At 46.6% G+C, this 72,089-nt stretch overlaps 2 pseudogenes; both read left to right on the forward strand.

The window, feature by feature from the left end:
• Positions 1–4,907: 4,907 nt before the first annotated feature.
• Positions 4,908–34,765, forward strand: LOC109778422 (uncharacterized; annotated as a pseudogene).
• Positions 34,766–42,011: 7,246 nt separating this feature from the next.
• Positions 42,012–50,222, forward strand: LOC141020666 (uncharacterized; annotated as a pseudogene).
• The last annotated feature ends 21,867 nt before the right edge of the window (positions 50,223–72,089 follow it).

Genomic DNA, 72,089 nt, shown 5'->3' on the forward strand with positions numbered 1-72,089 from the left:
TTGATGATGCTCTCCCCAGCTACGCCGCATCTGGAGGCACCTTTAAGAGGCCAGTTCGTATGTACGGCAGGCACGTGTTCACCCACAATACAACGTTCCCCTGCGTCAAGCAGCCGCCTGGCGGTCAGAAGGATGCCTACTACGCCCTCCATCACATGCGGGCGATCGTGCGGGACCATAATGACCTTCTGCTACCAAATAATCTCAAAGATTGGGCCGCAAGCTTGGGGGCAATCCAGGACACGGACATCCGACAAGAATTCTTTCGCATCCAGTCGGAGTTTGCAGAAATCATCCATCAAGATGTCCTTCGTACCTCGGGGCAGTTCTACCTCAAATTTCAACCGTCCAACAGCGAGATAGACACAACGCTACAAATGCAGGCTGACAACGCCCGCGACTTCATGACCATCACGACAGACGGCGGCTTCATCCACGCTCCGGTCCCATGAGTCGAGTCGAAAGTTGTGATGCTATGTGTAGTTCTGAAACATTCATTAGCTCATGTTGTAATTAAACTGTAGTGAACTTGTATGTCTCTTTGGTTTGGACAGTCGTTCAACTTAGATGTAATCGATGCTATTTGTTAGTAGGACCATGAATCGTGCTATGGATGTCTTGCTATTCTCTTCCGATCCTTTTGTTGCATACTTATATATTGCTTATGTATTGTCTGTTGTTTGGCTAGTGCATAGAGATGCCGTCGTATGTCGTGTACAAGGGTAAGGTTCCCGGAGTCTACGACGACTGGGAGGAGTGTCGGAGACATGTTCACCGTTTCAGCGGTAACAGTTACAAAGGGTACACCACTAGGGCGGAGGCGGAATCTAGATACGCGCGCTATCTAGCGGGAGAGAGGAGGGAGCGTTGGAGGAACCGGATGAAGACCAGTTTCATCGCGATGATGCTCATCGTGATGACCGCATCTCTCTTCTATGTGATGGTAGTTTAGATGATCGATATCGACTTGTAATGTGAAGACAAACTCGCTACTCGCGGTCTCGAGACTTGTAATGTTCTATCTTCGTTCGGTCTTTTGAATTCGGAGACTAATATGATGAATTGTATTCGGAGACTAATCTTCTATTGTATTCGATGAATCTGCTGTTGCTGTGTCCTGCTGCTTATTTTCTGTCCAATAATATATTTTGTAATCTGTGCAAAAATCAGAAAAGAAAATAATAATAATCCCTAATATACATACTAATGGCGCATCACGCCAACGTGCGCCATTAGTATGCCAAAGGATACTAATGGCGCATCCCAGAGCAGTGCGCCATTAGTATGCCAGAGGGTACTAATGGCGCATCACCCAGTGCGCCATTAGTATGCCGAAGGATACTAATGGCGCATCACACTGCAGTGCGCCATTAGTATGGCAAAGCACATGGGTATATATGGCCCCCTGGGAGGCATACTAATGGCGCACCGTGGCCTATACTAATGGCGCACTGCCCGGTGCGCCATTAGAGTACCAGATACTAATGGCGCACCAGCGGTGTGCCATTAGTAAAAATTACTAGTGGCGTGATGCTAGTGGCGCACCAGTAGTGCGCCATTATTAGGCAAAACTGGTGCGCCACTAGTAAGCCTTTTTCTAGTAGTGGTGACGATGTGTGTTGGAAATGATTCCAAGGTTGATAAGATCACCATCACACACTCCCTTTACCTTCGGGATTAGTATTGAACCTAAAATAAATGTTATTTGGTGTTTGCGTTGAGCATAATATGATTGGATCATGTTTATTGCAATGCGGTTATTCATTTAAGTCAAAGAATAATTGTTATTTTGTTTACATGAATAAAACCTTCTGTGGTCATACACCCAAGGTGAATGGTTTATTGAATCTCGATCATAGTAATACACATATTCATAATATTGATGCCAAAAGATGCAAAGTTGATAATGATAGTGCAACATATTTATGGCACTGCCGTTTAAGTTATATTGGTGTAAAGCGCATGAAGAAACTCCATGCTGATGGGCTTTTGGAATCACTTGATTATGAATCACTTGATGCTTGCGAACCATGCCTCATGGGCAAGATGACTAAAACTCCGTTCTTCGGAACAATGGAGCGAGCAACTGACTGATATGTCCATTCTGCATCATGCTTTTATATCGATATTTATTGCATTATGGGCTGTTATTACACATTATGTCACAATACTTATGCCTATTCTCTCTTATTTTACAAGGTTTACACGAAGAGGGAGAATGCCGGCAGCTGAAATTCTGGGCTGGAAAAGGAGCAAATATTAGAGACCTATTCTGCACAACTCCAAATTCTTTACGAAAGTCAGTTCTGGAATATATTAAAAATATTGGGTGAAGAAAGCACCAGAGGGGGGCCACACCCTGTCCACGAGGGTGGGGGGCGCGCCCTACCGGCAGAATAAAGTTGTTATTTATATATTTCCTTACATCATAATGAATGTTTATTATTCATATATTTCCTTACATCATGATAAATGTTTATTATTCATATATTTCCTTACATCATGATAAATGTTTATTATTCATGCTAGAATTGTATTAACCGGAAACTTAGTACATGTGTGAATACATAGACAAACAGAGTGTCACTAGTATGCCTCTACTTGACTAGCTCGTTAATCAAAGATGGTTAAGTTTCCTAGCCATGGACAAGAGTTGTCATTTGATGAACGGGATCACATCATTAGAGAATGATGTGATTGACTTGACCCATCCGTTAGCTTAGCACGATGATCATTTAGTTTGTTGCTATTGCTTTCTTCATAACTTATACATGTTCTATGACTATGAGATTATGCAACTCCCGAATACGGGAGGAACACTTAGTGTGCTATCAAACGTCACAACGTAACTGGGTGATTATAAAGATGCTCTACAGGTGTCTCCGATGGTGTTTGTTGAGTTGGCATAGATCGAGATTAGGATTTGTCACTCCGATTGTCGGAGAGGTATCTCTGGGCCCTCTCGGTAATGCACATCACTATAAGCCTTGCAAGCAATGTGACTAATGAGTTAGTTATGGGATGATGCATTACGGAATGAGTAAAGAGACTTGCCGGTAACGAGATTGAACTAGGTATTGAGATACCGACGATCGAATCTCGGGCAAGTAACATACCGATGACAAAGGGAACAACGTATGTTGTTATGCGGTTTGACCGATAAAGATCTTCATAGAATATGTAGGAACCAATATGAGCATTCAGGTTCCGCTATTGGTTATTGACCGGAGATGAGTCTCGGTCATGTCTACATAGTTCTCGAACCCGTAGGGTCCGCACGCTTAACGTTCGATGACGATCTGTATTATGAGTTTATGTGTTTTGATGTACCGAAGGTTGTTCGGAGTACCAGATGTGATCATGGACATGTCGAGGAGTCTCGAAGTGGTCGAGACATAAAGATTGATATATTAGAAGGCTATGTTTGGACATCGGAATGGTTCCGGGTGAGTTCGGGCATTTACCGGAGTATCGGGGGGGTTACCGGAACCCCCCCGGGAGTGTATGGGCCTTATTGGGCCTTAGTGGGAGAGAGGAGGAGGCGGCCAAGGTGGGGGCGCCTCCCCCCAAGCCCAAACCGAATTGGGGTGGGGGGCCGGCCCCCCTTTCCTTCTCCCTCTCTCCTCCTCCTTCCTCTCCTACTCCAACTAGGGAAGGGGGAATCCTACTCCCACCGGGAGTAGGACCCCCCTGGGCGCGCCATGAGAGGGCCGGCCCTCCCCCACCTCCACTCCTTTATATACGGGGGAGGGGGGCACCCCATAGACACACAAGTTGATTGTTTAGCCGTGTGCGGTGCCCCCCTCCACAGATTTCCACCTCGGTCATATCGTTGCAGTGCTTAGGCGAAGCCCTGCGCCGGTAGGTTCATCATCACCATCACCACGCCATCGTGCTGATGAAACTCTCCCTCGACCTCAGCTGGATCTAGAGTTCGTGGGACGTCACCGAGCTGAACGTGTGCAGATTGCGGAGGTGCCGTACCTTCGGTGCTAGGATCGGTCGGATCGTGAAGACGTATGACTACATCAACCGCGTTGTCATAACGCTTCCGCTTTCGGTCTACGAGGGTACGTAGACAACACTCTCCCCTCTCGTTGCTATGCATCACCTAGATGGATCTTGCGTGTGCGTAGGATTTTTTTTTGAAATTACTACGTTCCCCAACACGTGGGGTTGGCCAAACCAGATGTGGTGTCCCGGACCCCTCGAAAGAGCGAACTTGGCTAGACTATGTGCTTCCACATTGGCCACACGACTCTCAAAAGTAAAATTGCATGAAATTGAGCTACCTCAAGATTAATTTCATTAACTATAGCAGCATAACTACCTCTACTTCCCTTGTCAATCTCTGAAACCACTTGCTTTGAGTCACATGCAATAACACAGTTCTGGATGTTTAGATCTTCAGCCAGTGCAAGTCCTTCTCTACATGCTATAGCTTGAAGGGCCGTTGGATCCTCTAACCCATCAATGACAAGAGCCGAACTGCCCAGGTACTGTCCATTACTGTTATGGCACACTGCTGCAGCCGATCCCCCTCTTCCCTGGTGAATGCCTGCGTCTACGTGAATTTTTGCGAAACCCGCCGGTGGAGCCTTCAGTCATTGTTGCTGGATATTCGGTGCTGCTCTCTGTATGCCATGTATGCTAGGTGCGGGGGTTACCTTAAGGACGTCATGCTCCCCTATGAATCTCATGATGAAGGATGATGTCGCCTGGGAAGATTGAAAAATCCCCTCATGGATGGCCCTGCATCGAGCAAATCAAATTGCCCAAAGAGTTACTGCAAGAAGTACAAATTTCTCATGTGATAATGATTCCAGCACGTAAAAAGCCGCAGTTTGGCACTTGGTTAAGCTGTTGAAACCAAGTCCCGAGCCATTTCCTCGTCAACTATAGCCCAGATGCATCTCGCCGTTGTGCAATTGATCAAGGAGTGTCTCCAGGAGTCCAGTGAGCCACACAATCCACAAGAAGAAGAATCAGACATGTGCCTATGAGCTCTCACATCTTCTGTAGGTAACGAATGTTTAGAGAGCCTCCATAAGAACATTCATACTTATCTGATTTCACTAAGAAAACTCTATGCTTATCGAAGTGCCAGCTCTAGAAATCTCCGATTGATCTCGTAAATAATGGTTCTCATAGCTATGCTTGGCAATCTCATGTGTGACTTGATTGGCCTCCCGAGTATAATTTTTGAAAATGTTGCACATCACGCTTATTAGTTTATTTTTTTGAGACGTTACGCTTACTAGCAATCTCTAAAAATTTCGACTTTTTTTAATGCTCTGCTTTTTTAGGGGTTATTAATGCTCTGCTTTTTTAGGTGTTTTTAATGCGCTGCTGGGAGCGAACCACCACCACCTCCCGCTTCTGGGCCGCGGCCCATGTAGGTTCGAGACGGTATCCAAGTCGGGGCGCACAGCCCGGCCCAATCCCTCCATAAGCAGGGCCTCTCGTGCGAGACAAGGCCTGCCGCAAGAAAGGAAGGGGGAGACCGACGCGAGGAGGAAAAGAGAAGAAATCTCAATTGATCGCCTCCGCCGCTACACATCCACGCCGTCGAGAACCACTTCGGCACCGCCGCGGCCGGCAGCGAAGACTTCGGCGGCCTCTTCTCCGCCGACACCGACGACCAGCTCGCTCTCGAATTCCCAACCTGTCCGCCCTAAAGAACCACTTCGACGCCGCCGCGGTCGGCAGCGACGACTTCGGCGGCCTCTTCTCCGCCGACCAGCTCGCCCTCGAGTTCCCCACCTGCAACCACGTGCGTGAGCCTTCCCCTCCCTCAATCCCCTCTTCACTCCGCCGGCCTCTGATCCGTTTGCGCCCCCTTTTCGTTTCTCGGTGGCAGTTCGATGGGTTCCAGAAAGCGACCAAGGAGATGGCGAACAACAAGGGGACGACCACGCTCTCCTTCATCTCCGACAAGGCGTCATCGTCGCCGCCGACTCCCGCGCCAGCATGGGCGGGTACACATGTGAGTCCTCTGTCCCTTGGCCTCGCATTCCAGTGCTAGGGTTTGGTGCTGCGGGGATTCGATTTGCTGGCGTGGATGCGTGATTTAGGGTCGGGATGTTTATAGATCTCCTAGCGAAATCTGGTTCCTTTGTCCGTTGATTATCTCTGGGAGGACAATTTGGTGGTCAGGGGTGTGTTTCTTTACTCTTGCGCACCAGGGCTGTACATTTTCATATCTAGTAATTCAGGGCAGTGATTCATACTTCTATGAAATCTCAAACCAACTTGATTTGGGTGTGAAGAACTTCTGCTTAGGTTCTACCGTTCTAGTGTACAACAGAGAAAAACATATCACAACCTCACAATAGCTGAGCCACCAATTGTAGTGCCATAACCTCACACCAGTGGTGGTGACCGTGCTTGGATGTGGCGGTTCATTTGGATTACGTGGTGAATACAAAGATACTGATTGAGTTTGGATGCTAATTATCTGTAGGAACTGAGAAGGGAGGTAATCTGTAGTGGGATTGGTAATGATAGAGAGTTGTGAATTGATGTGATACTGATATCACACACACAAAAAAGATACTTTTGCTAATACTTACTATTGAATTCAAGTCTGCTTATCCGAAGGTCCAACATTTATGCATATTGATTTGTGTCTGTGTGGTTCGGAGAAATCCAATAGAAAGCTGCTGTTATTGTATAATGTCTATCTTTCCACAAGTGCTGTTCCTTCTGTAAAATTGCCCTTGCATGTTTGTTAGTCGTTGTAGAAGGCTCTTGCTTGATGCAAGGATCATCACTTAAACATTCATCAGAATGTATTTCTGTCCTTACATGATTCTGTGTTTTCTGTTCTGCAGCTTTAATCCCTACATGCGGAACCATGGCTTGTGGGGCTGCTGATTGCCAATTTTGGCATAGAAACTTGGGTTAAGGTAAAATGTCACCTGCTTGTCTACTTGCATCTCATATTTTGCATAGTACTAGTTGAGTGCCGTGTGTTGCAACGGGATATTATATTTATCTTCTTCAGCGTCTACTATGTTATCCGTCTGTCTATCCACGTCCCATAGGAATACAAGCTTTATTCTCCCTCCTTTTTTTATTCTTGCATGTCCATGAATTTTATCACAGCTCCATCTTTTATGTGTTATCACTTTGCTCTCCATTGCTCATGGGTGTTGTCACTTGATATGGAACAAGAAATTTATATATATAGAAAATAAGTTCTCAGGATTGTAACTATACGAAGCACCATTTTCCTTCTCCATTATCCGCCTCTGCCATCATTTCTTGTAGTGGAAGTTTATTGAATATCATAATAACCAAGTTGCAACTACTACAAAATGATTTTAACTACTAATATAAGACCTTTTGTCAATTATATTTCAACCTACACTATTTAAGTATTATTTCTCTGTGCTCTTACTAAGTCTACAAAAACAAAATACACAAATAGCAAATCTAAGTATGCTCTAGATATTCATCATGTGAGACAATAGGTGAAAAAGACCAGCAAAGTATCATTCCGGAAAGAAAAGATATCAACATCGGATTTGAATCTTTCACATTTTACCACAAAAGACAGCTAAAAACTCACTTCCAATGGGATGTGGCACAAACAAAAGGGACCAAGCAGGACTGAGTGCAAATCTTGTCTTCTTCATCTGCATAGATTGATAATGTAGGGTCTATGTACAGTTGATTACACTTGAACTATCTTGTATGGGCATAAAAAACATTTTTCAGATCTTTTTATTTTATAATTAGCGTGTGAATTTTCTTGGGGTGGGCAGTTAGTATAGGTATATATTCGGTAAGGATTGGGGTGCAAATGATGCAAATTCACATGAAGTTCAATATAATGCAAGTAAAAGTTGTATAGACTCACAAAATAATGGAACTTTTTGTTCTTCAGGCAAGCTGGAATGTTCTTGCATCAGCAGTGAATGTGCTGCTACCCATAATATTGATTTTAATTTTAAAAGAAATAATTAGACATCAAAATATACTCATGAAATAATAGCACGACCAATACCACAATTGAGAAGTACGCTAGATGGTCTCTCCTAAAATAATTTTGTGATATTAAGTGAGCTAAATCATGAGTTTCACATATCTCTCTCTAGGTCAGAGATAGGTTCGTACTCCCTCCGTCCCATAAATATAAAAGACAATCTTGACCCTATGGCTCATGTACAACTGGAGTAGCTGCTGCACTCGGAGTCCTGCTGCGGTGCCACTGTTTGATGCGCTAGGAAGCAGGTATAAATGAAGGTCCTACATGACATAGAAGACGGCGAGCTACATCTTGCATGTACAAACGAGGGCGACCTAGGCTTGTGTTCGACAATGCAGTTCTTGGTTGATGTGTCCGATAGCGACCAGGGCAGTGATGTGAGGCGGCGACGACTGAACGCGATAGTAACCCTAGCTGGTCGCGCTCGCTCTTCACAAGAGGAAGAATAAATCAGATTGGGTTGAGCGAGTCGATGAGGCTGGGAAGAGAGCGGGCGGGTCCACTTGTCGGCGAGAATTTGGTTGAGAGAGGAGGAAGCGACACACGAACATGCGAATAGACGTACCATGACCTACCATCACAACCGTACTCCCCTTTGATAGTAAAAGATAGTAAGCATAACAATAGTTTCTTCCTTCAGAGGTTCATGAGCTCCATGAGCTCGTGAACAAGCGAAGAATCTCTATTGCTGGTTCTTTGAAGACATTGGCTAATATCCTTTATTTTCATATGGCAGGATGGTACTTCCAATTGGTACAATGCTTGTTGGATTTGATGCAACCGTGAGTGGCCCTTCGACATATTTTAGTGTCGTTAAGATGTACTTAGGTCTATGCTTAACAATTCTGCTCTTTTTCTAGGGTCCGGAGTTGATACTATGTTGATAAGCGAGGGTGCAAGGCTCAAGGGAAGCCGGTTCTCTAACTCTCTGTATGCTTATGGTATCTTGGATGAGGGGTATGTTCTTTTATACCTCTATACGTTGCTTTCTCACTGTTCATATTATCTTGAAGTTGCATCGCTTATGTTTGTGTTTTACATTTCAGTTACAAATTCAACGTGTTAGTTGAGGAAGCTACTGAGTTATCATGGCGGACCTTTATCACGCAACATTCCGTGATGGAGCCAGTGGTGGTTGTATTCGTATTGGTATGCATTCTATTTCGTGGTATCTATCCTAATATTTGTTTTGTTCAGTCGATAAGCATGATACAACATGCATGCATATTTGTTAAACACCTTATCATTATATCTTCCTTTTGAAATCTCAAACACAATTGTTTATTGAGTTACATCTACTTCCGTAAGTTTTTGACGAAGTTCAGAGATTATTGTATTTTCCATCATGTAATGCACACCCCTAGGTTGGGAATAGAGATTACCGTCTAGACGATGGTGATAAATTAAACCACACCCTTCTGTTTACAAATGTACAATGTTGTAGAGTATAGACATGGGTCTAGACATCTAGTGAGACCTACCTAGGATTTCTAAAACAATATAATATAATGGTCACATGTAAATTGCATGCCTAGATTTATTACTTTTTTTATACGACTTACATGTTAGTAGATTCTAAAAATATGGTGTGATGTATAAAAAATTATGGTCAATGCTATGTCTAGTGTTTGGGTCAAATTATTATCTGAAAGTCGGGGTTAAAGTTTATTGAGAAAAGAAGATTATCATTTGGGTTTGATAGAGTATATGACTATATCCCACTTGGTCGTGTTATGCAAACGTGGCCCACTTTGGAGAAGAATACACCAACCATTTTGGTAGTGAGCCTAACTCATCTCAACATGGCCCACTTTGGAGAAGAATACACCAACCATTTTGGTAGTGAGCCTAACTCATCTCAACCATTTTGGCCTCATTCCCCCAATATGCTAGACTATTTCTCTTATTCACTTCATGATTTGAGAGAGGGAATGCCAGCGGCCATGGCACCATTGTCCCCCCGGCCATTCATGCCACCTAGGAGGATGAAGGCTCTTGCGACATCGTCCGAGAGGCATTAGTGCTAGTGAGTTTGCCACCATCTGAGCCACGGCAGCAATGCCGTAGAGCATATAGTGGAGGGTAGAGCTGGATGGTGGCTTGCCGACGTTGTAGGAGGAGGTGCACTCACTGCAGTCTGGTTCTTCTTCCAAGCAATCAGAGAACCACTAGAAATGCACAGTAAGCAGAAAGTGAATAACGACCAACGGATCACTAGCCCACATAACATCTCAATATGCCTGGGAGCTGTAATGAACGGGAACGGGGAAAGACTATACAATGAGGGATCGTGCCACGAATATATCACAAAACACGAAGAAGATAACTATAGTGAACCGAGGTGGGGGCAGAGACGAACTGACTCAAAATATGGACATGATAGGAGATATCCGGGCGAGTGATAGCTAGAAGACCCCCAACAAGATGACGATAACGTGTGGGAGTTGACGAAGGGTCACCATCAGTAGCACGGAGGTGAACATTGAGCTACATGGGAGTCAACGGTGCACTCATTATTAAGAGCGACACGAGCAAGATCCTGGATTACTTTTCTTGACCAAGAAGAGACCTTACTCCTAATAAAGTAGCAAAGTGGGCCAAGATCAGAAAGTGCTCACTAAGACGTGCCTTCACAAAGGCAATATACTCTGTGTCATCAACTTATAGAAGAAGAGTCCGACCAAGAGCAGAAAGGTGGACAAACAACGCAGGATCATGAGCACTCGCTGAAACCAGCGGCAGCCACTGTAGAGGCAAAACGCTCAAACCAGTCTCGAGGGCTTGCTTCAGGCCATGGAGAGCGACGAAGACGACAACGCATGTCATAAGGAACAAAATAGCGGTGGTGGCTGAATGTAAACCTCCTCGCGTAGCTCACCATTAAGAAAGACATTCTTAACATCAAGTTGAGATACAGATAAGTGCCGAATGTGCGAACAGTGGTCATATGGTTCACATGAGCAAAAAGTCTTTTTGTAATCAAGACCATGCTCCTCCTGAAAGCCACGAGCCACAAGATGAGTCTTGTAACGCTCAACGGAACCATTGAGCCATCAGAGCGAGTCTTAACCTTGTAGACCCCTTACAAGTGACAGGACGAACACAAAGAGGAAGAGAAACAAGATCCCATGTGTCGCTGCGCTCAAGAGCAACAATCTCCTCTGCCATCGCAAATTGCCATTTCGGATAAGCAACAACATCACGATAGGAAATCGACTCAAGAACAGCAGTGCGAGTGCTTGAAAAATCAGGGCGGTCAATTGGCAGAAACGATGAGAAGGCAAGTCGTAAGTAGGCTGAGACGGGGAAGATGGCACATTAGTTGACACATGCACAACACGCGGTCAACGAGTATAAAAGTGAGGAAAAGATGGATGACCATGAGGAGGAATCATCGGGGTAAACTCAGGTGATGGAGACGAGGAAGCCATCGGTGATGGTGTAGAATCCTGTGATAAGCGAGGTCAGGAAATCATAGGAGATGATGACGTTGGATCTATTATAATCGGAGAAGCGAATGCATAAGGGATCAACAGGAATGATAGGAGGGTCGAGAAAATTGTAGAAAGAGATATCCTTCACTGAAAAGGTTGAGGAAGATGAACGCGTGTAGAAGGGACGAGACTAATCGAAAGTTGTATACCAAGAAATAGGCATTCGTCGATCGGCGTGATCTCAACAACAATATCCCTTACACTCATTGCAATATCCTAAGAAGACCCTTAAAAAACCGAGCAGTTAGTTTGGTGCGTTCATGAGGGGAAAGAAGAACATAGCAAACACAACCAAACAATTGAAGCGCTAAATAATTAGAAAACAATCAAAGTGACGCTCCAAAGGAGCACCACCCTGTAGGGAAATGGATTGTTGAAGGTTGATGAGATAGATGGAAGTGGAGACAGACTTGACTGAGAAGCGCGGCGAAAGATAAAGTAGTGACCATCAACTAACGAGCCGTCTCAAGAAGGCGACGATGCTTGCGCTCAACCACGCCATTCTGAGCATGAGCACCAGGATAAGAGAACTGAGCAAGAGTACCTTGCTCAGGACTCAAAGCAACAACTTGGAGATGTATTGTCCACCAGAGTCATCACAGAATACAAGACTAGGCGTAGAGAACTTAGTGTGAACCATGGCATCAAAACACTTATATAGATAAGACATCACTACGAGAAGAAATAAAGTATATCCAGGTGTGTTGAGAGAAGTCATCTATAAAGATCGTATACTAGCGAAGACCTCCTTTCGAGGCAAAGGGAGATGGACCTAGACATAAAAGAGAACAATGCCGAAAGGATGCTGAGACAGTGTCTCGCTATGAGCATAAGGTAACTGTACCTCTTTACAAGCTGACAGCCCTGGTGGTTTAGAGACACCGTTGGAGACGGATCGAAGAAGACCACGTCAAACTAAGGATGAGAGATGAGAGCCACACAAGTGACTCCTGGCGATGATGCCACCGCTGAAAACAGATGGTAGACAAGGTAACAGAGGTGGAGAGACTGGCGGCAGTGGCAGCAGAGTTACTTGGTCCAGCATCCCACGTGCGTGTGCACTCTCCGTTACCTGCTGATCCGGCTTGGTGTGCTTCTCCTGTTTGCAGGTTGTGTGGCATGCACTTGATTAAGCACCCCACGTTCTCCTACTGTGTGCCCTTGGCCCTGGCTTTAGGTAGCGCCTGTCCTCGGCCTGCCGTGCATAATCCAGGTACGCGTCGACTGTCCAAGCTCCTGCTCACCATTGGTGTTGCTCGAGCATGTGGTTATGGTGTCGCCCAGCAAGGGAGCACGGGATGTGGGATTGAGACAGTTCACATAGCAACCCGCAGCAAGGCAAAGGATGCCCAACCAGACTGGCAGGGAGTGGAGGTGGACACAAAGGTGGACGTTGAGTCTCAACAATGCGCTCGCCAGTAAGAGTAGCACGAGCAAGAAGATCCTGGATATACTTCTGTTAGAAAACAAAGAAGCCATCAGAGGTAGAAGAAACCTCATTCTCAAGGAAGTAGCGAAGAGGACCAAGATCATACATGAGAAATTCACTACGACGAGCCTTCACGAAGGCAATGTAAGAGTTGTCCCTAGTGATGATTGACATATGGAGCAAGTGTCAGACACAAGTTGGTTGGTGGACAAAAAGTGCAGGATCATGAGCACTCACTAAAAACCAGCCACATTCATTGCTGAGATGAAGCGCTCAAACCAGGCACGCGAGAGGTTTGCTTAAGACCATATAGGGAGCGACGAAGACGAGAAACCATGCCATCCGGAAGAGAATACCCAGGTGGTGGCTACATGTAGGCATTGTTGACATCAAGCTCAGAGATGGGTTAGTGGCGAACGGAACCCACAATGAAAGTGTGCGAAGAGTGGTCATCTAGGCCATACAGGAGCAAATTTCTAATTGTAGTCATGACTTTGTTCTCACCACTAGAAGAGCTTCGTAAAGCTCAAGAGAAGCATGAGTCTTACCCTTGTAGGCCCACTTACAAGTGATGTGATGAGCTAGAGGAAGGGAAATGAGATTTCACTAGCCGATGTGGGAAAGAGCATTCAATGCCATTATATGCTGCCATTCTGGATGAACAAAAATGTCACGATAAGAAGTCTTCTCGGGAAGAGTAGCGCAATAACCATTAGTAGGCTGTAGGCTGATCTGGAGGCGACGTATTGCCAATAGAAGAAGACATAGTAGTCGAGGAAGATGACTCATTAGAAGAATCCACAACACGCGGACAATTATTGTAGTGAAGTCAAGGAAGATGAGCAAAAGAAGGAAGATGAAAAGACGAAGTGCTAAGAGTGACTTGACTATCAACTGGTAGGAAGTTCCATTTGACAGTAAAAACATGAATAGGGGAATCTAGATGTGGAATACCCAAGTGGCGGCTGCACGTTAACCTCCTCACACAGCTCACCATTAAGAAAGACATTCTTAACATCAAACCGAGATGCAGACCCGTGATGAATAGAGGCCAAAGAAGTGCGCGAACAGTGGTCATATGGCCCGCAGGAGCAAAATGTCTCATCGTAATCAAGGCCATGCTACCGCTGAAAGCCACGAGCCACAAGATGAGCTTTGTAATGCTCAAGAGAACCATTAGAGCAAGTCTTAACCTTGTAGACCCACCAAGTAATGGAAAGAAGACGAGAAAGTGAAACAATATCCCACGTGTTGATGTGCTCAACAATAGCAATATCCTCTATCTATCATGGCAAGGTGCCATTTGGTATGAACAACATCAAGATAAGAAGTCTTCTCAAGAGCAACAACGCCAATGTTTGAAAGACTAAGGTGATCAGCAGGCGAAACAGGACGAGGACGCAAGCCATAAGTAGGCCGAGACGAGGAAGATAGCGCATTGGTAGCCGCATCCACAACACACGAGTGACGTGTATAAAAGTGAGGCAAATATGAAAGAATACGAGCAAGAATCATCGAGATAAACTTAGGTGATGAAGACAAGGAAGCCACCGGTGATAAATGTGTCGAATCCTGTGATAAGTAGGTGAGGAAATCATAGGAGATGATGGTGTTGAATCTTGAATAATCGGAGAAGCAAGAGCAGTACGAGGAATGGATTAGGGCTTAACAAGAGTGATAGGAGTGTCGGGAAAAGTGTGGAAACAGATGTCCTCCACTGAAAAGGTCAGGGAAGATGGACGCGGGTAGAAGGGCTGAGACTCATCAAAAGTGATATCCCGAGAAATAGTCATCCGACGACCAACATGATCCTAGCAACAATATCCCTTATGCTCATTGTTGTATCCTAATAAGACACACTCAACGGACCGAGCAATAAGTGTCGTGGAATTGTCACGGCAGATGTCCTTAGTGTCAGGACTTAGTCGCGAGGCCAACGCATCTATGTGGTAGCTTGAGAGGGGTTGGGCGGAATCGAGAGACGCAACACAAGACAAGGATTTAGACAGCTTCGGGCCCCGGGAAACATCATCGGGTAATAGCCCTACATGCTGTTTGTGGCTAGGTCTCATTATGCTCATGAGAGAGTCGCCGATAAGCCGGCTCTTTGTGTCTAGCCCTAGAGATTGTTTCTTGTTGCTTGTCCCTCTTTGGGGTGCCCTGCCCCTCCTTATATAAGTTAGAGGGGCGGGTTACATGCGGAGTCCTAGTAGGATTAGGACTAGTCTATCTTTTCTTACAAGTTGAATACAAGTCCGGGTCTTGCTTCCTCGTAAAGAAAATATTCGTCATCCCTTTCCTTTTAATTCGGCCATCATAACGTGAGCCGGCCTTCTGGGCTTTAGGCCTTGTTGTCCATCTGACCCGCCCGCCGGGTTACTAATGAGTCGCCAAGATCGGGCAGGTTATTTGTGAATCGCCAAGCTCCGGGCGGGTCACTAGTGAGTCGCCAATTCCGGTCGGGTCATACCGCGGGGTATATCCCCGACATTAGCCCCCAGTTTAATTTGGATTTATCCATGTTAAACTGTTCCTGCAAAATAACTGAAGAACAAATTTGACAGGTTGTGCTCCGGGTTAAATATTCTTGTAAGCCGGCACCTGATCATCCTTAAGTCCTTGACATTTTCTCCTGGAATATCCGGGTCAATAGGCCAGCTTCATAATCCATTTGCTGACATTGGCTCTTATAAAGAAATATTATACGAAATAATCCACTTGAGTCGGTCTCCAAAACTCCGGCTTAATAAACATCTTAGACTCAAGATTCATCTGGTGATCCGCCAGTTTAAAGATGTAGAGGCTGGCTAGTTATAATTGCCAAAATTGCCGGGTTATAAATAAATGATGTCGGGTCATGATTGTTGCAGACACCGGGTTAATCTGGCCTACTCCAAACTGAGAATTTGAAGATTTTTTCTCCCTTATATGCATATCACCTGTAGCCCCCAAGTGCCAGGTTGTCATGCTTACAGCAACTTAGGACTTGTAATTGCCTTATGCTCATAAAAACTTCAACCAGTGTAGCCCCCAAGGGCCGGGTCATTATGCAATAATGAGCAGGGACTTTGTAGATATAACCATGTAAACTTGAGCAGCAACGTGTAGCCCCCAAGGGCCGGGTCAGTAAGATATTACTGAGCCCGGACTTTGTATATGATTCATTGATAATAACATCATATGATGTAATCTCCACCATGGGGCTTGAACCCACGTCCACAAGGTTAAGAGCTTTGTACTCTACCAACTGAGCAGTGGATCTTTCAATATAATGGATTAAGGCTTGTGTACCATGAATTTTCGACAGGAGCGATTGGTAGCCCCCAAGGGCCGGCTCATTACAATGTGATGAGTCGGGTCTTCAATAAGTTGAGCAAAAAATGACTTTGCATTAGCCCCCAAGTGTCATGGTGTATGCTGGCAGTGACATGGGACTTTGCATATTCGATGTAATCTCAATTTGAATAATGTAGCCCCCAAGTGCCGGGTTGTAAGCCTGCAGCGACTCGGGACTATTCCTTTCATTGTAGAATAAATCATATCCATTGATAAAATAATAGCTATTGCGCCAAAGCGACTTTGAAAACCTCAATCATAATATTAGTTACTGATAACCATAATAAAAATCCAGCCATGTTGGTTATTAAAAATTTGAATAACCCGGTTTGTGAAAATCTTCAAATTCAATATCATAGTGAAAATCCAGCCAAGTTTGGCTATTTGAAGATTCAAATACATTATCTGTTGATAAGCAAATCCGGAGTTTTAAATACTGGGGCCCCTTGGCCGATGGCGATTTAATACGCCTCCATTGTAAGCCGGAATTTTTATAACGCGGCGGCTTATAGCCTTTGAGAAAATCCAGAACGGATAATCATTTTGAAGCATCGATTTTAATGATGAGCTTGGACTTAAACATTTATATAAGTCATAGTTCTGCAAATCCTGCACAAAGTTTAAACAACATACGCCCTGACTACTTAATGTCAAAAGCCAGGGCGGGTAACGACCCAAATGTAGTCTTATCCTGCACACAAGTAGATCACAAGAACCCTTGGCGGTTTACCGCAGGGCGGGTCATAATATCTTACATATGACCACTGATGTGTAAAAAAGGAGTCACAGATAAGCCTGTTATGAATCATAACTTTGAAACATAACTATAATATCATACTTGTGATATTGAATTTGCATTGTCGGTTTATATGACCTGCACAATAAGGGTGATAACTCAATCTTTGATACGCGCATGATTCCAATGGCGCAATTCAAAACATACCGGCGGCTTAAAGTCCATAGCCAGGGCCGGTTTAAACATAATCATGTATAAACAATATCATACCTGTGATATTGAATTGTACTGCCGGCTTATGATACCTGTGCAGTAAGTGTGATAACCCAATCCTTAGAAGCCAATGCTTCCACATAGATGATGATTGTCATAAGCCGGCGACTTATCATCGAAAATCAAGCCGGGTTTGAATAGAAACCACTCGTATACACTTTAGATGTATTCAAAAGAGCTTCAAATAAAATCCCAAAAATTATTTGCAAAAAGAGACTTCAAAAATTTTGAGGCTTCTGATTCGAATACGATCAGAAAACCGTCCCAAAGGGGTTAAGCTAAGATTCGAATACGATCATATAGCCCTCAGTGGCTTTGGCGTTGCCGATCAAGAGGGTACCGACAGCTATGTTCTCTTTGGTTCGAATACGACCTATGTTTGAACAGGAAGCCCCCAAATGACCTTGAGAGTTGTTTAACGACGCTGGTTCGAATACGATCCACGTCGGTTCCCAAGAGGGGTTGAGCTATGATTCGAATACGATCAAGAAGCCCCCTAGTGAGCTCGGCAGTGTGCCGATCAAGAGGGTACCGACAGCTATGTTCTCTTTGGTTCGAATACGACCTATGTTTGAACAGGAAGCCCCTTAGTGATCATGAGAATATTTAACGACTCTGATTCGAATACGATTAGGGTCACACCCAAAGGGTTAAGCTAAATTCGAATACGATCAGCTCCCAATGGTCATTAAAGCAGGGTATCTATATTTGAGTTGTGCTTTGTAACAGACTCTCTTTGGTCCCTTTAATTTTTTCTGAGAACTCGAACTTTTGCGAGAGACAACTTCTTTTTGAACCGGAAATTTGTAAACCGGATATTGAGAGCTTTAAAGCTTTGTAAGATATAAATTTACCTTGAGCCGGATGTTTGAACCGGATTTGAGAGCTTCAAAACTTTTGCGGGAGAGAGATATCTCTTGAACCGGATTTTAAACCGGAATCTTTATTTTGAGCCGGCAATTTTCCGACGGCCTTTAAATTTTCATCAATATGGTAGTAGCCTCCGGAACCGGGTTATCATTCCCTCCAATGACTCGGAATTCCCGAGTCATGCCATCGTAGCCCCCGAGTCTCAAGACGACTCGAGGTGTTGGCTTGAGATTCTCCGTATTTGACCATAGCAGAAGGTGTATATCATTGGCATTGATAGCACGATGTGAATCCACAGAAGGTTGAGGTGACTGCGGCGGGTTTATAAATGATCCCGTATGAGCCGTGTCAGCAACTCGGCCAATGGTTCCTTCCAACTGGCTGTTTGAAGTTTAACCAAACTATAGTGGCGGCGACTTGTGCGCCTGCCCATTGAGCCATCCAGTGCAGACGGCGGCTGATAATACATGATAATTTGCCTCCAATTTGTTGGAAGAAAACCGGGCTTCCCAAGCAGTGACTTGCTCATACTCAATAAATAGCTCATGCAAGCATGTGCGGCCCGGTGTGTTGAAGTAGACCAAGCCGCGAGAAACGGATGGTAAAGACGACCGCAACGTCAGAGGCGATATAGACAGATGAGTCGTCCATGGTGTTGTAAGCCGGTGCAGACAGGCGAGCCAATCGCAGGCACGGTAAACCGAGCGGACGGGCGAGTCAATCACATGCTCGGTAAGCCGGGCGGACGGGCGAGTCAATCTCGGGCGCTGTAAGCCACGCGGACGGACGAGTCAACCGCGTCGTGTTAATGTAATGAACAATTGTCCTGCCTCAAAAATATCACAAGCCAGAGTAATTGTTCCTTGACAAAAACAATACGTGCTAATAAAATAGACCTTAGATGGATATCACCTGATATGTTAGGCCGGAAATTATCCGCCGCAGAGTTGATGATCACCACGGTGACACTGAAATCAATCACGGGCGAGTCAGCCGCGGGAACAGACAGATGAGTCGGCCGCGGTGTTGTAAGCCGGCGTAGACGGACGGGTTAATTGCCGGCGCGGTAAGCCGCGCGGACGGGCGAGTTGATGTAGACCGGGCCACAGGAGCGGCGACTTGCGCACGTCCGTTCATCGGGTCGTGTGGCACGGACGAAGCGCCGGGTCAGAATGTTTGCCGGTGTGTGCTCCGTACCCGCAGTATAACGCCTTATTTGTAATGAACAATCATCTGCGAAACAATATTGCACGCCAAGTAATTGTTCTCAGATGAATTAACATATTGATAAAATACAGAAAAAAGATATCACCTGATGTACTTTGACGATAGATGATTTGCATGCAGACTACTAAAACCAATTAATTCATCTGCTACGTGATCTCCCATACTTTTGTCTGGATATGAATTAATAGTAGCTTTTCAACTCCACGTAGTGTGTATGTAACACCGAAGCATGCCAGCACCTTTTCCTTTTTGTTGACTCTGGTCATCACGTGGTTAGTAACCACTTTTTCCATCGCGGCCTCGAAGACGTAAGGTAATATGCAGGCGCTTGTTAGGATGTATCCTTTTATCCTCGCCCTTTTCTCACCCATAGTAGCACAGAAACTGCAGAGAACCCGTTCAGAGGTGGAAGGCAGCTGAAGCAAACATGGCCGAGGCGGAGGAGGGTTGAGGGCAAGCGCGGCGGCCGGCTTCGACACAAACGGTGGCTCCAGGCGGCTTGGCTTGGTTCGGATCAGATGCCACAGCGGTGACTCGAGGGCGCAGTGGGAACGACCAAGGCCAACCCGCGTATAACAGATGCCAGCGATGAGGCAGGGGTGCGAGGCCAGCCGCAATCCGAGGCGACTTACGAGGCCGGGCGGCTCAGGTGCGGCGAGGTCCGACCGTGACTTGGACGGGAGGCAATCCTGTGGAGCCGCTACAGGAGCGGTGAGGCTCGACGGCGACTCGGAGCGGCCGGTGGATCCGAGCCGGAGGCGGAGCGAGGTCAGCCACGGGTCCGTGTTGGCCTTGTTTGGAACAATCCTTTGACCAGCCAGCGTACTACTTTTGGTAATTGATGGCTGGGTTTGCTCTAGTAATTTTCACGCGGCGGGTGATCAGTGCCTCGGTAGATCGCAGATCAGCGGCTGCACACCTAGACACGACCCTTGTTTTTCTCGATTTTTTCTTTTACTTTTGCTGATACTGCGAACGTGATAGGCATCCCCATCTCGAAAACCGGCGGATTTAAACAGAACGATTGAAGTGGAGATTCCCAGTCCGTCTCAACGCAACCTGTGATTGTAGAATCGCCGAAAAACTCTTGTTTGCGGACTTGGCGGATTACCAAGGTGCATGCGGCGGCTGCACCAAAATCTCTATCTCAGTCTTGCACGCGCCGTTCCGACTGCTCATTGACGACGCAAATCCTTCCGTCCAGACTCTTCTTCATCCAGTATATCACGAGCTTCTCGATCCCTTGTAAAAATCCCTCCAAAAACTCAACACCACTATGCGTAGGCCCCACGGTGGGCGCCAACTGTCGTGGAATTGTCACGGCAGATGTCCTTAGTGTCAGGACTTAGTCGCGAGGCCAGCGCATCTATGTGGTAGCTTGAGAGGGGTTGGGCGGAATCGAGAGACGCAACACAAGACAAGGATTTAGACAGCTTCGGGCCTCGGGAAACATCATCCGGTAATAGCCCTACATGCTGTTTGTGGCTAGGTCTCATTATGCTCATGAGAGAGTCGCCGGTAAGCCGGCTCTTTGTGTCTAGCCCTAGAGATTGTTTCTTGTTGCTTGTCCCTCTTTGGGGTGCCCTGCCCCTCCTTATATAAGTTAGAGGGGCGGGTTACATGCGGAGTCCTAGTCGTCCTAGTAGGACTAGGACTAGTCTATCTTTTCTTACAAGTTGAATACAAGTCCGGGTCTTGCTTCCTCGTAAAGGAAATATTCGTCATCCCTTTCCTTTTAATCCGGCCCATCATAACGTGAGCCGGCCTTCTGGGCTTTAGGCCTTGTTGTCCATCTGACCCGCCCGCCGGGTTACTAATGAGTCGCCAAGATCGGGCAGGTTATCTGTGAATCGCCAAGCTCCGGGCGGGTCACCAGTGAGTCGCCAATTCCGGTCGGGTCATACCGCGGGGTATATCCCCGACAATAAGTTTGGTGCATTCACGAGGGGCAAGAAGGACACAACAAACACAACGAAACAATTGAAGCGTCGAACAATCAGGAAATGATCAAATAGGCGCTCGAAAGGAGACCACCCTACAGAGCAATGGGTTGGATTGCCTAAGATTGATGAGTTAGATGGAAGTGGAGATAGACTCGGCCCAAAAGTGTGGCAAAAGAGAGGTAGTGTCCATCAATAGATGAGCCTTAAGAAAGTGATGATGCTTGCGCTCAGCCACGCCATTCTGAGCATGAGCTCCAGGATAAGAGAACTGAGTAAGAGCACCCTGCTCAGCAAGGACTCCACGCAACAGCTTGGAGATATACACTCCATCGGAGTCATCACAGAACACAGGAATAGGCGTAGAGAACTGAGTGGAACCGAGGTGGCAAACCACTTATATAGATAAGACCTCACTATCACTACTAGAAGAAATAAAAGATATCCAGGTGTCTAGAGAAGTCATCTATAAAGATAGTATACTAGCAATGGCCTCCTTTTGAAGCAAAGGCAGATGGACCCCAAATATCAAAGAGAACAAGGTCTAAATGACCTCCTTTTGAGGCAAAGGCAGATGGACCCTAGACATCAATGACAACAAGGTCTAAAGGACGCTGAGACACCGTCTTGCTATGAGTATGAGGTAACTCTACCTGCTTACCAAGCCGGCAACCCTCGTGGTTTAGAGACATCGTCGGAGATGGACTCAAGAAGACCACGTTGAACTAATGATGAGAGATGAGACCCACACAAGTGTCCCAAGGCAATGATGCCACTGCTGAAAATAACTGGTAGACAAGGCAACAGAGGCGGAGAGACTGGCAGCAGTGGCATCAGAGGGACTTGATAGCATCCCATCTGCATGTGCACTCTCCGTTCCCGCCGATCTAGCTTGGTGTGCTTCTCCTGTTTGCAGGTTGTGTGGCACACACTTGATTAAGCACCCCCACGTTTTCCTACTGTATGCCCTCGGCCCCGGCTTTAGGTAGCGCCGTGTCCTCGGCTTGCCGTGCATAATCCAGGTATGCGCTGACTATCCGTGCTCGTGCTCGCCATTGTTGTTGCTCGAGTGTCCGGTCTTGGTGTCGCCCAACAAGGGAACACAGGATGTGGGATTGAGACAGTTCACATAGCAACCATCAAGGGAGCGAAGGTGGACACAAAGGTGGATGTTGACACCATAGGAGTCTCGGCAGTGCGCTCGTCAGTAAGAGCAGCACGCGCAAGAAGATCCTGGATATACTTCTCTTAGGAAATAAAGAAGCCATTAGAGGTAGACGAAACCTCAGTCTCAAGGAAGTAGCGACGAGGACCAAGATCAGACATAAGAAACTCACTATGACGAGCCTTTACAAAGGCAATGTACTTAGAGTTGTTGCCACTGATGATCGACATATAGAACAAATGTTCGACCATGAGTTGAATGGTGGACAATATGTGAAGGGTCATGAGCATCCAAAAAACTAGCCATAGTCACCACCGAGACGAAGCGCTCAAACCAGACATGAGGGGTTTGCTTAAGACCATATAGAGCGACGAAGACGACAGTCCATGCCATCAAAAAGAGAATACCTAGGCGGTGGCTACATTTAGGCATTCTTGACATCAAGCTGAGAGAGACTAGTGGCAAACAGAAGCCACATCGAAAAGAGTGCGAAGAGTGGTCATCTGGGTCGTATAGGAGCAAATGTCTCATCCTAGTCATGACCATGTTCTCACAACTAGACGAGCTTTGTAATGCTCAAGAGAACCATTAGTCTTACCCTTGTAAACCCATTTACAAGTGATGAGACGAGCACGGTGAGGAAGGAAAATGAGATTCCACGTGCCGATGCGGGCAAGAGCATCATTCTTCGATGCCATCACGTATTGCCATACGAGATAAGTCATCTCGGAAAGAGCGGTGCAATAACCATAGGGTCAATAGGTAGAAGCGGGCGAGCTCGGAAGCCATAAGTAGGCTGAGCTAGAGGTGGTGCGTTGCCAACAGAAGAAGACGTAGCAGTCAAGGGAGACGGCCCATCAGAAGAATCACAACATTTTTGAAATTTGTGAACATTGTTCTAGATCCGCGAACATATTTTGAATTCAACGTGAACATTTTATGAATTCACGTATTCTTGTTTATGTGAATATTTTTTGTATTCATGTGCATTTTTTTAATTCACGAACTTGTTTTGAATGCGTGAAATTTTTGAATATGTGATCATCTTTTGAATACGTGAACAATTTTGGAATTCACAAGTTTTTTGGAATCCGTGAATATTTTTTGAATTAGTGAACATTTTTGCATCCACAATCTTCTTTGGAATTGGTGAACATTTTACGTGTTCGCAAACATATATTTTGAATTTGTGAACATTTATTGAATTTCTAACTCTTTTGTCAAATTTGCCTTATATGTTATTAGATTCTAAGTGTTGAAGTGTATATGTGGATTGCCTAGTCCTTTTCATTAGTTCAGACTTTTGGTTGCGTGAATTGTCTAGCCCTTTTCCATTATTTTGGACTTTTGGTTTGCATTGGCTGGTTCATGAAGCTTAACACTAAGGATATGGTGTGATGTATAAAGAATTATGGTCAATGATATATTTAGTATCTGGGTCAAATTATTTTTTGGAAGTAAGGGTTAAAGTTTGCCACATAAAACAAGATTATCATTCGGACTGGATAGAGTATGACTAAATCCCACGCGATCCTATTTGCATCAAAAGCGTGGCCTACTTTGGAGAAGAAACCAATCATTTTGGTAGCTATGACTCATCTCAACAATTATGTTTAGGCCTCATTCCCTTAATACGCTAGTCATTATCTCATTTCCCATATTTCTCTTAGTCTCACTCCAAAACACTTCACGATCACCACGTGCCACATGTGGTAAGCAATTCAAAAATTAAAAAAAAAAACACTTCACGATCCGAGAGCGGGAACACCAGCAGCCATGGCAGCATTATCCCCTCCGTCCGTTCATGGCACTTGAGAGGATGAAGGCTCTTGCGACATCGTGCGAGAGGCATCGCTGCTAGCAAGTTTGCCACCATCCTGGACACGACGGCAATGCCGCAGAGCATATAGTAGGATGGTGGAGCAACGATGCTCCGGGAGGAGTTGCACTCGAACAAGGGGCAATGAAGTCTATTTCTTCTTCTTGGCGAGTGGCAGCCAGATTGACAAGACTCCCAACAAGATGACAATAAAGTGTTAGATCCGACAAAGAGTCATCCTCAGTAGCACAGAGGCGAACATTGAGCTCCATGGGAGTCTCAAAAGTGCGCTCATCAGTAAGAGCGACACAACCAAGAAGATCATGGATTATATTTCTTGAAAGAGGGCAAAGATCAGACATAAGAAATTGCTTACTAAGACATGCCTTCACAAAGGCAATATACTTAGGGTCTTTGCCAGTGATGATCATGTCATCGACATATGGCAGAAGAGTCCTACCAAGAGCTTAAACGTGGACAAACAACGTAGGATCATGAGCACTCGCTCAGCGGCAGCCACAACAGAGGTAGAACACTCAAATCAGGCATGAGGGGCTTGCTTAAAGCCATAGAAAGAGCGATGAAGATGACAAAGCAAGTCACCAGGAGCAGAATAACCAGGTCGTAGGTGCATGTAAACCTCCTCACGCAACTCACCATTAAGGAAGGCATTCATAACATCAAGTCGGGACACAAACTAGCGGCGAACATAGATCATATGGTTTGCAGGAGCAAAAAGTCTGATTGTAATCAGCACCATGCTTCTGCTGAAAGCCACGAGCCACTTACGAGCTTTGTAACCCTCAAGAGAACCATCAAAGCGAGTCTTAATCTTGTAGACCCACCAGGTGATGGGATGAACACGAGGAGGAACATAAATAAATCCAACGTGCCAATGCGCTCAAGAGCAGAAATCTCCTCTACCATCGCAAGGTTCCATTTGGTATGAGCAACATCACAATGAGAAGTCGACTCAAGAAAAGCAGTGCCAACGACCAAGGCAGTCAACACGCGGAAGCGGAGGAGTATGCAGGCCATAAGTAGGCTGAGATGGGGAAGATGGCACAACTCATAGATGGCGTGTATCAAAGTGAGGAAAAGATGGAAGAATACGAGTAGGGATCGTTGGAATAAACTCAGGTGATGGAACGAGGAAGTCACCGGCGATGAATGTGTAGAATCCTATGATAAACGAGGTGAGGAAATCATCGGGGATGATGCCGTTGGATATGCAATAATCGGAGAAGCAGGAGCAGTACGACGAGTGGATAAGGGCTCAACTGGAGTGATAGGTGTGTTGGGAAAATTGTGGAAACAGATATCCTCCACTAAAAAAAGGTCGAAGTGGACGCGGCTAGAAGGGACGAGACTCATCAAAAGTCATATCCTAAGAAATAGGCATCTGACAACCAACATGATCCCAACAATGATATCCCTTATGCTCATTGTTGTATCATGAGAAGACACACTTAAGGGACTTAGCAGTTAGTTTGGTGTGTTCACGAGTGGCAAGAAGGACATAGTAACACAATCAAACAATTGAAGCGTCAAATAATCAGGAAACGATCAAAGAGACGCTCGAAAGCAGCGCCACCCGACAAAGTAGTGGATGGAGGTTGATGAGATAGATGGAAGTGGAGACAGACTCGACCCAAAAGTGCGGTGGATGAGCGGTAGTGACCATCAAAGCACGAGCCGTCTTCAAGAAGATTATGATGCTTGCGCTTAGCCACGCCATCTGAGCATGAGCACCAGGACAAGATAACTGAGCATGAGTACCTCTCAACAAGGACTCCATGCAACAACTTGGAGATATACTCTCCACTAGTGTCGTCACATAACACACGAATAGGCGTAGAGAAGTGAGTGTGAACTATGGCAGCAAAACGCACATATATAGATAAGACCTCACTACGAGAAGAAATAAAGTATATCCAGGTGTGTCGAGAGAAGTCATCTATAAAGATAATATTCAGGCAATGACCTCTTTTCGAAGCAAAGGGAGATGGACCCCACACATCAGAGTGAACAAGGTCAAAAGGACGCTGAGACACTGTCTCAATATGAGTAAGGAAACTAGATCTGTTTATCAAGGCGATAACTCGATGGTTTAAATAAGTTGTTGGAGACGTATCCAAGAAGACCAGTTGAACTAATGATGAGAGATGAGAGCCACACAAGTGACACAAGGTGATGATGTCACTACTGAAAATAACTCGTAGATAATGCAACAAAGGCGGAGAGATTGGTGGCGGTGGCAGAGGAACTTGATCCAGCATCCCATGTGCCTGTGCACTCTCTGTTCACCGTTGATCCGGTTTGGTGTTCTTCTCTTGTTTGCGAGTTTTGTGCCACACACTTAATTAAGCACCCCACGTCTACTACTATGCGCCCTTGGTCCCGACTTTAGGTTGCGTTGTGTCCTCTGCTCCGACTGTCCAAGCTCCTTCTCGCCATTGGTGCTGCTCCACAACAAAGCAAAGGATGCCCATCCATACTGACAGGGAGCGGAGGTGGACACAATGGTGGATGTTGACTCCATTGGAGTCTCAACAGTGCGCCATCAGTAAGAGCAGCACGAGCAAGATCCTGGATATACTTCTCTTATAGGAAATAAAGAAGCCATTAGAGGTAGAAGAAACCTCAATCTTAAGTAGCGAAGAGGACTAAGATCGTACGTAAGAAACTCACTATGACGAGCCTTCACATAGGCAATGTACTTAGTCGTCGCCAGTGATGATCGACATAAGTTTTTGGCCATGAGTTGAATGGTGGACAGAATGTGCAGGATCATGAGCTCTCATCGAAAAACTAGCCACATTCACCACTAAGACGAAGCGCTCAAATTAGGCACGAGGGGTTTGCTTAGGGCCATATATATAGAGAGAGGGACGAAGATGACAAAACAATGCCCTCAGGAAGAGACCTAGGTGGTGGCTACATGTAGCCATTCTTGACATTAAGCTGAGAGACAAACTAGGAGGAAGAGAAACAATATCCCACGTGCCGATGCGCTCAATAGTAGCAATAACCTCTACCATGATAAGGTGCCATTTGGTATGAACAACATCAAGATAAGAAGTCGGCTCAAGAACAACAACGCCAACGCTTGAAAGACTAAGGCGGTCAACAGGCAAAAGCGGACGAGGATGCAGGCCACAAGTAGGATGCGACGGGGAAGATGGCACATCAGTAGACGCATTCACAACACGCGAATGACGTGTATAAAAGTGAGGCAAATATGGAAGAATACGAGCAAGAATCATCGAGATAAACTCAAGTGATGAAGACAAGGAAGCCACCGGTGATGAAGGTGTAGAATCTTGTGACAAGCGATGTGGGGAAATCATAGGTGATGATGGTGCTGAATCTGGAAAAATCATAGAAGCAGGAGTAGTACGAGGAATTGATTAGGGCTCAACAAGAGTGATAGGAGTGTCGGGATAAGTGAGGAAACAGACATCGTCCACTGAAAAGGACGGGGAAGATGGACGCGGGTAGAAGGGACGAGACTCATCAAAAGCCATATCCCGAGAAATAGTCATCCGACTGCCAACATGATCCTAACAAGGATATCCCTTATGCTCATTGTTGTAAGTTTGGTGCGTTCACGAGGGGCAAGGACACAACAAGCACAACCAAACAATTGAAGCGTCGAACAATCAGGAAACGATCAAATCGACGCTCAGAAGGAGACCCCCACTCTACAGAGCAGTGGATTGGATTGCCGAAGGTCGATGAGATAGATGGAAGTGGAGACAGACTCGGCCCAAAAATGTGGCGGAAGAGAGGCAATGACCATCAACGGATGAGCCTTCTCAAGAAGGTGACGATGCTTGCGCTCAACCACGCCATTCTGAGCATGAGCACCAGGATAAGAGAACTGAGTAGGAGTACCCTACTCAGCAAGGATTCCATGCAACAGCTTTGAGATATATTCTCCACCAGTCATCCCAGAATACAAGACTAGGCGTAGAGAACTTATTGTGAACCATGGCATCAAAACACTTATATGGATAAGACATCACTACGAGAAGAAATAAAGTATATCCAGGTGTGTTGAGAGAAGTCGTCTATAAAGATAGTATAGTAGCGATGACCTCCTTTCGACGCAAAGGGAGATGGACCCCAAACTTTAAGAGAACAATGTCTCCAAGAGAACCATAGGAGTCTCAATAGTGCGTTCATCAGTACGAGCAACACGAGCAAGAAGATCCTAGATATACTTCTCTTAGGAAATAAAGAAGCCATTAGAGGTAGAAGAAACCTCAGTGTCAAGGAAGTAGCGAAGAAGATCAATATCAGACATAAGAAACTCACTATGATGAGCCTTCACAAATGCAATGTACTTAGAGTTGTCGCCAATGATGATTGGCATATAGAACAAGTGTTGGACCACGAGTTGAATGGTGGACAGAACGTGAAGGATCATGAGCACTGGCCGAAAAACCAGCCATAGTCACTACTGAGACAAAGCGCTCAAACCAAGCACGAGGGGTTTGCTTAAGACCATATACAGTGACGAAGACGACAGACCATGCCATTAGGAAGAGAATACCCGAGTGGTGGCTACATGTAGGCATTCTTGACATCAAGCTGAGAGAGAGAGAGAGAGAGGGAGGGAGCGAGAGAGAGACTAGTGGCGAATAGAAGCCACATCAAAAAGTGTGCGAAGAGTGGTCATCTGGGCCGTATAGGAGCAAATATCTCATCGTAGTCATGACCATGTTCTCACCACTAGACGAGCTTTGTAATGCTCAAGAGAACCATAAGAGGCTTATCCTTGTAGACCCACTTATAAGTAATGAGACGAGCACGAGGACGAAAGGAAATGAGATCATTCGTGCCGATGCGCGCAGGAGCATCAATCTCCGCTGTCGTCGCATGCTGCCATTCGACACGAACAACGCCGTCAAGATAAGAAGTCGTCTCAAGAAGTGCGGCCCCAACCTAACCATAAGCATCAATAAGAGGAAGTGGGCGAACTCAGAAGCCATAAGTAGGCTGAGCTAGAGGTGGTCCGTTGCCAACAGAAGAAGATAGTAGTCGGGGGAGATGGCTCATCAGAAGAACCCAGAACACGCGGATGACCAATGAAGTAAAGAAGATGAGGGGGAATCAATAGGGAGGCTTTAGGGGACGAGCTAGGGGAGGTAGCCTCAGGTAATGAACGGGGTGGGGAAGCCGCGAGTGACGATGGTGTGGGGTCTACAACAGTACTACGGGAAGACACGGTGGGATGGGTGGACGAGGGCAAATACTTGAGTGATAGGTGTATTGGAAAAAGTGAGGAAACAAATACCTCAATGGGGGAGGCCAAAGGAGAGGATGGACGAGCAAGCACAGGTCCTTAAGGTTTTGAGGACGAGGCATTTCGAGTATGGCCTTGATTTTTTTCGGGTCGATTTCTATTGCCCGATGTCGAATGACAAACCCTAGGAATGCCTTACGAGACCATGAAGGCGCACTAAAACAGGTTTAACATGTTGCCTTAGGCGGTCGAGTACGATTTCGAAATGTTGAAGATGTTCTTCGTAGGATACCACCTTTACAATGAGATCATCTACATAACACTCGACAATCTTATGTATTATCTCATCAAAGATCTTAGTTGTGGCGCGTTGATATGTAGCACCGACATATAAAGGGTGAGACTCATCAAAAGTCACACCCCGAGAAATGTGCATCTGACGATTGACAGAATCCCAACCCGATAGCCCTTGCTAGTTACTGTAACCTAAGAAGGCGCATTCAATAGACTGAGCAGTTAGTTTGCTGCATTCGGCAGTGGGGGTGTGGAGGGGGGGTGGGTGGGCAAGAAGAATGTAGCAATGTAAGCAAACAAAGGAATCATTGAGTTGTTAGGAGAACGACAAAAAAAAGCTCGAGAGGAATGTCACCTTGTAGAGCAAAGGAAGGATGAATGTTGAGGACATAGGTGGAAGTAGAAACTACCTCAACCCAAAAGTGAGGTGGAAGAGAGGCGACAATCATCAACGCACGAGCCACCTCAAGGTGACGATGCTTGCGCTCAACAACACCATTCTGAGCATGAGCACCAGGACAAGAGAACTGAGAAAGTGTGCCCTTCTCAACAAGGAATCTGCCCAGCAAATGAGAGATACACTCAAGGATTCCGAAGCCGCTGAGTTCCACATGGAGCACACCTTGCTCCAGGCAACCATGCATTGCCCATCGTTGACTATGTCGGTCCCGCTCTGAAGGAAAGCGCGAATGCTCTTCTCGATATCCGCAAGTAACCATAGAGGTAGTTTTATGGCAATGGCTTGATAATCTGGGATGGAGAGCACTAATTTGAGAAGCCTCTCATATTTGAGTAGATTCTCAATCCAAGTGGGGAGGAAGTTGAGAACTTTGTCTGGAAGAGGCCACAGGTGGACCGTTTGAATCTTCTTGCACGACAAGGGGAGGCTGAGGTAGGTGCACAAGACCAATGAGAAAGCACATACGAAGCTTAACTTGATCACCTAAATCTGGACGATGTTGCAACAGTTTGGCGCAAAGGAGCACTTGTCAAAGTTGGTTCATAAGTTTGACACGCCACCAAGATCAGGTTGCCGCACGTCGAAGACAGGAGGACGACCATGTCGGCATCGTACAGTGACATGAGGTGCTTCACGCAATGCCAGCACGATGGCTCTGACATGACAAACGCTCTTTACATGGACCAACAAGGCGTCAAGCACCACCAACACAAAAGAAGAAACAACAATGACAAAAGGTGGTCATGTTGCCAAATGCCACGACGGTGAAGAATATGCCTTCCGTGCACCTTGTTGAGGATGACTTTTCAGGATGTCCATGGTAGAATCATTCAGACCCACTCGGTGAATCTGCCGCCAATGTCAGCGTGCCACGAGATCATAGGAGGAAGGGCCATGAGACTGAACCGAATGCCTTCGCAGTGTCAACCTTGAGCATGAGGGTTGCGATCTGGCGTGCAAGCCCTTGTCGGTGAGCATGAAGGAGCTCGTTGCTCCAACTGTAGTTCCGACCAACGAGGATGATCTCACGAAGCTCAAGGTCATCAAGGAAACGGTGAAATTTGGCCATCTATCTTGTTTTAGGTTAGCTTTAATCTTATCCCTTGCTTACTAGATAAAGTAGTCACCGGTAACGACCCAAGGGCCATGGTGCGAGGAGCGGAACTCATAGCTCTTGGAGCAAAGCGAAGCGATCTGCATCAGCAAAAGGACCATATACGGTTGACAATCACCAAGGGGGTGCCTGAGACGAACACAGAGGGCAATGGTTCGTGTCAGTACATTAAGGCCCCACACGTTTCAAGAAGACCACGCCGAACGAAGGACAAGAGACACGAGAGTCACACAAGTGACCAAGGCGATTCGCAATGTTGAAAAAGCTGGTAGACAAGGAAACAGAGGTGGAGAGACTTGTGATGGTGGCAATGGAGGGAAGGTGAAGCCAGTCAAGCTCCTAGAGGCCTTGAGAGTCAAGGCACCGGGGGCCAGCACCTAGGAGAGCACTAGTGTGACGTTCTAGAACAAAGCATGAGTCAAAGTCGAGAATTACCCGACAACCAGAGTCAACAATTTGACCACCAGAAATGAGCTGCATGGTAAATCGAGGAACATGAAAAGACGAAATGCTAAGAAGTCCTTGGCCATTAACCTGGAGGGATTACCTATTAGGAAATATGAACTTGTATTTCCAGGTGGCCATATGCCGTTACACACAAACGTGCAAGTGTGTTACAATATGCAAAAAAAAACATGATAGAACGGGCAAAATACAAAGGGGTACACGGCTAAATACATAACCCCCCAAACTCATAATGGATCAACGCCAAGTTTGGAGAGATAGAAGTCGTGTTGTGTTCTAGTCTGGGCCTATCTAAAGAAATCCGCCAACTGTAACTCGGAAGGCACATACTGAGGAGCAATAACCTGAATCTTGCACAACAACATGCACAAAGGAAGCATCAACACCAATATGCTTGGTGAGCTCATTCTTCACAGAATCGCTCACAATACTAACAACACATGTAATGTCAGACAAGAGCAGAGTGTAGTGACAGAAACACCAAACTTCTGAAGTAAGCACCGTAACCAAGTCACCTCTGCCGTCAAAAGATCCATAGAGTCACCTTTGCCGTCAAAAGATCCATAGCTCGCGACTCGGCCTCTACACTCGAACGTGAAACAACAGCCTGTTTCTTTGTCTTAGAGGCAATGAGAGAACCACCAAGAAAAACACAGTAAACAGAAAGTGAACAACAATCCCAGGGATCACTAGCCCACGTAGCATTTGAATAGGCCTGAAGCTGTAATGAACTGGAGCAGGGAAAGAATAGACAGTGAGAGATCATGCCACGAAGATATCGAAGAACACGAAGGAGGTGACTATAGTGAACCAATGTGGCCGCAGAGACAAACTGGCTGAAAATATGGATGACGATACCTGGACGAGTGACATCTAGATAGACAAGACTCCCATCAAGATGACGATAACGTGTCAGATCAGACACGGTCACCATCAGTAGCACAAAGGTGAACATTGAGCACCATGGGAGTCTTAATAGTGCACTCATCAGTAAGAGTAGCACGAGCAAGAATATTCTGGATATATTTGTCTTGGCAAATACTCCCTGAAATTTCTCCAACAAGTATTTCCGGATGGATGGAGTAAAGCCATTACTGGTAGAAGAGACCTCTATCCCAAGAAAGTATGGAAGATGGCCAAGATCAGACATAAGAAAAAGAAACTGCTCACTAAGAAGTGCCTTCTCAAAGGTAATATACTCAGGGTCGTCCCAATTGATGATCATGTCATCAACATATAGAAAAGAAGAAGAGTTTGACCACGATTAGAAAAATATATCCAAAAGAAGAGGCTTACAACGACGAGAAAAATATATCCACCAGAAGTAGAAGAGACCTTTAGAGGGCAGGCCTAGCGCAATGGTGAAGTCCTCCCCACTTGTGCCAAGAGGTCCTGGGTTCGAACCAGCCTCTCTGCATTGCACTTTGCAGGGGTAAGACTACAAACAACAACAACAACAAAGCCTTTAGTCCCAAACAAGTTGGGGTAGGCTAGAGGTGAAACCCATAAGATCTCGCGACCAACTCATGGCTCTGCCACATGGATAGCAAGCTTCCATGCACCCCTGTCCGGAGCTAGTTCTTTGGTGATATTTGCCACCGATGCGGCGCGTCACTGAGAGGGTTACGCCCCAATGAAAATCTTTTGGGTTTCATCTCCATAAGAGTGGCTGAGTTTTTACCTTGGCTCGCCAAGCCTATCACAACCCTCCTCCTTTACCCGGGCTTGGGACCGGCTATGTTGAGACAACATAGGCGGAGTTTGCAGGGGTAAGACTAGGTTCCTATAATCCCTCCCCAGACCCCACCTTGTGTGGGAGCTTCTATGCACTGGGTCTGTCCTTTTAGAAGTAGAAGAGATCTTTATCTAAAGAAAGTAGCGAAGGGGGCCAAGATTAGACATAAGAAACTGCTCACTAAGACGTGCCTTCACAAAGGCAATATACCCAGGGTCATCGCCATTCATGATCATGTCATCAACATTCTAACCTATAATGAGGCTGGCCAACTCAGCCTCCCAGGGCTCCCCCAGATTGAAGCTTTGTTGGCCGTCCGATTGAGTTGCTTTTGGCCAATTGGTTCGTCTTGGAGATTTGTTATGCTAGTTCTCACCGCGGTTAATTTTCAATATCCCTGACCGGTGGGCTCGTTCTTCCTCCCTATTGGCCGCATGTTATGCCGCCTTTATTTGGCGTCTCCGCTTTTGCATGCAACCCCATATGAACCCTAGCCCCAATCATGTATATGTCCCTCCTACATCCCTCATCTGCCGACGTCCATCTCCATCTCCTATCCGGCCTCCTCTTGTACCTCCCGTTTTCCTCATCCTTGCCTCCCCATTGCTTGCCCTTTGCCCGGATCGGGTACAGGTTGTCGTCGTGGAAGACCAGGGCGACAGGGACTTCACTGGGGGTGGAGGAGCAGGGGTGGTCATTAAGCTAGCGGCGGGGGATGAAGCAGTGAGGCCCGAGCTGTAGGCGTTGCACACATCGCGGGGTGGAGGAGAGGTTGGCGTGGTGCGCAAGGAGCAGCAGGTGGGGAATGGTGGGGCTATATCTCCCATTATCCAGCACGGTCCACTGAAGAAGATGAAGGGAAGCTAGGGCTCCTCAAATGGCGGCTGCTCCTCTCTGGCTTGGACCAGAAGCCAGGCAGCTGCGTAAGTGCAGAGAAGCGAGCAGAGCAACTGGCGCAGCCGCCTCCACCCCTCGCTTGCTTCCTCCTCTTGGAGCCCCTGTTCCAGTTCTCTCTCTCTCTCTCTCTCTCTCTCTCTCTCTCTCTCTCTCTCTGGATTTGCTTATGAATTGACTCGTGTTGTTGATTGCTTTGCAGGTTTGGGTTCAGATAGAAGAGCTCCATGCTTACAAACTTTTGGGATAACCTAGTTTATCAATGACAAAGTATATGATGGTTTCTCCACTTCCACCCCATGATTTCCAATTTCCCCATATGATGCATTGATACCATTCCATTGTGATTTTTCTGCAGAAAATAATCATCGGGTTTTCAAGTGTAGGCATCGTGTGAAAGCCCAGTTAGTGTTCCTGGTTTATGAATTTAAGAATACATTCTCATCTCCCTTCTGTCTATATTCCATTATTTTAGGTTTATAAGTGCTTTAGATGATACTTGAGTGCCTTGTGCAACCTTTCCATTTCAGGCATCATTTCTAAGTTGTATGGCATCCATCCCGATAATTTGTTCTGCACCATGCTGCCTCATGTAGTATCAGCAATAAGCAAGGGACGTCTCACATGTTTCTATCAAAATTGTGTATAAATTTAAGAGCTTAGCAAGAGAATAGCATCTCTGTTCCGGGAGAAGAAATTTAAGAGCTTTGTAACAGAATAGCATCTCTGTATAAATTTTAGAGCTTAGTTTTTTGCATATGCATGTAACAGCAATTCTTTTGTGTTCTGGTCTTAAATATCCTATTCATGATACAATAATCTGCACCAAGCTTACTATGATGAATTTCGGGCAAGGGAACCCCATTGTTTATGCATCTTGTGTAACAGAAGAACGATATTTGGGGTATAGTTTCGTAATGTTTCGCCTGGAATCCATCTATCCAGTCTGCTTTTTCTTTGTTCGGTTCATCAAGGTTTGCTCCCTTCTTTTAATGCATTAGCTTTGTTTTCATTATACTCTTGTGATGCTTGTTAGTTAAGTGATGATTTTACATTCTGGATTAGGCCAACGTGTCGTGTTCTATTTTGCGTCGTGTTATATTTTGCGTCGTGTTATATTTCGCGTCGTGCTGCTTATATTTCATAATTGCCTGTGGACAGGATACGTGCACTTGTTTTCGTAATTGCTTGTGTTGTAAACCCTGGCCTGTAAATGTATTGATTTTTGATCCCATTGCTGGTAGGGTCCTGCAGGAGCGCGGCGCTTTGCTGACCAAGAAGATTGAGAGGGGGAGCCAATTGCTAGAGAGCGAGAAGGCCCCAACTGCTGCGTTGGAGGCCTCCGTATCCGATTGCATCTTTGAGTACCTTCTGCTTACTGGCATTTAATTGGTTTAGACTTGTTTTTTGCTGATATAGCTTGTTATTGCCGTGAAGCAGCCGAGGAGCAATATTACGAGATGTGTCGTCGTCTTAGCTTGGTTTGGAAGGAGGCCAGCAATTATCGGAGCATCGCCGAGTTGGGTGCTTTGGAGGCCCGTTCCTGCCAGGAATTATTGTTGAAAATGCGAGGCGCTGGGGATTCAAACCAAAACATTACCTCCGGTCTCCGGGCAATGGTACAAAATGAGAGAGAGACAGAATGACCTGCGGCGACAAATCCAGTTCGTCCGGGATGAGATTGAAGCTTCAGGGAAGCGTGAGGACCCTTCGATTGCCGAGGAGACCACCCTGTTGAGAGGTTGGTCAACGCATGTCGGTGGAACTGTCAGATCAATACGGCCAAATAGCCAAGCTCCAGGAGGCCGCCCGAGGTGGATGCCCTTTCTTTGTCTCTTTGTGACGTGCTTTTTGTCTGGCGTCTCTCCATGTTTGCTAATTGTGGTTAACTATTGCAGGTATTCTTCCGTAAATGTATATTGTGCGGGATCAAGACAGCCTTGGTGTTGTCACTATTGTTCTTCAACAGATGTCATAGGCGCTGACCCGTGTGGCAGGTTCGATGTGGATCTGGCATGATGCTGATGTCCACTTGGGTCCATTGATCGAACGTGCTGGATCGGTTGGCCGACCTCCAAGAAGCTGCCGCCAAGGAAGGAGCACGACCCGTGCTTGCACGCTTGAGGTCGCGCTATCCTGAGGTCTCCACTCATGTTGTTGGGACCTCCCGTTCCTGAGAACCGCCCACTGACGAATTTCTTTGAAGAAGTCAAGGACACCGCCTTGGATGGTGCCGACTGGATGTGAGCCTGAAAGAGTAGGAACATTTGTTGGCCGTGTGTGGCGTTAGGCAATGTCAACTTTGTTACAATTTTTATGTTTCGACTTTTGTAGTTTGAATTATTGTTCGATGCCTTTGGGCAATGTTTTGACTGACCAAGCGCACGTGGGAGGCCTAAGGTCGTGTCAAGTTGGTTCTTATTATGGCGGGGCACAGCGCGACCAGAATTTATTCAGCCTCCGACTTCCCGTTTGGCTGTGCCTTTGTTGCAAGGGCCACCGCTTAATAAGTTTTGCTTATGTCGATGGAGCGATTGAACCCCTAAGTCGGTCAAGCAAAGAGGTCTGTTTGTTTCACTTCCTTGTCTATTCTGGGGTGTTCATTTCAAGTTCTGCATTTGAGGGTATATCAAATCACAAATTTGAACATGGAGAATATCCTTTATTACCCAATTTGTTCTGGATTGAGCTAAGACAAAAATGCTAAAAATTTGAAGCAGTTTATGCTAAGAAAGAGGAATTTATGTGTGAAAAAGACCGCAGCTGAGTTGCATTCCATGGTCGGTTCGTGATCAGCCCTATTTTTCTGTTGCAGAGGTAGTATGCCCCATCGTTGAGGACCTCGTGGATCACATAAGGTCCCTCCCAAAGTGAAGAGATCATGTTCTTCTTTTGCTGGTACTAGCGAAGTTTCTACTCATAGATGGTTGTGCGTTACAGCGCGAGAAGGCGAGCTTCTTCCTTAGTTACCGAAAAAGGTTTTTTTTTACCGAAAAAGTCTTCCTTAGTTACTACTCCCTCTGTTCCAATATATAGGAACGTTTTTGACAAGTTACTACTTCCTCTGTTCCAAAATATAGGAATGTTTTTGATACTAGCTTAGTGTAAAAAATGTTCACGGCTTTCTTTTGCGGCCTCCTCTTCGTACTCATGCGCCTGCGGGGAGTCATACTCAATGTCAGAGGTTAGTGGGTCGCTCGAGTGCCTGCGTGTCGTCCAACCCGACCTGTTTCGGTCGCGCCAGCGAGGGTGTGCGCGCCAGCACCGTCGGGCTGCGCGTGGGGCGTTTCTGTTCGGGTGGTTCGCTTGGGCTAATCCGGCTGCATGTTTTACGTCCTCAGGCCAACTCCACCGCGCGACCCAAACGAACGTCTGGTTTGGCTGAATTTTGTCCCTTTGGAGCGGCAATGGGCTTGCCATGTCCGCGTTTGTTCGATGGGTCATGGGTGCGCCCAACGCGCGGCCGCACCCCAAAACCTGTCCGGGTGGACGTGAATAAAAAAAATATAAAAACTTAAATGAAATAACTAAAAAAGTAAATAAACACTGATAAAAAAGCATAAAACATATATAGGGGTTATGGTCATAAAACGGACCAGTTTCTCGGTCCACTTAAACGGCCCAGTTTCATAATTAACTTAAAACCAAAATAAAAAAACGCCTCCCGCGCGCTCCTGCCGCGCCAGTCGATGTTGTGGCCGTCACCGTCTTCACTGGCTACCGGTGTCGTCGTCGTCGCTGACGAGGTCGACGTAGTCCGGCGGCGTCCACAGGTGGGCCGGCGGTCCATGGTGCACGGGGGCGGCGGGCTGGAAGGTGGCCGGTGCTTGCACCACCTCCTCCCGAGGCGAGGCCTCCCCCTCCGGCGACCGCGGCGACGTGGGGCACCAGTTCACGGCCCCCAGGGCGGCCGCCATCTGCTTAGCGGAGCACGACCAGCTCCACCCCTGGCCCACCAGGTCAGGGTGGAACGCGGCCACCGGCGGCTCCTCTACCACCTCCTCCTTCGGCACCATCTCCAGCTTGAGGATGGCGACGTCGCCGGTCGCGGAGAGGGCCGTCATCTCCTCGAGGCCCTCCCATTGGCGCTTGTCGTGCGTGTGCATGGAGTCCTCCAGCACACGCGCCATGGGCCGGGCCTCCTCCTCCGCCGTCATGCGAGGAGGTGGGGGTGGAGATGGAGATGGCGACGGCGACGGCGCGTGGGCGTCAGGCCGCGCACCCGCGTACGCCCGCGCGCCTGGGGAGCCGCTCGGGGCTCACGTGGCCGCCGCGGCCCCGTCGACGTGCCGGCGAAGAACGACGCCCGCCGCACGTCGTGCTCATCGCGGAGCCAAGTGTCCCACAATGGCGAGTCGGGGGCGTACCTCTCGTCGTAGTAGAGGTCGTCCGGGAGGAGGCGGCGGTGGTGTTGGATCTCCTGGCGGCGCGCACGGCCGCTCTGCGGGACGGGCGGGATCGGCACGCGGTCGTCCGACAGGTGCCAGTTATTGGGGAGGTGGACGTCGCTCCAGGGCAGCGGCGTCCTCGTCTCCCAATAAAGGCGGCAGACGGCCGCCTCGATGTAGTGCCGGTCGCGCTCGCCGGCGGCTGTGGGCGCGATGGAGAACGCGGGCGGCGCGGGGGCCCGATGTGGTGGCGATGGCGACGTGGGCTCTTCCTTCTTCACCGAGCCGCGGCGGCGTCCCGACGAGGAACCAGCCTCGCGATCGTGCTTGCCTTTGCGGCCGTAGTTCCATAGCCCCATGGCTGCGGGTGGCCGGCCGGCGAGTTCTTGGCTAGGGTTTGGGACTGGGGCTGTCGGGTTTCGAGGAGGCCGCGGGGTGGCGTGGGGCAGTGTGGACGACGACCGGTCCACGGTTCCCATTTAAGAAGGACCGCGACCCCTCGCCTGGGCGGATGACAGGCGGGGCCGTCCGCACGTGCGCATTGATGTGGGCGGGTGGGAGGTAGGTGGCCGCCTGCCACGCGGCCTCGACGCGGACGAGGCGCGCGGCCATTTGGTGTCCGCCGCGACCCAAACCCGGCGCAAGTTTGCGCTTGAAATGGGTCGGCCCGGACACAAAACGGACCAGATGGGTTCGGGCCGTCGCGCGCTGGGCCGCCTCATTTGTCCGTTTTACCCCAAACGGACGGGGCCGGACAGGATAGGGTCGCGCGGTGGAGTTGGCCTCAGCGCCGGTTATCATGTGGGGCCGATTGTCAGGAGAGTTCGCCCTGTGAATAGCTATTTGGGCTGCTTTGTTGGCCCCGTCAGGTTAGGGCATCTCGAACGACGCAGACCCTCAAACCTCCCACAACGGTATTTGATCGTATACACGGGATATGATTAAGAGTTAACAGCTGCACGTAATACACAGAGTTAAGCAATGCCATGGCGACTGCGGTGGCCGGTGTCGACGATGCAAGCAACTAGTTCGCCGCGCCGTCATCGGACTCGGCGCTGCGAACTACTCCCTCTGTTCCTAAGTATAAATCTTTTTAGAGATTTCAATGCGGACTACATACACATGTATATAAATGTACTTTAGAGTGTAAATTCACTCATTTTGCTTTGTATGTAGTTCATAGTGAAATCTCTAGAAAAACTTATATTTAGAAACAGAGGGAGTAGTTACTTGCGTCGTCGTCATAGAGAAAGTCCGCGCGGAGAGACGAATAGAAAGGTGCTGAGACAGATGACAGAGGAGAAAAAATGCAGTGCGTGTACCATGGTGACCGCGAGCAACATGTAGGCGTGCATGGCAAACATGGCGACGACCAGCAGCAGGAAGGCGCCAATGGAGAAGGCGAGCGTTGAGCCGCCGCTGCCATTGTAGAAGAACAGCTCCACCTAAGAGCCAAGAAGCTCAAGCAACATCAGCACAAGCGTGATGAGGCCGGCGGTGATGTGGCTGCCGAGGCGCCCTACCCGGCGCTCCCGTGCCTTGCCGGAAAACAACGCCTGCGGTGGTGCCAATGTAGTAGGACGGAGGAGAGGAGCTCGAGTGAAGGATTAGAAGGAATGAAGGAGATCAAGGAGTGTCATTAAAACATATCACACATATGTATATGTCAAGTTTATGAGGAAGATGTAGATCTACTCGTCTACAATCGTCGAAACAGAAAATATGAAACACAAAAGTCGTGTGAAACTGTAAGATGAAGCTATTGGTCAAAGGAAATTTCAAACAGTCGATTATGCGCGACGAATTTGACAAAAGTCGTCCATAATAACTCCATACATGAACACGGAATTAACACTAGTAGAAAACAGGGATTTGATTTTTGCCGGATAAGAGCAACAGTCCCGGTCGACTTACGAACCGGGACTAATGCGTGCATTAATCCCGGTTCGAGCGGCCAGGGCGTCGGCCGGGCCTCGGCAAGCACCACTCCCGGTTTGGCTCGGACCTTTAGTCTCGGTTCCAGCCACCAACCGGGACAGCGTAGCCCCTTTAGTCCCGGTTGGTGGCTGGAACCGGGACTAGAGGTCAGTCTTCAGTCCCGGTTCTAGACACCAACCAGGACTAAAGAGATGCCTATATATATGCTCGCCCCTGCCCGCTCACTCCTTTATTTTTTGGCCGTCCGGCCTGTGGGAGGTGTGTGCTGCTCTGTTCTCACCTCCTATGCACATGAGGTGTTCAATGAAATGTCCGAGCCACACTTAAGTTTTCTCCTCTCCAAGCTCGACCCCAAGCTACATTTTCCCCAATATTTGTCTAGGTTTGGCAGTGCACCAACTACACAAGTGTTTTAGAAGGTTAGCAACTTCATCCTTTCATCTCTCACTGCTAGTTTAGCTCATTTTAAATGCTCTAGAAGTAGAGTGATTTGTGGGTTTTAGTGGAGGAGTGTATGTGGGAGTTCATTTGATTTAGATGCACAATTTGAGCTCAAATTAACTTCTTAGAGTTTGCACATGTGTAGGGTGTCGTCCCGTCCCCGTCCCCATCCTCACCCCCGTCGATCGCCCGCGCCGATCTCGTCGCCGTCCCTTCTTATCTTCTTTTTAAAAGAAAAAGATTTCTTACTTGTATGATTTAGATAGCTACTTGTATAATTTTCTTACTTTTATTATTATTTGTTATTATATAGTGCCATGGTTTTGGTATCCGCCCCCGTCGGCTCTCGTCTGGTCTATGATTCGGATGTGGTATATTATCTTTTATAACTATTTGTTTCATTAAGTGTTCTATGAGAACTATGTATGAACTTTATGTATTTATTTTTTCAGTAATAACATTTGATCACTACTGTAGTTTGGTTTTAATGTGATGATGAACTTGTATTAATTTGGTCATTTATCTCTTCATGATGTTCTGTAATGGTTTTTGATACACTTAATTATATAATGCACATAGATGAACCGACAATGGATGTACAGTGACCGACGCACCTCCGACTACATTACGGGCCTGCATATTTTTCTCGATGTGGCTGAGACAAACAAGCAGAATGATTCTATGTATTGTCCATGTACTATCTGTGGGAATACGAATGATTACTATGACTCGAAAACCCTTCACTTCCACCTGCTTGAGAAGGGTTTCATGCCATACTATAATGTTTGGACTTTGGACCAAGCACGGAGAAAGAGGGGTTATGATGGAAGAAAACAAAGAAGAAGAGGATGATGACAACTATCCTATGCTCCCTGAATATGGTGGTACTGTTGAAGAAGAGGGGGAAGATGAAGATCAAGAGGCACCAGACGATGTGCCCGATGATGATCTTTGCCGGGTCATTGTTGATGCACAGAGAGAATGCGAAAGTGAAAGGGAGAAGTTGAATTCGATCGCATGTTAGAGGATCACAAAAAAGGGTTGTACCCAAATTCCGAAGATGGCAACACAAAGCTCGGTACCGCACTGGAATTGCTGCAATGGAGGGCATAGAATGGTGTATCTGACAAGGGATTTGGGAAGCTACTGAAAATAATGAAGAAGAAGCTTCCAAAGGATAACAAATTGCCTGACAGTATGTACGAAGCAAAGAAGGTTCTCTGCCCTCTAGGATTAGAGGTGCAGAAGATACATGCATGCCCTAATGACTGCATCCTCTACCGCGGTGAGGAGTACGAGAATTTGAATGCATGCCCGGTATACGGTGCATTGCGGTATAAGATCAGACAAGATGACCCTGGTGATGTTGGGGGCGAGCGCCCCGGTAAGAGTGTTCCTGCCAAGGTGATGTGGTATGCTCCTATAATACCACGGTTGAAACATCTGTTCAGAAACAAAGAGCATGCCAAGTTGTTGTGATGGCACAAAGAAGACCGTAAGAAAGACGGGAAGTTGAGAGTACCCGCTGACGGGTCGCAATGGAGAAAAAAAATGAGAGAAAGTGGCGGGACTTTGCAGATGACGCAAGGAACGTATGGTTTGGTTTAAGTGCAGATGGCATTAATCCTTTTGGGGAGCAGAGTAGCAATCATAGCACCTGGCCCGTGACTCTATGTATATATAACCTTCCTCCTTGGTTATGCATGAAGCGGAAGTTCATTATGATGCCAGTGCTCATCCAAGGCCCTAAGCAACCCGGCAACGACATTGATGTGTACCTAAGGCCATTAGTTGAAGAACTTTTACAGCTATGGGATAAAAAAGGTGTACGTGTGTGGGATGAGCACAAACAGCAGAAATTTGACCTACGAGCATTGTTGTTTGTAACCATCAATGATTGGCCTGCTCTTAGTAACCTTTCAGGATAGACAAACAAGGGATATAACGCATGCATACACTGTTTAGATGAGACTGAAAGTACATATTTGGAAAAATGCAAGAAGAATGTGTATTTGGGACATCGTCGATTTCTTTCGACCAAGCACGCCTTAAGAAAAAAAGGCAAGCATTTCAAAGGTGAGGCAGATCTCCAGAAGAGGCATATCCTCCGTACTGGTGATGATATACTTGATATGGTCAAGGATTTACAAGTAATCTTTGGAAAGGGTCCTGGCGGACAATCTATTCTGAATGACGCTGACGGACACACACCCATGTGGAAGAAGAAATCTATATTTTAGGACCTACCCTATTAGAAAGACCTAGAGGTCCGCTCTCGAATCGACGTGATGCACATGACGAAGAATCTTTGCGTGAACCTGCTAGGCTTCTTAGGCGTGTATGGGAAGACAAAAGATACACCGGAGGCACAGGGGGACCAACAACATATGAACGAAAAACACGACATGCATCCAAAGCAGTATCAAGGTCCTGCCAGCTACGATCTTACCAAAGCAGAGAAGGAAATCTTTTTTGAATGCCTGCTCAGTATCAAGATCCCGTCTGGCTTCTTGTCGAATATGAAAGGGAATAATAAATATGGCAGAGAAAAATTCGAGAACCTAAAGTCTCATGACAGCCACGTGATTATGACGCAACTGCTTCCGGTTGCATTGAGGGGGCTTCTACCAGAAAATGTTCGATTAGCCATTGTGAAGTTATATGCATTCCTCAATGCAATTTCTCAGAAGGTAATCGATCCAGAAATCCTACCAAGGGTACAGAATGATTTGGTCCAATGTCTTCTCAGTTTCGAGTTTATGTTCCCACCATCCTTCTTCAATATTATGACGCACGTCCTAGTTCACCTAGTCGACGAGATTTCCATTCTGGGTCCTGTATTTCTACACAATATGTTCCCCTTTGAGAGGTTCATGCGAGTCTTAAAGAAATATGTTCGTCACCGTGCTAGGCTAAAAGGAAGCGTCTCCAAGGGCCATGAAACAGAGGTAGTCATTGCGTTTTGTGTTGACTTTATTCCTGACCTTAAGCCGACTGGTGTTCCTCAATCGCGGCATGAGGGGAGACTGAGTCGAAAAGGCACGCTAGGAGCGGATTCAATAATATGTAGGGACGGGCATTCTTGGGCGCAAGCACACTACACAGTTCTATAGAATTCTACCTTGGTGGCCTCGTATATCAAGGAACACAGGAATATTCTATGCTTCAAACACCCGGAGCAGTATGACGACTGGACTACACATGAACACATCAGGACTTTCGGTGGTTGGTTGCAAACACATCTCATGGGTAACAACATTGTTGGAGATGAGTTGTACTTGTTGTCCAGGACACCATCTTCGACAGTATTGACTTACCAAGGGTATGAGATAAATGGGAATACATTTTACACGGTCGCCCAAGATAAAAAGAGCACCAACCAAAACAGTGGTGTCCGCTTTGATGCAACAAACACCAATAGGGTAAAGGACACATATTATGGTTACATAGAGGACATATTGGAACTTGACTATGGACGTGATTTTAAGGTCCCTTTGTTTCGGTGCAAATGGGTCAATCTGTCAGGAGGCGGGGTATAGGTAGACCCGCAGTACGGAATGACAACAGTGAATCTCAACAATCTTGGGTACACAGACAAACCATTTGTCCTAACCAATGATGGGGCGTAGGTTTTCTATGTGAAGGACATGTCTACGAAACTGAGAAAAAGAAAAGATAAGGAAGTGAATACATCATACGATGAGCCAAAGCGCCACATAGTTCTTTCAGGAAAAAGAAACATCATGGGAGTGGAGGACAAGACAGACATGTCTGAAGATTATGAAAAGTTTTATGAAATTCCTCCATTCAAAGTGAACGCTGACCCAAGCGTCCTGTTAAACGGTAAACATTAACCATGGTTACGACACAATAAGAAAGGGACAAACGCGAAGAAAAAGTGACGACTTCTCTCTGGTGAAGACAGCATACCATATGGTACAATTGTTCAGGTAACTGTTCAACATATACAAGATAACCGAATATTTTGCACCTTTAATTCTTGGTTGAAAGCCATAGTTATGCTCCACAACTATTCTGATGATGGCTTTGATCTAGAATATCACTACAGTTACATGTCAAAAAATGAAATCCCTCTGTAATAGATGATTTTTCGTCCGAAACCCTGATACTTTGAAAGAGATTGTCTAGTTTGTACACGAAGTGCATCCAGTTTTTGTTGTAACCCTCTCAAATTTTTAGCACATGCTACATGGGAAAAATTATGATACCATGCCAAGAACCTTTTCAGAGTTCATTTGTAGTGCTTTTCAATTTCAGGGTCATTTAGCTCAAAAAATCATTAAATGCATGAAAAATAGCAAATTAAGTCAGAAAAGGGTTGAAAATTGATGATGTGGCTTTGAATGGTGCATATTGAACGCACAAAAAGTCTGGAGTTAAAATAAGTTAAAAAATGAAATCCCTTTGTAATAGATGAGTTTTCGTCCGAAACCCTGATACTTCGAAAGAGATTGTCTAGTTTGTACACGAAGTGCATCCAGTTTTTGCTGTAACCCTCTCAACTTTTTAGCACATGCTATGTGGGTGAAATTATGATACCATGCCAAGTTTCAACCTTTTTAGAGTTTATTTGTAGTGCTTTTTAATTTCAGGGTCATTTAGCTAAAAAAATTCATTAAATGCATGAAAGTAGAAAATAATAAACTAAAACCTAGCTTTAGTCCCGGTTGGTGGCACCAACCGGGACTAAAGGCCTACCGCAGATTTTCACACCCGTATTTAGTCCCACCTCGCCAAGTGATGAGCTAGTCGACCACCTTAAATATCCGGGTCGTCCAGAAGGGATAAGCTTCTGACATCATTGCATCCTTTGTTAAGGATATGGACTCTAAGATTTGTAGTAAGGGTCTATCTCCTTAACATAGATAAATGGTGTCGACCTTTTTGAATCACTATGTGTCTATGCATCAAAATAAACTAGGTTAACAAAAATTATTAGGTTAAAATAATTACTTAACAGAAAAGAAAATATAACATTATTAGGTTAATAAAAAGTATTTTATAATATTCTTCATTTGTAGTGTTTTTCAATTTCAGGGTCATTTAGCTCAAAAAATCATTAAAATAATCAACTAAAAAGCTTTTATAAAACTATAATAGCAAAAAGAATCAACTAAAAAGAATAAATTAAAACATTTTGTTGTGATCAACTAAAACAAAACTATAATATCCTTCAATAACAAAAAGAATCAACTAAAAAGCTTTTATAAACCTCTAGTTATGATCATAAAGTATTTTTTGTTAAAAACTTTAATAGCAAAAATTTTCATAAATTATTTTATAGAATTTTATATATTTTGTTGAAATTCTTTGATAATCATGTGCATTACACATAAGTGAGTATGTATAAAAATTAGAATGTGATTTGAAGGTCAAAAAATTGACACAACATATGCAAAAAATAACATAAAAAATAAAAAATGCCCGCCTACTAGGCCACCACGGCCTGCATACGACTAGAAACCCAACTATACATGGGACAAGATGTAGGACGCGGGACAAGTAGGCCCCACAGGGCAGGGAAGAATGTTAGGCATGTACTGCCTGCTTTAGAGAGGAGCTCCGGAGGGACATCGCAGCAGGGCTTATAAAGAGGTGCGAGCGCGCTTCGCTTGGCGAGGTGGGACTAAACTTCCATCGCCTCTCGCGGTGCCGGGACCAATACTTTAGTCCCGGTTAGTGGCTCCAACCAGGACTAAAGGCCCCCCTTTAGTCCCGGTCCGAGCCACCAACAGGGACTAAAGGCCCAGGCTTCCCGCCCTTTGGGCTAGTGAAATTCACCTTTAGTCCCAGTTGGTGGCTCGGACCGGGACTTAAGGGGGGCCTTTAGTCCCGGTTGGAGCAACCAACCGGGACTAAAGGGTGGGGGTATATATGCAGGGACTTAGGAAATTTCTCCAAATCTCTCCCATTCTCTCCCCCAACGCCGAACCAGAGCACGACGCCGGCAGACTACTGCACCGGAGATCACCGTCGCCTTCGAGCCCGCTCGGCCTTCTCGCCGGGCCTCCTCGCCATCGCCGCCCCCGTCGAGCTCCGCCCGCTCCTTTTCATTGCCGCCCCCGAGCCCGTCCTGGTTGTCACCACCCCCGACGCCGGCCACCCGCGCCTCCTCCCCGAGCCCCGACACCGGCCGCTCGTGGCTCCTCCCCGAACCCCCGCCGCCGGCCGCCGCTCCCCTCTCCCGCCGCAGCCGTCGCCCCCGCTCATCCTCCACATCGTATATCTCTCTCCCCCCTTCACATTTTTTTCAAGTTCCATGGCTAGATGGAGATGATGTGCTAAATGGCCCTCTTATATGCAAGTTTTCATAGATGTAGTAGTAGTAGTAGATGAGTAGTTGTGAAAATGTGAAGCTAGTATTTTTTTGAAATGAATATGTGAAGCTCCCATTTTCTTGAAATGAAAATGTGAAGGTAGTATTTTTGTTAAATGAAAACGTGAAGCAAGTCTTTTTTGAAACGAAAATGTGAAGCTACTAATTTTTTAAATGAAAATGTGAAGCTCCCATTCCTATAGTTGATATATACTTGATGACAAAAATGTTACTAAAATGGTTTATAGTTGGGGCAATTTGTAGACATTATTTAGTATTCATCAGATGGCAAGTTAACAATTTGTTCTTATAACAAGATTTCATGTTTTGGCATGGCAAACATGTTTTGGCAGTTTTATTGAACATAACGTTGCCAATTCTTGTTTTTTCCCTTCATACATCATGGAAATTTGCCATGCCAACTTAATATGTGTTGTTGGCCATGGAAAATTAAGATGTATATAAACTTGGGTCATAGAAATTAGTGTGAAATTTTTGGTCATAGAAATTTTTGTTCATGATGATCTTGCTAAAACAAATTGAAGAACAATTTTTTTGCATTAGAGTTCATTTTGTGTTTTTTGTATGTTTTAATGCAAGCATCTTTTGGGCAATCTTTGAACATGAAGTAGGAGCATTTTGATGTCATCTTGCTGGTAGATTTTAGTTCATGCCATGTTAGGACCTGTAGTGAGTGCTACAAGCTTGTAAAGTTGCTATCTATTCATTTCTGCCATGCCATGCTATTTTTCTCTAAGTCTGAAACTGGCCGTATTAATACTTTGCATTTTTCCTTGAGGTTTGTAACAAATATGTGCATCTTTGGATCATGATCAGTAAGGGTGTTTTTTTAGGGTAATTAGTACATGCTTGCCATGCTCTTTGTTGCCATGAAAAACTATTGTAGCATATATTTTACTTGCCTCAAAGGTTGCATCATGAATTTATTTTCTGCCACTCTACAAATATCAGTCTGAAAATCTGTTAATAGTTGTCAACTTAATGATGATGATAGCCATTGATCTAGGGGCCATTTGAATTAGTTCAATAAGCATGTTTTGCCATGTGTTACATGCACATTCATGTCATGCCATTTGTTGCCATGTAGAAATTATGTAGCATGTTCAAATCTTGTTTTCAAATTGGTATCTAGCTACAACTATGTTTCTCTAAGTCTGAAACTTGCTTTCAAATTGGTATCTAGCTACAATGTCATGCTATTTTTCTCTAAGTCTGAAACTTTGTAGAATTACAGGTTGTGGCGTTGCATCTCCGTGGAGTTTTTCCCTGATCATCCCTCTCCGCTGTTCGATAGAAGGTGTCCATTTGTTGTATGCTGAGTTTTGTTCATATGATGATGGTTGGTTCATTTGTTTCGTTGTGTATCCATCTTGTATTCATCTTGTGTATAAATCTTGTATTCATTTTGTACCCCGAAAGAGAGACGGTCCGCAAAGTATCCTCTCCCGAAAGTATCCTCTGTTTTCTGCCACCCTAAATCCTATATTGGATAATTGATCTTCATATAAATGAAGCATACAAGTTTAGCAATCACTTAGAATTTTTCATGTTGTTCATTGACTTCGACATGAGGGGGGGGGTCGTTAAACATAACCCCGATAATTTCGGTATAACTTCGACATAATGGGGGAGGAGTCCTCGACGATAATCTGAAATTGACTGTTATAAAACTTGCCAACTTTGCATGATGTTTGCCACTAATCCATTGCTCATATGCATATGATTCCTTGTTGTGATTAGGTCTATGTTTGCCACTAATCCATCTCTCATGGTTGTATATTGCCATGTTGTAATATTTGCAGAAACTATGGAACATGACAGAGACTTAGACCAAGAAGAGTTGTTGGGGGATATAATCCGCAACGCAGGTGATGGTATCACCTTGTCGTTTATCAACAAGACCGATGGTGAGGGAAGAGAGGATGACGACTCCGGTGATCGAATGGAGGAGGGAGGAGATGACGGCTCTGCCGGTGTTGGAGCCTTAACTGTTGTAAAGTCCGGCGAGGTATGTAATATTAATTAAGCCTCTGTTGACTAGATGCGTTAATTGTTTTAATTTGTATGTACATATTTTAACACTTATTTCTTATTTTAGCCCTCTGGATCGAGCCAAACTTCTATAAGGAGACGAGGCCCGAAGAAAAGGTTGGGCCAGGATGAAAGGTTCATGGTCGAAGAAGCCGCTCTAGATGGACAACAAATTGCTCCCAAGCGGACCGAAGACAAATTTATACATAAGTGCGGAGTTGTTGTTATGCAAAGCATCCCGATCAGCATCCAAGAACGGAATAAGAGGAAGGACGTTGAAATACCTTATGTCGATGATAGACAGAAAGATGAGCTTTGGAACTCCCTCATGATAAATTTCAGCCTACCGCCAGAGGAGGATCCAAATAACCTAATTATACAGCGACAAGTCAAGGCATGGGCTCTTAAGAAGATGGGAGAACTATTCAAGAACTGGAAGAAAAGATTGAACAAACAGTTTGTCGACAAAGACGAGACTCCAGAATTCACCGGTCAATATGCGAAGATAAAAGATCACTGGCCCGCATTTGTGGCGTACAAGAAATCGGAGAAAGCTAAGAAAAGGTCATAGATAAATAAGCAAAATGCTGCAAAGAAGAAGTATCACCATGTTACGGGGACAGGTGGCTACATCTTTGCCCGGCCTACGTGGGACAAAGCTGAGAACGACCTGCTTGCTAAAGGGGTCCAACCAGCGACATTGAACTGGCCCGAACGGGCAAGGACTTGGTTCTTCGGGCATGGGGGAACTTTGGACATAGAAATAGGGAAGTGTGTTTTCATGAAAGCTCAACGTGAAGTGCCCGTAAAAAAGATTTAGGAAGCAATCCAGGAAGTGCAGGAAGGGAGGTTCCATCCCGACAGAGAGAAGGATGAGCTATCAAAGGCCCTCGGAATCCTGAACACCCTGGATGAACACGAGGCACATCAGGCTCTGTTGCGTGGAAGTATGGGTTTCCAGACAACCCTGGTTATATAAGCCGAGGGAGAAAAAAGAAAGAGGAAGCAGACCGGATGCAGAAGATGGAAGAAAGATTACCGCTGCATGAGAAGAAACTAGAGGCACTTACCAGTGAGCGAGCTACGGACCCACCATCTCAGCAGCAGGAAAGATCCTTGATTCGATACTGCCCATGAAGCTACCCCACCATCTCAGCGGAAAAGCAGCGTGGCTTCCACGGAGCTAGTTCGACCTGATATCACGGCTCCTCGCTGCCCCATGGATGATATCACGGAGAAGGAACATTGTGAGCTAATTACGAAATGCCATAACCTAACATTGAAGGTGGCGGTCGGCTATGTCTTACCTCGTCGACCTGATGGAACTTTCCTTTGCGCCCCGATTCCAGATGGCTTTGCTGTTGTCGGGGTGGATGAAGTTACCACCGGATTGGAGGGGCTGGAGCTTGACTACCCTATAGGTGAAGGGGACAATCATCTGGAAAATGCCTTAAGAACTACCATTCTATGGAGAAAGGAAAAAACCGTGCTTCCAAACTGGACGCCGCCTCAGCAGACTCAACTGGAGGAGGCCCCTCAGCAGACTCCTCACAGTCTAGCTCTACCTCCGCTGCCTCAGCCATCTCCGCTGTGTCAGCTGTCTCCGCCGCCTCAGTGGACTCCAGCAAAGGAGGCCCCTCTGTAGAATCCTCCTCCGCCTCAACTGTCTCCGCTGCTCCAGCGGACTCCGCCTCCTCCGCCGCGTCAACGGACTCCACCGCCTCAGCAATGGCGGAAGAGAGCCATCGCAGCTCCGGCGCCTAGCAGTACAACAAGGAAGAAATCCAAAGCTGGTCCAAGCATCAAGAAGGCTCCTGCCAAGTTACCATATGAGATGACTGACGAGGAAAACAAGGACACCGTTCTTGCCGATGTGAAACGCCAGCTTGCACCAAAACGTCCACCTCCAAAGGAGAAAATATATCCGGTAAATGCGAAGCTTTGTCTGGATGCCCTTAGGCGACCACCACTGCCTCCGCCGCTATCACGCTATGACCGCTGTATTGTAAAGACATATGAGAACCGGTCGGGAAGTACTAGCAGTGCTGCAAGAAGTGGGAAAACAATTCCCCAGCTCGGCGAATAGGAAAAACAATCGCGCCCCCTGCTCAAGGTCTTTAGAGCAACTCTAGCAGACCCCGCAAAATACGCAAACCCGCAAAATTCCAGCGAGTATGCGGCCTCGTCCCATTTTTTCGGCCAGAACAGAGCCCGCATACTCGCCCGGCACGCAAATTGTTTTGCCGCGGCCCGCAAACCGCACGCCCCGACCACTATAACTGCGGTTCCGCGACTCGTTTGCGGGTCCAAACCCTGTCACTCGCCGCCGCCGAGCCACGCGATTCCCCTTCCCCCTCTCCACATTTCTCACCGCCGGCGACCACCCGCCCCGCCTCCAGCCGCCATGTGGGGCCAAATGTGGAGCTCCAGACGCTGCTCCGGCAGCAGATCCGACGGCGGAAGGGACCCGGAGCGCGAGCGGCGCGTCCAGTCCGACGGCGCGCGGAAGCGCGGGGCCCGGAAGTGGACCAACCGCGACTTGTCGCCGCCGGTGAGCTTCCAGCGGAACGAGATCGTGGAGTACAACCGCCGGTGCGCGTCCTTCTCCTCCGCGAGGACCTCGTACGCCGGGAGCTCCTCCTCCTCCGGCGCGGGCCTTCTCCCCGTGAAGAGGGAGTGGTCGGAGGACGAGGAGGAGCCAGAGGAGCCGGACGCATTCGCCTTCGTCCCCGTGAAGGAGGAGCCCGAGGAGCCCGCTCTGCTCGGCCGCCACGGTATCATCGGGCCGGAAGACTACGTCGCTGACGTCGACGCCGTTGCGGCCGCCATCGCCGAGCGGAGCGTGTGCAGGAGGCGTAGCGCCAGCGCCACGCCGAGGAGCTCGAAGCCCTCTAGTGGCGGGAGGTGGTCGCCGCCAACCTCGCCGCCAAGGAGAAGGCCGAGGAGTGGTATCGCATCCGCGCGGAGCAGGCGGCAAAGTACGTCGACCGGTGCAGCTCCGGCGAGGAGGATTGAGCGTCCGGCTCCTCCACGACGTCGTCCATTTGCCGCGACCTCGCCGCCGTCAGATTCGACTCCTCTAGTACTAGTTTACCGAGAAAGGCTTTCGCCCCGCTTTATATGTAAAGCAAAGATCATCAACAACCCGGTACAACGCACGCCACCAGAACACACGCACACACCCAAGGCAGGATACAAAGGCGATGAGCGCAGCAACACCACCCCTAGCACTACAAGACCAACTGGGGGCCTCAACCGTGAACGCGCCACCGCGAAGAGAAGAACGTACATACGACGAACCGAGGGCTCCAAGGCGGTGCCTACAGGAAGGTTACGACACCGAAGCGCCGCCACCGCCCGATCCAAGGGTCAGGGTTTCCCCTGGAGCTACACGACGGGAAGTGAGAGCCGCGACGAAGCCTTCAAGAAGGGAACAAACTTCGCCGCCGCCGGTCCGTCCAAAGATAGAACAGGTTTTCACCCCGGCCAATATTCACCGCCACCGAACGTCACACCCTGACTACCACGCCGCCCACACGGCCATGGCCACCAGGCAGCCCCAAGCCACGGGCTTTGCCCATGAGCACCGCGACACCACCACCAGGGCTGCCGCCCCGGCATCCAGGACCTCGATGCCACTTCACCCGCCACCCACCGCTACCCCAACAAAAGAGACGAGTGAAAAGGAACCGCCTTTCGCACCCCTGAGCAGTCTCCAGCGTCGAGACCCAATAGGCCGGCCAAAATTGGCCACCATCGACCCGTCCTGCCGCCGGGCGCGAGACGAGTTAGGTCCTGCTGCCGGGCGCGAGACAAGCTCGGTCCCGCTGCCGGGCGCGAGACGAGTCCAGTCCTGCTGCCGGGCACGAGACGAGCTCGGTCCTGCTGCCGGGCGCAAGACGAGTGATGGGCCGCAGCTGGGAGAGGGCCAACCCTCCGATGAAGGTAGCGCCCAAGCGGCGGGGAGAGGAATCGAAGGTCGACAAGGGCGCTCACCGACAGGCAGACGCCGAAGAAGTCCAGCCGCCGCCGTGAGACGACCCAGACCACCGCCATGGTCCACCACCATGCCGTGGCAGCCCACATCCACGTCGGGACCCCGAGGGGCAGCCCCGAGCCAGCGCCACCACCCTCGCCGCCAACGGCTGCCGCACGCAAGGTCGGCCGAAGCCCACACCGCCGCCGACGCCACCACCACCACGAACCACCAACACCACCACCGCGCCGCCACTCCACCGACCACCGCAGAGATGGCCGACCGCGGCCCAAGCTGCCCACAAAGACCCAGCCCGCGCCGCCCGCCAGATCTGGCCACCGCTCCATCAGCCACCACCAGCGCAAGGACAGGCACGTCCCGCCCCAGCGCAGCCCACCGCGCCGCCAGCAGGGCCCCGAGCTTCCGCCACGCTGACCCACGCCAGCCCCTGACGAGCGAGGAGGTGAGAAGTCCCCGCCGGCGCCGGCGCCGGCCAGGCTTCGCCCGGCCGCGCCCTCTGGCGGCGGCGGGAGGGGGAGGAGGAGAGGGGGAGGGAGAGGCGGGCGGCGGCTAGGGTTCCTCCCCTGCCGCCCGTGGGAGTGCCAGAGGAGGAGGAGGGACAAACAGTAGGATGAACGGTATCCTAGTACTAGTTTAACGTAGTATGTAGTATAACTATGCTTGTAGTTTGTTGATCATGTGATGAACTATGTAGTATGTGATGAACTATGTTTGTGCAATTTCTCCCGCGAAAGTGTTTTTTCAAATTATGCAGGTTTAGATACGGGTTCTGTTCGGCCGCGCTAGTTTTCGACCCGGAAACGTGATCTTCGTGGAACCGCAAACGCGTTTTGCGGGTCAAATTTTTGCGGGGTCTGCTAGAGTTGCTCTTAACGATATTGCTAATGATCCAGGGGAAGCGGCTAGTGGTCTTGTTATCACTCTTGGTGATTACTTAGGCGATGATGTGCAGTTCGAAATGGCTAAGGTAGTAGCCTTTAGATACGAGCACGGGAAGCCTCTCGTCAAACCTGAGCAGCTCCCGCATCTATCAACGATGATGCGAAGATTACATGACGGGTACTTTAAAACCTGCAAGGATGGGACCGTCAGTATCTTTCTGGGAATTAAAGATGAGCACGGCTTCATTGGAGTCGACGTGTTGTATGTTGAATTTGAAGAATTATTTCAGTTATACATGTTGGGAAACGTTGCATGGAAAACAAAAAAATTCTACGCACACGCAAGATCTATCTATGGAGATGCATTGCAACGAGAGGGGGGGAGTGTGGCTATGTACCCTCATAGACTGTAAGCGGAAGCATTTCACAACGCGGTTGATGTAGTCGAACTTTCTTCGGGATCCAACTGATCGAGTACCGAACATATGACACCTCCGTGTTCAGCACACGTTCAGCTCGGTGACGTCCGCGCCTTCTTGATCCAGTGAGACGACGAGGTAGTGGATGAGTTTCGACAGCACAATGACATGGTGACGGTGATGGTTATGTGATCTCCGCAGGGCTTCGCCTAAGCTCTACGAAAATATGACCGAGGGAGTAAACGATGGATGGGGGCGCCGCACATGGCTAAGACAATGTTGTGTCCTTGTGTGGCGCCCCCTCCCCAAGTATATGTAGGTGAGACGGGAGAAGGCAGCCCCTAGGGTGCCCCAAGAGACCTGGCGGTAGCCCTAGGGCTGCTGCCTTGCCCTGCGCCCCCTTTCCTTATTTGGACATGAGGGGGAAAGGAAAGGGAGATGGCTGCCTTAGGGCGCCTCCCCTTTCCTTCCCTCCCTCCTTTGGTGCGTGGGCAGGGGGTAGAGGGGCGCACCAGCCTCTTGTGGGATGGTGTCCTCTTTCCCTTTTGGCCCATAAGGCCCAATAACCTACCGGGGCTGCCCGGAACCCCTTCAGGTGACCCGATAAGTACCCGGTACCACCCGAAACATTTCCGGTGTCCAACTACCATCGTCCTATATATCAATCCTTACCTCCGGACCGTTCCGGAGCTCCTCGTCATGTCCGTGATCTCATCTGGGACTCCGGACAACATCGGTCACAAAATCATATAACTCATATAACACTACATCGTCAACGAACGTTAAGCGTGCAGACCCTACGGGTTTGAGAACTATGTAGACATGACCGAGATAGCTCTCCAGTCAATAATCAATAGCGGAACCTGGATGCCCATATTGGTTCCTACATATTCTATGAAGATCTTTATCATTCGAACCGTTATGACAACATACGTAATTCCCTTTGTCCATCGGTATGTTACTTGCCCGAGATTCGATCGTCGGTATCTCTAAACCTAGTTCAATCTCGTTACTGGCAAGTCTCTTTACTCGTTCCGTTATACATCACCTCGTGACTAACTCCTTAGTCATTTTCTTGCAAGATTATGATGTATATTACCGAGAGGGCCCAGAGATACCTCTCCGATACTCGGAGTGACAAATCCTAATCTCGATCTATGCCAACTCAACAAACACTTTCGGAGATACCTGTAGAGCATCTTTATGATCACCCAATTACGTTTTGACATTTGATAGCACACAAGGTATTACTCTGGTATCCGGGAGTTGCATAATCTGATAGTTGAAGGAATATGTATTTGACATGAAGAAAGTAATAGCAATAAACTGAACGATTATTATGCCAAGCTAACGTATGGGTCTTGTCCATCACATCATTCTCCTAATGATGTGATCCTATTATCAAATGACAACACATGTCTATGGTTAGAAAACCTTAACCATCTTTGATCAACGAGCTAGTCTAGTAGAGGCTTACAAGGGGCACGGTATTTGTTTATGTATTCACACATGTATTTAGGTTTCCGATCAATACAATTATAGCATGAATAATAAAACTTTATCGTGAATAAGGAAATATAAAATAACAACTTTATTATTGCCTCTAGGGCATATTTCCTTCAGCCTCCCACTTGCAATAGAGTAATAATCTAGTTCACATCGCCATGTGAATAACACCCATAGTTCACATCACCATGTGACCAACACCCAAAGGGTTTACTAGAGTCAATAATCTAGTTCACATCGACATGTGGTTAACACCCAAAGAGTAATATGGTGTGATCATGTTTTGCTTGTGAGAGAGGTTTAGTCAACGGGTCTGCCGCATTGAAATCCGTATGTATTTTGCAAATTTCTATGTCTACAATGCCCTGCATGGAGCTATTCTAGCTAATTGCTCCCACTTTCAATACGTATCGAGATTGAGACTTAGAGTCATCTGGATCAGTGTCAAAGCTTGCATCGACGTAAGCCTTTAGGATGAACTCTTTATCACCTCCATAATCGAGAAATATTTCCTTAGTCCTCTTTAAGCTACCTAAGGATAATTTTGACCGTTGTCCAGTGATCTACTCCTAGATCATCATTGTACCTCCTTGCCAAACTCATGGCAAGTGTCGCGGGAAACCACGGCCACCTATGGGACCAGGAGGTCCCTTGCTGGTTCGGCAGGGGGCGACGCATTGCACAAAGAGCAGAGAGGCATGGGGCAGCACGGCAGAGATCACATAGGCAATTTACCCAGGTCCGGGCCGCCACGAGGCGTAAAACCCTACTCCTGCTTTGGTGGATTGATGGTAGAAAAGGTGGTGGCAAGAAGAGTACACTTGCCCGGCAGGGGTTGCCTTGGGGCAGCAGCGACTACGCGCGTATGGGGTTTGAGTTAACCAACCTTCTAACCCTTTGTACGTTTGCCATGGGCCTCCTTTTATAGATCAAGGGGTAACCACAATGACAAAGTAGTCATTATGCACTGATAAGATAGCAAACAGTGCTATCATACCTAACTCTGTGGGCTGACAGGGCGCATTAAATGCTCCGCTTAACGTCACATTGCTGGTTGCCCGGCAAGGCTTGCCGGGCTATCTTGCCAGCTCCACGCCTGTTCTCTTGACACGTTGTAGGATAGGTGTCATCTATGGGTTTCTCCTGTAGGAAATGGCTGCCATGTGGTGATGGTTGCCACTTAATCACCTTGTGGCTTGACACCGCACTGATCGACGACGTGGGTCGTGGTGCAGTGGTTGGTGAGGTGGTTCTGCCTCCGTGAACCCCGGCAGGCCCTGCCGGGGTGTCTTGGTTGTCTGCTTCTGGATGTGGCCTCGCACCTCGCCGGGCTCGCCTGCCCGGCAAGGGAGGCTTTTCTCTTGGTGATATCCTACTTCCTTGGCTCATTCTTGATCCCTCTGATCTACATGTTGATCCTTCGAATTTCTTGGGTCCTTGTATACCTTGGCTCGGCCTTGGCTTGTCCGTGCACGAGTCAGGGGAAAATGCATGCCCCTGTTTGTTTTCCCCGACATAAGCCCCCGGGCCTGAGCCACACGTGTCGCGGGGCACGTTGGGTTAGGCCCCAAGAGTGCACAGACACGTGGCGGGAGATGGCTGCGCACGCCGGTTTGCTGCGGCGACTAGTCAATCCAACGTCCACTTCGTGCAATTACTGCACGTCGTGGGGTCGTGGGACTATTGCAGTTAAGGTAAAAACAGTAATTTTCTGAAGCGACGTGCCTCTGCCCCGCTTTTCCCCCTTAAGAGTAGGGAAAAATCAGAGCGGTTCGATTCACCTGTCTCCCGCTGTGCTCCCCCACCTTCTTCCTCTGCAAGCCAATCGACAGTTCCTCCCTTCGCCTCTCCTACAGCCGCCACCCTCCCCATCGAATCCCTTCCCCCTTCCGTGTTGCTGCCGCAGGTATGGGGAAGAAACCCGCAGAGAAGAGAAAGCCGATGGCCGTGGCGAAGGAGGCCGCCGCCGAGGGAAGCAAGAGGTCGGCGGAGCTGAACAAGAAGCGGAGTGAAGACGTATTCTTTGTTCCATCTACCTTGAGCGGTCCCTTTTGCAGACGAAGTATGGGTATCTGTGGGGGAGGCCTGTTAAGAAGAGGCATGGAGCGCCCGTAGTTTATGCGATGGAGGAGGAAGATCCGCCGAATTCTTATCGGTTTTTCAGCGCTTACTTCATCAGCGGCCTCTGTCCCCCCTTCTCTGAGTTCTTCAAGGCAATCATGACCATCTATGGATTCCACCTCCTCAATTTCACGCCCAATGCAATGGCGACCATGGCCATCTTCGCGCATTTGTGCGAGAATTTCGTCGGAGTGAAGCCCAATGTGGATCTGTTCCGGCACTACTTCGTCCCGTGGGTGGAGAGCAAAGTTAACCACTCCGGAATCATTAGTTGGATGCCGCGCGCGGCGAGGAAGATCTGGGATTACCTCCCTGGATACCAGCACGAGAGGTGGGATGAATGGACAGGAGATTGGTGCTGGATCCAGGACAAGGAAGCCCCCGAGTTCTGCAAAGCACGGAAGGAGTGCGTCGAGCGCTGCAACGATTGGAGCACCAGAGGCCTTACTAAGGACAGGTTGCACCCGGCAATCAATAGGATTACCTGTTTGGCGACTGCCGGGCTAACCATCGAGCATGTGGGGGCAGATTTTCTTATCTGCTGCATTTCGCCGCTGCAAGAGAGGGATAGACCTGCATGGTTGTATGGTGATGCTGCATATAGGATGAGGTTGCTCCTGGGATTGGGCAATAACCTGTCGGATTATGGCCATGGCTGGTTGTGCGTCCAACTGTTTGGTCGCTTCGAGTTGTTCAAGCTCCCGGCAACCGTCATCCCTCTGAACATCAATTCTGCCTGGGACCAGATACTGAAATGGATGCCGGACTGCAATGCTGAAGGGGTATCGAGCACCTGGCAGCTCCCCACTCTGGATGAAGAGCTCCAGTGGTTGAGCACCCTGGTGGAGAAGGCCACCAGGACTCAAGATGGGATATATAAGTGCAGCTCCACTGCGGGGGTGTCGTATATTCTGAAGAGGGTTGAGGAGGACAAGGCTGCCCGCCTCGCGGAGATGAAGAAGGTAGCAAAGGCCGGGAAGGGCAAAGGGAAAGCCGGGAACGGAAGTTCTTCCCAAGGCGGCAGCGAGACGCAAGCCACAGAAGGAGCTGCCGGGGAAGAGCTTCCAGGGATAATTTTCCCGGGCTATATGCCTTAGCCACGGCGGTAACGGAGCTTCAGGAGGGAGAGGAGGAGGAAGCGGAGGACGCGGTGGCGGCCCCTAACGATGAGTGGCTCGCGGCCGGACCGCAAGCCCCCGCACCGAACCCAGACCAGCGCACCCGTAGGCGCGCCGTAGCCCGAGGGGTTAGGGGTGGCGACCTCCAACCCAGCGCCAGCCACCAAGAGGGTGAAGAAGACCTCCACCAAGTCTACCAAGGCCGATGTGGTGTGTCGCCAATCCCCTCGCCTTGCTCAGGCCAAAGCCCTTCCGCCAAACGGCCGGCAGCCGTGGTGGCGGAGTCCAGCCCCCGCTCCGGCTCGAGCTCCTTGCAGAGCTCGTCTTCCTCGGAGTACTTGATGTCACGGCAGGCACCGAAACTGTCGGGGAGTTCTGCCCTTCGGTCTCTGAAGAGAGGACAGGAGTCTCCTCCTCCCATGGAGATCAACTTGAACTCCATGCTCATTGTGGAAGAGTAAGGAAGATTTCCCTTTGCAGTAGATATCTCTTAGGCTGGCTTGACTGCTTTTGCTGACTAATCTCTCGTTCTTATTGTTGACGGCAGGAAAATGGTGGACGACACGGAGACCCTCATCCACCGTTCCCGGAAGAGGCTCCGGCGCCTTTGGTCGCTGGAGGGCGTGGAGAGCTCGGCTTTGGCGGGGAAGGATGCAGAAGACCGCATACCGAGCCCCCAGTCCAGCCCTCGGCCCGAGAGCGGGGACTTGGCCCCATCCGCTGGAGGAGATGGGGACAGTCTCCCCGTCCCCACAAGCGGTGGAGGAGATAAGATGACGCGGGGCGAGTCCCTCCCTGAGTGGCATGTTTCCCCCGCTGCTCGAGTTGAAGAGACCGTCGTGGAATCTTCTGTGGCTGAGCCTGTGAAGAAGGCTGTCGAGTCTCCCCGGCAGAGGACGAAGCTCACGACCCGGCAACAGCTGCTGCCGGGGAGACAGAGACCCCTGCCCGACAGACCTCCCAGTTATCTTGCTTAATTCTTCTTTTCTTTCATGTTCTTATTGCTTCCACTGGTTTCTTCATTCGCTAGAGACTTCCTATTTCTTCATTATTCACTATCCCTCAAACCGAGGAACCAGATCTGCTGGAGGTGGTGACTGACATAGGGAGGGCTGCCACAGATGAAGCCGTGGAGCTCGCCGCTACCGAGGGGCAGGATCTCGCTGCCGGGGATGTACAGGGCTCCTTGGGGTGATGGAGCATTCTTCGGAGGACGCCCCGATAGGGGAAGTGGGCATTGAGGTGAAAATCCCACTCCAGACCATGGGCCCACTCCCCGCCACCGGGATCGTCGCTGAGATTCCGCCACCCTCCTCGAGTGCACTGGAAATGGTGCCGTCGTCGCCTGGAGCTGGAGCCCCCAGCCTGTCCCTGACCACGGATGCAGAGCTCGACGAAGAGCTCCAACGCCTCCTGGCTCCACTTTACCAGGGAGCCGAGGAGGCCAATGAATCAACTGCCATTGCCATGGACTTGTCCTTCATGGAATCCATGGCGGTGGGCATGACGGAGATGCAGGCCCGGCACAACCAGAAGTGGCAGGCACTCAAAGAACGACATGAGTCCGCCAATAAGGTGGACCAGAAACTAAAGGACAAGTGCTTGGAGTTGCGCGAGTGGAATGACAAGCAGTTCAAGGTGCTCATGAGGCAGCAAGAGACCCTCCTGATGACGTGGGAAGATGTCATGGATCGAGAGACACGTTTGGTGGACCGCAAGGCATCTCTGGACGCCAAAGAGCGAGAGATCTCCCTCTGGCAGGAGAAACTCGAAGCCACCCTCCGTGCCAAGGTTGAAGGTCTAGAGGCTCTGGTGCAGCAACGCACCATGGAATTGGAGGACAAGCATGAAGTCGCTCTGAACACCGTTGCTACTGACTCTGCTGCCCAATTGAAGAAGCTTACTGATGATTTGGCTGCCGTGTCTTGATGACCCACAAATGTAGGGGATCTATCGTAGTCCTTTCGATAAGTAAGAGTGTCGAACCCAACGAGGAGCAGAAGGAAATGACAAGCAGTTTTCAGTAAGGTATTCTCTGCAAGGACTGAAATTATCGGCAACAAATAGTTTTGTGATAAGGTAATTTGTAACGAGTAACAAGTAATGAAAGTAAATAAGGTGCAGCAAGATGGCCCAATCCTTTTTGTAGCAAAGGACAAGCCTGGACAAACTCTTATATGAAGGAAAACGCTCCCGAGGACACATGGGAATTATCGTCAAGCTAGTTTTCATCACACTCATATGATTCGCGTTCGTTACTTTGATAATTTGATATGTGGGTGGACAGGTGCTTGGGTACTGCCCTTTCTGGGACAAGCATCCCACTTATGATTAACCTCTGTTGCAAGCATCTGCAACTACAAAAGAAGTATTAAGGTAAACCTAACCATAGCATGAAACATATGGATCCAAATCAGCCCCTTACGAAGCAACTTATAAACTAGGGTTTAAGCTTTTGTCACTCTAGCAACCCATCATCTACTTATTACTTCCCAATGCCTTCCTCTAGGCCCACACAATGGTGAAGTGTCATGTAGTCGACATTCACATAACACCACTAGAGGAGAGACAACATTCATCTCATGAAAATATCAAACTAATACCAAATTCACATGACTACTTATAGCAAGACTTCTCCCATGTCCTCAGGAACAAACGTAACTACTCACAAATCATATTCATGTTCATAATCAGAGGGGTATTAATATGCATAAAGGATCTGAACATATGATCTTCCACCAAATAAACCAACTAGCACCAACTACAAAGAGTAATCAACACTACTAGCAACCCACAGGTACCAATCTGAGGCTTTGGGACAAAGATTGGATACAAGAGATGAACTAGGGTTTTAGAGGAGATGGTGCTGGTAAAGATGTTGATGGAGATTGACCCCCTCCCGATGAGAGGATCATTGGTGATGACGATGGTGATGAGTTCCCCCTCCCAGAGGGATGTTTCCCCGGCAGAACAGCTCCGCCGGAGCCCTAGATTGGTTCCGCCAAGGTTCCGCCTCATGGCGGCGGTGTTTCATCTCGAAAGCTTCCTTCTGATTTTTTCCAGGGTAAAATACTTCATATAGCAGAAGATGGGCACGGGAGGCCTGCCAGGGGGCCCACGAGGCAGGGGGCGCGCCCTACCCCCCTGGGCGCGCCCCCACCCTCGTGGATGGTGGGTGGCCCCCCTCTGGTTAATTCTTTCGCCAGTATTTTTTATTAATTCCAAAAACTGCCTCCGTGAAGTTTCAGGACTTTTGGAGCTGTGCAGAATAGGTCTCTAATATTTGCTCCTTTTCCAGCCCAGAATTCTAGCTGCCGGCATTCTCCCTCTTCATGTAAATCTTGTAAAATAAGAGAGAATAGGCATAAGTATTGTGACATAACGTATAATAACAGCCCATAATGCAATAAATATCAATATAAAAGCATGATGCAAAATGGACGTATCAACTCCCCCAAGCTTAGACCTCGCTTGTCCTCAAGCGGAAGTCGATAACGAAAAATATGTCCACATGTTTAGAGATAGAGGTGTCGATAAAATAAAATACGGACATGAGGGCATCATGATCATTATTATAACAGCAACATATATGATTTTCATATGATTTCTTATGCTAAAGTAATAATCTATTCACAATGTAAAGTATGAATCAGAAACTTCATTGAGAACTAACAAACTATGATCTCGGTCATTGAAGCAATTGCAATTTATCATAACATCGGAAAGAGTCATTATAAGAGCTTTCAGCAAGTCCACATACTCAACTATCATTTAGTCTTTCACAATTGCTAACACTCACGCAATACTTATGGGTATGGAGTTTTAATCGGACACACAGAAAGATAGGGGCTTATAGTGTTGCCTCCCAACCTTTTATCTCAAGGGTAATGTCAACAATAATAGTTCTTGATAACTTACATCCAATTGGATATATATATATATATATATATATATATATATATATATGGATCTTTCCAACACAATGTGCTTGCCAAAGGATAAAATGTAAAAAGGAAAGGTGAAAATCACCATGACTCTTCGTATAAGGTATAAGGCAGGAATAAAAGATAGGCCCTTCGCAGAGGGAAGCAGAGGTTGTCATGTGCTTTTATGGTTGGATGCACAAGATCTTAATGCGAAAGAACGTCACTTTATATTGCCACTTGTGATATGGACCTTTATTATGCAGTCCGTCGCTTTTATTTCTTCCACATCACAAGATCGTATAAAGCATATTTTCTCCGCACTAATATATCGTACATATTTAGAGAACAATTTTTATTGCATGCAACAATGACAACTTACTTGAAGGATCTTACTCAATCCATAGGTAGATATGGTGGACTCTCATAGCAAGACTAGTTTTAAGGATATTTGGAAGCACAAGTAGTATCTCTACTTGGTGCAAAGAATTTTGCTAGCATGAGGGGGAAAGGCAAGCTCAACATGTTCGATGATCCATGACAATATACTTTATTTCAGATATAAGAAAACATAACCCATTATGTTGTCTTCCTTGTCCAACATCAACTCTTTAGCATGTCATATCTTAATGAATGCTCACAATCATAAAAGATGTTCAAGATAGTATATTTATATGTGAAAACCTCTCTTTCTTTATTACTTCCTATTAATTGCAATGATGACCAAAACTATGTTTGTCAACTCTCAGCAACTCATATTCATCATACTTTTTATATGTGAAGTCATTACTCTCCATAAGATCAATATGATCTCTTTTATTTTTATTCTTTCTCTTTTCTTTTATTTTTATTCCCTCAAGATCATAGCAAGATAACCAAGCCCTCGACTCAAAACTAATCTTTATTATATATAGCTCACGGACTCGATTACATAGAGGGATCATAAAGCAAAACTCAAAAGTAGATCATACTAAAACTTTATTCCACTAGATCAAGATATTACTAAAAGGATCGAACTAAGAAAAAGGTAAAGATAGGAGTGTGATGATGATATGATACCGGGGCACCTCCCCCAAGCTTGGCAGTTGCCAAGGGGAGTGCCCATACCCATGTGTTTATGTCCCTTTCCTCGGGGGTGGTGATGGTGGAGTTGTTGATGATGTAGGATTGTCGTCCATCTTCCAAGGCATAGGCTCACCATCATAGAAGGATGATCGAGTCTCCGGGATCTTAAATCTGCAGCCAAACTCATCCTCTTGAATCTATATTCATACTCACACTTTTGGTTTTGCAGGTCATGGATCTGGGCTTGGAGGTGCTCGATTTTCTCGTAAAGCTTGAGGATGGCCTCCCCAACGTCCTTGGCGTCCAGCTTGTGGTTGTTGGTGAACTCCGTGATCATTATGTGATTGGCGTCGAGTCCACGCTCTATGCTTCCGGTCCTCCTTGGTCCCTCAACATCGCGGATGTGCAGCAACCCCTCACGCATCTCAATGGTTTGAGGATGTTGTAGCACCTCAGTGAGGTAGGGGTTGATGACCTTCTCGAAGAACTTGTCCTTGGGGGCACTTGGGGACGTCATGGTGATCTAAATCTGCCAGAAAAACGGCTCGAAACAAGAACAGAGGATATTTGCGTGATACGGTGGTCAAAACCTTTGGGAGATTATATAATGAATTTTTACCGACCAAATGAAGTATCGTGGAAGAAAACGGAGTCCGGAGGGCACACGAGGTGCCAACGAGGCAGGGGGCCCGCCCAGGGGGGTAGGGCGCGCCCTCCACCCTCGTGGACGCCTCGTGTCCTTCCCGAGCTACTTCTTATTTTCCTATTTTTTTTAAAAATATTCCAAAACAGAGAAAAATTGCTATTAGAGCTGTTTTGGACTCGGTTTACTTACCATACCACATACCTATTCTTTTTCGGAGTCTGAAATGTTCTGGAAAGTGTCCCTTATGTATTCCTCCAGGGTTACGGTTTCAATAACATTAGTTTCAACATTTATAGGATTACCTGAGATATAATGTTTTATTCTTTGACCGTTCACCACCTTTGGATTTGTGCCTTCAAAGTTGTTGATTTTTATGGCACCGGAACGATAGACCTCCTCGATAACGTAAGGACCTTCCCATTTAGAGAGAAGTTTTCCTGCAAAAAATCTTAAACGAGCGTTGAATAGCAGCACATAATCACCTAGATTAAACTCACGCTTTTGTATCCTTTTGTCATGCCATCGTTTAACCTTTTCTTTAAACAGTTTGGCATTCTCATAGGCCTGGGTTCTCCATTCATCAAGCGAGCTAATGTCAAATAACCTCTTCTCACCGGCAAGTTTGAAATCATAATTGAGCTCTTTAATGGCCCAATATGCCTTATGTTCTAGTTCGAGAGGTAAGTGATATGCTTTTCCATAAACCATTTTATACGGAGACATACCCATAGCCATAGGATTTTTATATGCAGTTCTATAGACCCATAAAGCATCATCAAGTTTCTTGGACCAATTCTTCCTAGATCAATTAACAGTCTTTTGCAAAATTAATTTAAGCTCTCTGTTACTCAATTCTACTTGACCATTTGATTGTGGGTGGTATGGAGATGCAATTCTATGGTTAACATCATACTTAGCAAGCATCTTACGAAAAGCACCATGAATAAAATGTGAACCACCATCAGTCATTAAATATCTAGGGACTCCAAACCTCAGAAAAATAACTTCCTTAAGCATCTTAATAGAGGTGTTATGATCAGCACTACTAGTTGGAATAGCTTCTACCCACTTACTAACATAATCAACAGCAACTAGAATATGTGTATACCCATTAGAGGAAGGAAACGGTCCCATATAATCAAAGCCCCAAACATCAAATGGTTCAATAACAAGTGAATAGTTCATAGGCATTTCATGACATCTGCTAATATTACCAATTCTTTGGCATTCGTCACAAGACAAGACAAACTTACGGGCATCATTGAAGAGAGTAGGCTAATAAAAACCGGATTGCAATACCTTATGTGCAATTCTATCCCCGGCGTGGTGTCCTCCATAAGCCTCAGAATGACACTTGCATAGGATCTCTTCCTGTTCATGCTCAGGTACACAACGTCTAATAACACAATCTACTCCTTCTTTATAAAGGTGTGGGTAATCCCATAAGTAATGTCTTAAATCATAGGAAAAACGTTTTCTTTTGCTGGTATGTGAGACTAGGTGGTATAAATTTAGCAACAATGTAATTAGCATAATCAGCATACCATGGAGCAGTACGAGAAGCATTTATGACAGCTAATTGTTCATCAGGAAAGCTATCATCAATAGGTAGTGGGTCATCAAGAACATTCTCTAACCTAGACACGTTTTCTGCAACGTGGTTCTCAGCTCCCTTTCTATCAATAATATGCAAATCAAATTCTTGTAGCAAAAGAACCCATCTAATAAGTCTAGGTTTAGCATCTTTCTTTTCCATAAGATATTTAATAGCAGCATGATCAGTGTGAACAGTTACTTTAGAATCAACAATATAAGGTCTGAACTTATCACAAGCAAATACAACTGCTAAAAATTCTTTTTCAGTAGTAGCATAATTTCTTTGGGCACTGTCTAGAGTTTTACTAGCATATTGGATAACATTTAATTTCTTATCAACCCTTTGTCCTAGAACAACACCTACAGCATAATCACTAGCATCACACATAATTTCAAAGGGTAAATTTCAATCAGGTGGCTGAACAATAGGTGCAGAAATCAAGGCTTTCTTGAGTATTTCAAATGCTTCTACACAATCATCATCAAAGACAAAAGGAACATATTTTTGTAAGAGATTAGTCAGAGGCCTAGAAATTTTTGAGAAGTCTTTAATGAACCTCCTATAAAAACTGGCATGACCAAGGAAACTTCTTATACCTTTAATGTCCTTAGGACACGGCATCTTTTCAATAGCATCAACTTTAGCTTTATCGACTTCAATACCTCTTTTAGAAATTTTGTGCCCCAGGACAATACCTTCGTTAACCATAAAGTGGCACTTCTCCCAATTCAAGACAAGATTAGTTTCTTCACATCTCAGCAAAACTCGATCAAGGTTGCTCAAGCAATCATCAAAAGAAGTTCCATATACGGAGAAATCATCCATGAAAACCTCAACAATCTTTTCACCAAAATCAGAGAATATAGCCATCATGCATCTATGAAAGGTAGCAGGTGCATTGCAAAAGGCATACGTCTATAAGCAAAGGTACCGAAAGGGCAAGTAAAAGTGGTCTTTTCTTGATCCTGTTTTGACACAGGTATTTGAGAGAAACCGGAATAACCATCTGGAAAGCAAAAATGTGTATGTTTGGATAATCTTTCTAGCATTTGATCAATAAAAGGTAGAGGGTAATGATTCTTTGTGGGATCAATTCATCTTTATCATTAGGAACAACAGTAATACCTCCCTTCTTAGGGACACAATGGACAGGACTTACCCACTGACTATCAGCAACGAGATAAATTATACCTGCCTCCAGAAGCTTTAGTATTTCTTTTCTTACCACTTCTTTCATCTTAGGATTTAACCGTCGTTGGTGATCAACAACTGGTTTAGCGTCTTTCTCCAATTTTATTTTGTGCTGACATAGAGTGGGACTAATGCCCTTAAGATCATCAAGAGTATATCCAATAGCAGCACGGTGCTTCTTCAGAGTTTTCAATAAAAAAATTTCTTCATGCTCTGAAAGGTTAGCACTAATAATAACAGGATATATTTTTTTCTCATCAAGATAAGCATATTTAAGAGTATCAGGTAATGGTTTAAGCTCAAACACGGGATCACCCTTGGGTGGAGGAGGATCCCCTAGGATTTCAACAGGCAAGTTATGTTTCAAAATAGGTCCCTGTTTAAAGAATACTTCATCTATTTCCCTTCTTTCATTCATAAATATATCATTTTCATGGTCGAGCAAATATTGTTCTAAAGGATCATTAGGAGGCACGGCAATAGAGGCAAGACCAATAATTTCATCTTTACTAGGTAATTCTTTATCATGGGGTTGTTTACGAAATTTAGGAAAATTAAACTCATGAGACATATTCCCCAAACTAATAGTAACAACATCCTTTTTGCAGTCTATCCTAGCATTAACAGTATTCAAGAAAAGTCTACCAAATATAGTGGGACAAAAGCTATCTTGTGGAGAACCAAGAACAAAAAATCAACAAGATATTTAACTTTCCCACACAAGACTTCAACATCTCTAACAATCCCAACTGGTGAAATAGTGTCTCTGTTAGCAAGCTTAATTGTAATATCAATTTCCTTTATCTCAGCAGATGCAATATCATGCATAATTTATTTGTATAAGGAATGAGGTACTGCACTTGCACTAGCACCCATATCACACAAGCCATGATAACAATGATCTCCTATTTTAACGGAAATAACAGGCATGCCTACAACAGGTCTATGTTTATTTTTAGTATCGGGTCTAGCAATTCTAGCAGCTTCATCATAGAAGTAAATAACATGCCCATCAATATTATCAGCCAAGAGATCTTTAACCATAGAAATACTAGGTTCAACTTTAATTTTCTTAGGGGGTGTAGGTGTTCTAGTGTTACTCTTACGAACCACAGTTGAAGCTTTAGCATGATCCTTTATTCTAACAGGGAAAGGTGGTTTCTCAATATAAGCAGTAGGAACAATAGGATCAACATTATAAGTGATAGTCTTTTCTTCAACTTTAATAGGTGAAAGTACTTTTACTTCAATGGGAGGATTATATTTAAACCACTTCTCCTTAGGGAGATCAACATGAGTAGCAAAGGATTCACAGAAAGAAGCTACTATCTCAGAGTCAAGTCCATATTTAGTGCTAAATTCACGGAAAACATCGGTAGCCATAAAAGATTTAACACAGTCAAACTTAGGTGTTATACCTGACTCCTTACCTTCGTCGAGATCCCAATCTTCAGAGTGGCATTTAATTCTTTCCAATAAATCCCATTTGAATTCAATAGTCTACATCATAAAGGAACCGGTACAAGACGTATCGAGCATGGAGCGATTATTGAGAGAAAGCCGAGCATAAAAATTTTGAATAACAATTTCTCTTGAGAGCTCATGATTGGGGCATGAATATAACATTGACTTAATCCTCCCCCAGGCTTGAGCGATGCTTTCTCCTTCGCGAGGCCAAAATATATATATAAATATATAAAATTACGATCACGATGAACAAGATGCATAGGATAAAACTTCTAATGAAATTCCAATTTCAATCGGTTGTAGTTCCATGATCCCATATCATCACATAGCCTAAACCATGTCAATGCCTTTCACTTCAAAGATAAAGGGAAGACCTTCTTCTTGATAACATCCTCGGGCATACCTGCAAGCTTAAATAATCCACAAACTTCATCCACATAGATTAGGTGAAAATCGGGATGTAATGTTCCATCTCCTGTAAAAGGATTAGCTAGCAGTTTCTCTATCATACCCGAAGGAATTTCAATGTAAACATTTTTAGTAGATTCAGTAGGTTGAGGAGCAACTCTTTGCTCTACTCGTCGGGGTGAAGGTACCCCGAACAAGCCCCTCAAAGGATTATGTTCCATAGTAACGAGTGACAGTAAATTTGAGCACACTATATAAATTTTTCCTGACAAAATTCCACCTACCAAAGGCGCTTCACTCCCCGGCAACGGTGCCGGAAAAGAGTCTTGATGACCCACAAGTGTAGGGGATCTATCGTAGTCCTTTCGATAAGTAAGAGTGTCGAACCCAACGAGGAGCAGAAGGAAATGACAAGCAGTTTTCAGTAAGGTATTCTCTGCAAGCACTGAAATTATCGGCAACAGATAGTTTTTGTGATAAGGGAATTTGTAACGAGTAACAAGTAATTAAAGTAAATAAGGTGCAGCAAGATGGCCCAATCCTTTTTGTAGCAAAGGACAAGCCTGGACAAACTCTTATATGAAGGAAAATGCTCCCGATGACACATGGGAATTATCGTCAAGCTAGTTTTCATCACGCTCATATGATTCGCGTTCGTTACTTTGATAATTTGATATGTGGGTGGACCGGTGCTTGGGTACTGCCCTTTCTTGGACAAGCATCCCACTTATGATTAACCCCTATTGCAAGCATCCGCAACTACAAAAGAAGTATTAAGGTAAACCTATCCATAGCATGAAACATATGGATCCAAATCAGCCCCTTACGAAGCTTTTGTCACTCTAGCAACCCATCATCTACTTATTACTTCCCAATGCCTTCCTCTAGGACCAAACAATGGTGAAGTGTCATGTAGTCAACGTTCACATAACACCACTAGAGGAGAGACAACATACATCTCATCAAAATATCGAACGGATACCAAATTCACATGAGTACTTATAGCAAGACTTCTCCCATGTCCTCAGGAACAAATGTTACTACTCACAAATCATATTCATGTTCATAATCAGAGGGGTATTAATATGCATAAAGGATCTGAACATATGATCTTCCACCAAATAAATCAACTAGCATCAACTACAAGGAGTAATCAACACTACTAGCAACCCACAGGTACCAATCTGAGGCTTTGGGACAAAGATTGGATACAAGAGATGAACTAGGGTTTTAGAGGAGATGGTGCTGGTGAAGATGTTGATGGAGATTGACCCCCTCCCGATGAGAGAATCGTTGGTGATGACGATGGTGATGATTTCCCCCTCCCGGAGGGATGTTTCTCCGGCAGAACAGCTCCGCCGGAGCCCTAGATTGGTTCCGCCAAGGTTTCGCCTCGTGGCGGCGGTGTTTCATCCCGAAAGCTTCCTTCTGATTATTTCCAGGGTAAAAGACTTCATATAGTAGAAGATGGGCACCGAAGGCCTGCCAGGGGGCCCACAAGGCAGGGGGCGCGCCCAGGGGGTAGGGCGCGCCCCCACCCTCGTGGATGGTGGGTGCCCCCCTGGTTAATTCTTTCGCCAGTATTTTTTATTAATTGGGCGCGCCCCCACCCTCGTGGATGGTGGGTGCCCCCCTGGTTAATTCTTTCGCCAGTATTTTTTATTAATTCCAAAAATGCCTCTGTGAAGTTTCAGGACTTTTGGAGTTGTGCAGAATAGGTCTCTAATATTTACTCCTTTTCCAGCCTAGAATTCCAGCTGCCGGCATTCTCCCTCTTCATGTAAACCTTGTAAAATAAGAGAGAATAGGCATAAGTATTGTGAGGCAGGGGGAGCGCCCCCCACCCTCGTGGATGGTGGGTGGCCCCCCTCTGGTTAATTCTTTCGCCAGTATTTTTTATTAATTCCAAAAACTGCCTCCGTGAAGTTTTAGGACTTTTGGAGCTTTGCAGAATAGGTCTCTAATATTTACTCCTTTTCCAACCCAGAATTCCAGCTGCCGGCATTCTCCCTCTTCATGTAAACCTTGTAAAATAAGAGAGAATAGGCATAAGTATTGTGACATAACGTATAATAACAGGCCATAATTCAATAAATATC

Source organism: Aegilops tauschii, chromosome 3 (genome assembly GCF_002575655.3).
Source record: "Aegilops tauschii subsp. strangulata cultivar AL8/78 chromosome 3, Aet v6.0, whole genome shotgun sequence".
NCBI lineage: Eukaryota > Viridiplantae > Streptophyta > Magnoliopsida > Poales > Poaceae > Aegilops > Aegilops tauschii.